We start from the raw sequence: 58,196 nt of genomic DNA, 5'->3' as shown, positions 1-58,196 counted from the left end.
TATTAAAAAAAATATATAAATATGAAGCAGATCAATTTTAACTAACACCTATGGAAATTTGTTTGCGACCTTATATATTTCCAAGTGTGAAATTCAGGTTAAGTACAACACAAACATATTTTAAATCTCAATCATGGAGTGATCTACTTCGCAAACCCTTGAGAGTGCCCTTGTAATAATTGCACCTTAGTAGTAACAGACATTAAACATTTTGTATTATTTATGCCAGTAATATTAACGTTAATTATTTAAGTTCATTATTAATTATTACAGCTTTATAATTCGCTCATATTCAAATAATTTTATACTGAAATAAAACTTTTGTAATAAATTCAGCCTTCTTACATTATCGTTTACATTAAATGTATTTCTCTAAATCAAATTAATTATAAAAGTTTTTCTATAATATAAAAATAAAAATATTTAAATTCTCCCCTTACCTACTTTAGTGAAACCAATAAATAAGATATAGGTATTTAAAACATCCTTCAAAAAATTACTTTTAGTTCCTGACTATTGATCAGTCTAATCGCTTTGGGTGTAGATCAACATGGTTTTTAAATGTTCATTTTCATCTTTTAAATTAATTTCAAAACGAAAAATTTCCATATTTTTTGTTATTTCTCCGTTTCCATATAAAATTAAATCACCTACCGTTTGTATAATAACCAAAATAAATTTCGGTTCTTGGTTTGAAGGAATTTGCCAGTAACTTGTAAATTATTAATGGAATTGTGGAAAAAAAATTTGCGGGGCATCAAAAGAAATATTTTGCAAAATTATATTAAGAAAGTTATATACCGGGTGGCTCAAAGTGAGTGGCCTATTAGATTATTTCAGAACCTACTTCGATTTAAATTTTGAAAATTGCCACACTAGGGTTTTTGGATATGCTGTTTTCAAATCTAAGTGTGTTCCTCTAGCACTTCCGGTTATACTGGAAGATGACGTCAAGTTTGTTATTTTAAATGAAACACTCTATATATTGCTATATTTTTGGATTCTACACTTCATTTTAAGGCGACTTTCATCAAGTTTCCTTATTCTTAAAATTATCCGTTTTCGAGATATTTAGCTTTTTAGGAAAAAAAATAAAATTAAGAACCTACTTTAAAGCCTTGAGCATTCTACAGTTAGACAGATAAAGCAACACTATTTCCATGCTACCATGCTTCGCCTCAAGAACATTGGCTTAAAACCAGATGTAGGATGTGGAAAAGTTAGAAGTCGCATGTGGAATGAGGTCGTCAGGAAGATGCCCCTTCTGCAGGCAGACACTGACAGTATTTCTCCCCGGTTTGCATTTGACAAACCCTACACCGTACTCACTAAGAGACAGGAGGAGACCGCCCTTGGAGATATAATTAGCGTCTTCACAGACGGATCAAAAAGGAAGGAGGGTGCAGGATGTGGAATATACTCTAGATCCCTGCACATCCGATATCAGTGGGCAATGGATAGGCATGCTACCGTTGTACAAACGGAGTTAGCAGGCATAACCATAGCCGCTAAGACAATAGCCCGCAGACACACTACGGGCAAAACCATTAGAATCTACACGGATAGTAGACAAGCATTACTGACCTTGCGCAATCATAAGATAATGACTAGGACAATATGGGGATACCATGAAGCACTGGTTGTGGCCTCGGCCGCTAACAGAATATCTGTATGCTGGGTAAAGGGACACGAGCGGTGCTATCGCAATAAAGAAGCTGACAAGCTAGCCAGGAGCGCATCGGGCCTCAACATTTTTAGACCCGGTCCCTCCAGTGTGCTTGCGTTGTCGGCACTTGCTGGAATTATTAAGGAAGACACCCACAAAGAATTTATGAAACGGTGGGATGAAACAATTAGCTGTCACTTCGCTAAGGAGCTCTTAGTATATCCTAGCAAAGACACAGCCAAAAAATTCCTGGCCATGTCTAAGTCAAATCTTCGCCTAGTGACAGGTATTCAAACTGGACACTGTTGGCTAAGGAAACACCTTTACAATATGGGGAAGTGTGAAACACCTCTTTGTAGGAGCTGTGAACAGGAAGACGAGACGGTATTGCATGTACTATGTGAATGCAATGCCGTCTCGTCAACAAGAGAGTCCATGTTGGGAGAACGCTGGCCTTCAATGGCCTATATTAGAGAGATCCCCCTGAGCAACGTCACCACCTTCTTCACTGTAATAGGCTGGCTGGCGGCTCAGGCGGATTGATCTCTCTAATGGGAGGATGTATAAGGGGCCCAATGAGGCCTAAGTGCTGTAGCTTTGCTACCCTCCCCACAACTCCAGAACTCCAGAACACTATTTCCAGAAGCAGAAGCTAAATACCTAAGCTGCATAACCATATTATATCAGAGTTACCGAATCTTATACAGGTTGGTGATAATTCAATACCGAGTTCGGTCCACTGGAAATCTCTAAATTTGGATATGACATTTTATTCTCTTTTCATCCATACTATGGTTCCCTATATTTATCTCGTTTAGTTTTTATATTATTTGAAGTTATTTGGACACTCTACTGAAATAGATTAATATTATTATTAGGAGTATGTATTCGTACTGCGAGGGTTGCTGTGAAAATTTTAAAGGGCTTCAAAGGCGGCAATGCTGTCAACTATTATTTGTCATCAAGAAATTGTTGTTGTGTCAGTTTAAAACAAAATGGATAGAAGTTATTAAGAATTTATTTGTTATTTATGGGCAATGTGACAGGAACATTAACAGAACGTGTAGAAGATTTAATGAAACCTACCCAAACTTACAATCTATGCATAACAAAAAGTTTAGAAAGATCTTTGCAAACATGAAAACATTAAATTTGAAGAGGCGAGAACGAACTCATGAGTTGTACTACTTCTTATTTCCGCAAGATCAAAGTTCTGAGAGACTTCAATCACTCGCCTCTCCAATTCCTCCTTGCTGTTAACCGGTGTTCTATACACGATTTGTATGACAGTGGAGTCAAGTCAGGGGATCTAGAAGGCCAATCCCATGGAACAAAACGTCTAAACCACATGTCCTCGAAAAGCTTAGTCAACTCTACACCAACTTCTTGAATTGAATGAGCCAGCGCACCATCGAGTTGATACTAGCAATTTTGATATACTTGAACTGGCAGGTTATCCAGAAATTACTCAACAACATTTCTTAGACTCATTACATATCTCTCTGAGATCAAATTTTCGTGATAAGTACAAAATTTTAATTGGTTATCCATAGTAAGGCAAAAAACATTAATAAACTTGATGCAGCGTAGACTCCAAAAATGTAAAAATGTACAGATAGTATTCCATTTAAAATAACAAAGTTGACGTCAACTTCCGGTAGAACCGGAAGTGTTACAGGAACAAAATTATTAGATTTGAGCACACTCAAAAACAGTAGTGTGCCAACTTTCAAAATTTAAATTGAAGTAGGTTCTAAATAACCTAATAGGCCACTCACTTTGACCCGGTATAATATGTATCATAAGTTCAGAATAGACACTGATTATATCCATATAGAAGTATATGTATGTATACTGGATGTCTCTTAAAAATGTCGATTTAAAAGAACAAAATCATCTATCTATGTATATGGTTTTAGAAATATCATATTAAGAATTAATTTTAACGTTTAAATTACATATACATTTTTTTAATCTTGCAGATAATTCGTCCTGAACTAAACATGTATATTTTTCTATCTAAAAGATCTAAATTTCAAAGTTCTGGAATTAAGTGAAAAAGGTAATAGTTCAATCAAAAACATAAATTTCCATTTGTTTGCCTTTAGACATTTTAAATATGTTCAGTTTCAACTTGAGTATTCTGTATAATGGAAAGTAAGCATTCCCCGAAAAAGAGTTCATTGGTGTGGAACCCTTCTGTGGCACATCTCCCAGTGTGGTTAGGGGGGCTCTGGGCAAATTGACTGAGACAGAACACAGGAGAAACTGGGCTTCAAGGCCAGGACAAAGCTATGCAAATTGCGAAGGATCTTATGGAGTGTCCTTTGAAGAAAAGAACGAATGAGTTGCTAAGCTTGAATAAAATTCGGCAAAGGAAAGTAATGGGACTTATAACGGGACACTGTCACTTTAGGAAACATCTATATAAGCTAAAGTTTGTAGTCAGTCCGGTCTCCCAAGGATGTGACTCGGCGGATGAAACTTCTCTGCATATCCTGGGCACTCGCACGTCGCACCTGGGAAAATCCTATCTGGAACCCAAGGAGCTGAGAGAAGTATCGGCAAGAAATCTTTTGGACTTTGCTGAATAGGACTATGTAGTGGGACGCAACATAAGCCTCATAAGGCCGTGGTGATATGGGACTAGATTAGAACCAATCACTCAAAGAATAAGAAGAAGAAGAAGCATTCTGTATCCATATTTATGGGAATTTTGTTTTTTTTTAATTTATTAAGTTGTATCACAAAGTAAAATTAGCTCTATGAAATTACAATCTATACAAAAAACTACTGTCGAAATAAATGAAATAGACCCTTGAGTTTGGAAACCGATATTAAGAAAACGTAGTGGCAAAAAAATTAAAATTTGGACCATATATAGCCTCACTATTACTCTATTGTGTCCTAAAGTTTCAGTTAGTTTCGTTATCCCATTTTTAGTTATTAATGAAAATGTTGAAAAATCACGGTTTTTTACCTACAAAATTGATAACTCTCACTTTAACTCGTCGTAATTTCTTTGTTAATCGATAAATCGTTAATCCAAATTTTTTACTGCCGATAAGTCAAATATTGTCTTTAGTACTGTGAATGTCATTTGCCTCAAAAGCTCTTCTTTTTTTTATTCTTAAGTAAAACAGAAGGGAGTGCTATCTCCGTAAATATTGCGTTCTTTAAAAAAAGAAAAAACTGACAGATAGTAAATAACTAAACAACAATCAGAAAAAAATTGTTATAAATATGATATTCTTAAAAACAGTATCGGAATAGTCAATTACGTTCACGGTTCGATGCAGGGTATACAATATATCTATTATTTTAACAAATTTTTCCAGATTGTTTTTTACAATTAATTATTTACTACTAGAGTCGGTTTTTTTCTTTTTTTTAAAGAATGCAATATTCACGAAGATAGAAAAATAAAAAATGAAAAGGTTTTGAGACAAATGACCTTCACAGTACTAAAGACAATAGTTCGACTTATCGTCAGTAAAAATTTGGAAATTTTTTATCAATTAACAAAAAAATTACGACGAGTTACAGTGAGAGGTTCTGTAGGCAGAAAACCGTGATTTTTTCAACATTTTCATTAATAACTAAAAAATGGGATAACGAAACTAACTGAAATTTTAGCACACAATAGAGTAATAGTGAGGCTATAGATCAAGGTCGGAACTGGCGGACCGCGGTCCAGCTCCGGACCGCGAATGGTAAAATACTGGACCGCCAAAAATTTTTTGAAAGTATAAATTACTTAAATAAATTATTTAAAAAATGTTTTTTACGTTTAAGTGCCAATCTTATTATTTTTTCTAGTATTTTACAATTGTGTGAGTGTTTTGTGTTCTTAATGGTTAGTAAGTAGATTAAATTTGAGTCCAAATAAAAAAAATAAGAAGTATGAATTTTTTTCTGGACCTCGTTAAAAATTTTCAAAAGTATTCGGACCCCACCTAAAATTACTTGCCGACCCCTGCTATAGATGGTCCAACTTTTAATTTTTTTGTCAATATGTTTTCTTAATATCGGTTTCCAAACTCAGGGGTCTATTTCATTTATTTCGATAGTAGATTTTCATAAACTAGATATTGAAAACATACGTTTTTTAAAACTTTACCAAAATTTCAGTTTAAGATTCATTATTTTAAAAATTCGCAAATATTCGTCATCTCTACTGCTCATAGTCGTTTTATTACAAAAATACAAAAAGTAAATTAGTAAAATCAAATTAAATAAATTGGAGTAGATCACAATCTATTAAGAATTATACTGTTACATACACAAATTGAAATTTTATTTCATTGATGTAATACGTATGTTTACATTATTTATTATTAGATTTACCTCTACTTGAGAGAATTTAAAAATTTTTCTTCATATTAGGAGGCCTTCCCAATAAACACCGAGGCTATGTCACATTTATAATCATGATTATAATAATCCATGTATGTAAATCCTTCCTTGAAACTAGTATATTTAATTATAACTATCGCGTCCTTTAGCAAGGTCCACTACATTTTAATTATAAATCTTAGCTAAAATATTTTTTTCACTTGTGGTATGTGTATATGCGAATCAACATACTACCCATGAATACAACAGCAATATATGAATAGAAATGGTGATAACTTATAGATGAAAACTGCGACACTCGTAAAAAAAGGAGAAGTTATCGTTGAAATCAGTGGTTTCAGAAAGTTTGCATCATACCAATGTAATAAGGTTATTTAAAAAATATATAGTATTCCATTTACGAAAAATATTTTTGCAAATCGAGGTTTTTCAAATATTCTCTACCAGTTTGTAGAAAACCCTATACAAAAAAATGTAATTTACCTGAAGCTGGTTTTACTAATAGATCCTTATTCATTCTGAAAAAAAATTGTTATAGCTAATTGGGCACTGGCTCTGAATTAGATTATTTAATTCTCTGTTAAAATATTGATTTTCAAGAACTTTACGATGTTTTCCAAACACTAACATTTTTGTTTTATTTTCGTCAATAATCCGTTGCCATTAAAGTATTTGCTGATAGCAGCAAGACCAGAATTAATATTTTCAACAACTGTATTAAGGCCATTATAATTAAAATGGTAATAAATTTGAATATTATCAGCGTGAAAATAACAAAATTTTAGATACCAAAACAAATATGAGATAAGTGCGGAAAACATTCCCCAATATACTACTCTGAGAAACTCCTATTTTTAAACAAATATAAAAAATGTTATATAAAAATCTCTCATTAGTGACTTAAGCATGACCATGCCGCACTATGCTGAACTTAAACACTTTAATGTAGGTAATTGATTTTTTTACATTTTTAGTGACAAATGGTGGTAATTGCTAAATTGTCTAAAGTGTCAAATACTTTACTATAATTCAATAAAATATAGCGTACGCAGAGCGTTGTCCTCTTGACTACTTTAGTTCATGGGTCTCCAGGATTGTTCTGTACGTCCAACCCAGCATCCAACTTTTACCAAATTAACTGGCGAAAATCGAACGCAAAGAATTTCCACTTTACAACGGGAACTAATAGGCCAGCAATCTATGTTTACAAAACCAATTCAAGATGCTGAAACAGCCACTGAAGTTAGCTTTGAAATATCTCGAATAATAGCGAAAACTTGTCGGCCTTTTAAAGATGGTGAGTTTGTTAAGCAATGTTTGGATATCGCCGCAAAAAAAATTTGTCCGGAAAATGTAAAGAAGTTTGAAAAAATTCAGTTAAATCGGATGACTGTTCAAAGAAGAATTACCGCATTAGCAGATAATATAGAAGAGCAATTAGCTACGAAATCGAGAAGTTTTGAGTATTTTTCTATAGCGCTCGACGAATCTACAGATATAAGTTCAACTGCTCAACTATTAATATTTTTACGAGGTGTAACGCAAAATTTTGAAGTGAGTGAAGAACTGATTGGTATGAGTTCTTTGACAAGTCAAACCAGGGGAAGTGACATGCTCAAAGCTCTTCTAGAAAAATGTTCTATAATGGATTTGGATTTAACGAAAATATCTGGAATTACAACTGACGGAGCACCTTCAATGGTTGGAAGTACATCTGGGATAGTAACTCTGTTAAAAACATATTTACAAACTAAAAACATAAATACCAAGGAATTAATGCAGTTTCATTGTATTATACATCAAGAGGCCCTCTGTTCAAAATTATTGGGATTTGAAAATGTTATGAAAGTTGTAGTACCTACCGTAAACTTTATAAAATCACGAGGTCTCAATCACCGACAATTCAAACAATTTCTCGAGGATATTGAAAGCGAATATGGTGATCTCCTGTTTTACACTGAAGTAAGGTGGCTAAGTCGTGGGTTGACACTACAGCGATTTCTTAACTTGATTGAAGAAATCCAACTATTTCTGGCGGAAAAGAAAAACGACGTCCCCGAACTCGACAACCCTGATTGGCTGTGTGACTTAGCGTTTCTTGTAGACATCACAAATCACTTGAATGTCTTAAATACGCGACTCCAAGGCAAAGATCAATTGATTTCGCAGCTATACTCTCATGTTTCGTCCTTTCAATGCAAATTGAGTCTTTTCAGGACACAAATCAATTCAGCCAATTACGGCCATTTTCCGAACTACAAAAAAATTATGGAGAAGTTCAATAAAACTGACGTCAATTTCGCTCATGTTGAAAAAATTGATATTTTGATACAAGCTTTTGAAAATCGTTTTGTAGACTTCAAAAAAGTTAAACCGCTATTGGACATTTTCAGCAATCCTTTCAACATTTCACCCGAAAATGCGCCGGAATTAATGCAGCTGGAATTAATAGACATGCAAAATGATGATAATTTAAGAAACAAATTTAATGAAGGTAATTTACTCAACTTCTACCGTTGCGTTGATAAAAACGCTTATAAAGAGTTGCGAATAAATGCATTGAAATGCGCAAGCTTATTTGGATCGACGTATATTTGTGAACAAACGTTTTCAGTGATGAAACTTAACAAAACGAAAAACCGAAACCGTCTGGCAAATGAAAATTTGGAAGCAATTATACGTGTGGCTACAAGTAATGTGGAGCCAAATATAAAAAAACTTGTTAGTTCAATGCAATGTCATGCATCAAAATAATAAAACATGAAATATTACATTGTAATGATTACATAATTATTACAACAAACATTTTTGAAGGTTATTTTATTTTTATCATTATATTTCATACTATTTAAAAATAAAAAATTTTGTGTTAATAAATATTGTTTGTAGTGGTCCGTCCTTGGCTTATATTTTTCCCGAGTGGCCCCTGTTCCCTATAAGTCTGTGCATCCCTGATCTAGACAGTAACTCACGTCCGTAGGTCCACTAATTTTCGCAAAAGCCCTTTGCTATCTAGCTGTAACGTCGCCAATTTCTTGGGCTATATCCGAAATTCTTTTCGAAGTTTACGCTTGCTCCAGAATCCACTTTAAGCTTCAATCTTCCTTCTCAAGAGCATATTATAAGCCAAGGCACATTCGCGTCGTTTCGATCACGTTCATCAGCTGTTTTGTCGCCATTTTGCCAGCGCACGATGCTTTACCCATTTCTGTGCGGTGCATACGTTTTTTCCAATTCCTTTTATCTTCCGGTCAGTTTTAAAGCAATTTTTTTTCATTGTTCGCGAACTTGTCCCTCTCGTCGCTAACGTGGATCGTGGGTAATTTGTTCACTCTTACGAAAAAGAGATATTTTCAACTCTTATTGCGAAATATAGGTACTATTAAATATTGTCGTAGGTATATTCCGCTGTGACACTATATGAAAACATAAGGTAGAAAGTTAAATTAGATGAATTTTGTCTCCAAAAGTATATATTCGTAATCCTTAGACCAAGGGTCGGCAACTGGCGGACCGCGGTCCAGGTTCGGACCGTAGAAGGTAAAATACTGGACCGCCAAAAATTTTTTGAAAGCATAAATTAGTCAAATAAATTCTTTAAAAAATATTTTTTTACGTTTGAGTGCCAACCTTATCATTTTTTCAAGTATTTTACAATTGTGTGAGTTTTTGAGTTCTTAATGGTTAGTAAGCAGATTAAATTTGAGTCCAAATTAAAATTTGTAAGAAATATTAATTTTTTTTCTGGACCTCGTTAAAAATTATTAAAAGTATCCGGACCCCACCTAAAATTACTTGCCGACCCCTGCCTTAGACTAAAGGTAGGTATACGATATTTTCATATAATTATTTACGAAGTTTATAGAAATTTAAATATTTTCATTTTATTGTATTAACCTGAAATGTTTTTAAAAAATATTTGTAGATACTTATAATATCATAAGTGATTTTTGCCGCGCGACTATCTGCTCCTGTATGTTAGGCAACTATAGAGCTTGATCAAATTCATCTTGTCCTCAGTAACTTTTGCTCATATATTTAAATATATTATACAAGGTGCCGCATATTTTTTAAATTTTTTAGATATAAATTATATCATATAACATAATCATTATATTGACGCACGCAAGTAAAAAACAAACCACTTCAGAAACAATAGATTATTCAAAATTTAAATCATAATGGTATTGACTTTTCACAATCGTAGCTAATATGAGTGTAATCAATAAACGATTATTTATATAATGCATGCCTGATGAGATGACACAAAAACTGTAACATATTACGATAGAAACAAAAACAGGGCATTTCATTTTAAATAGGCTAACTAAATTTTATATAAAAATATTCACAATGACAAAATGTTAACGAGACTCTTCACAACTAAAATTCAGAAAATTGCAAATATGAGCCTCATGAATTTCCATGATGTGATAATTGGATCAAATATGTATACCTTACAGTTAGCCCAAAAAGGAAAAAATTCACAGAATTATTAAACAACATTGTTAGTGTAACAATTTTTCGCTGAAATTAAATCTGTAGCCACTAAAGGTGAGAGACTAAAGGTGTAGACTTTTTGGAGATTCTAGCGCACAGTGCTAGAATAAATTATTTTGAATTATCCTAATTATTTTTCTTGAAAACGGCAAGGTTTATCGAAGTTTAGCAAGAATTTTAGAAGTGAATTCCTTATAATATGAGGTCAATCCCCAAAACGTATGATATATAGTTTTATTTTGTACAATTGTGCAATTGATTCTGACATTTGATCTTCAATTGACCTTAACCCAGATTTGATCGGGTCAAACGCACATCGGGTTCGGATTCAGCGACCCCAAAAACCTATAGGTGTGTAGGTTTACTTTGTTGGCAGTAGATTCTCTGCATTTGACCTTGAACTGACCTTGACCCAAAGTTAATACAGTCCAACGAACACCGGATTCGGATTCAAAAACAACAGTTTACTTTGTTGGAAATCGATTTTGTACATTTGACTTTGAATTGACTTTAACCTAGACCTGATGGTGTCAAACGGGCAGATATGATGGTCTTGGCTTTCGGACCTACCATTTTTTTGTTTTTCGTGGGGCTGTGATATCATCTTGCAAAAGGAGCCTCACTTTGAAGGCATATAACTTCACCTGAGTACAACTTCATATAAAGTAAGTTTGGTTAAAATACAATATTTTGGGCACAGCTAGATGCACCTGTGTCAATGTTGGACATCCTGTATATGTATAAAATTCTTTGCCATTTATTAACTTCAAAACTCAATATAGAGAAAATGTTGTTGATTAAATTAACACGTTTTCTTAAATTTATAATGAATAACGCAATATGATTGTTGTTTATTGTTGAAATGAAGGTTCAGTGTAATAGATTACCTAGTATTTGCATTGTATCTTAATTAATCTGTTACCATATGTGACAAATTAAACAAATCGTTATGAATATAGTATTTACGTGCGATTCATAGTAACACTAATATCTACAACGAAAATGAGTTAAAATGTCATACACAAATATCTAGTTATCAACTTAACTAACCTCTACATAGTTTAGCTTTTGCGGAATTTACTTAGGACTACACAGATAAATATGTAAATTTTATAAATAATGGCACTGTAAGTAATGTACACCGAAATAAAGATGCAATAATGCATTTTTTTGGATATACGAGGTCGAAACAACGACACATTGTTTTAAAAATTTTACTCTAACTTTATACGGTCTACATTAATTATTTTGTTGATTTATACAGGATAGTCCTCAATTTTGTACCGTTATTTTCAGGATTGATAGATTAAATAGATAGATACCTACGTTTCTTCTCTTAAAATATATATTTTAATATTAACTCGTACTAAATCCTATCAGATGAAGTCAAACAATGTTTTTCGGTTACAAAAATCTAATTATGCAAAAGATATCTAACCTCGTAGTCAAAATTTTTAACTGGTATACAGGGTGATTCAGGCTTTATCCAAAAAAAAAAATTTTGGACGTACAGGGGACTCTTACAAATACAATTTTGTAAAGAGAAAATCAAAAAGGGCAGTTGTGATAAATAAATGGACAAAAACTTTCGCAAGGAAAGAAATGAATAGAATTTTACAGGACCTACTTTATATCAGCAAATTCAACTGATTTAGCCGTTATTGTTATTATTAATTAATAAAATTAATTTGTGGTTTTAAATAATAAAATAATTTGACATATCTGATGTTACAACAACTGCTCAAAATTGTATCCACCGACGTGTAAACACAAATGTTGTCTTGATTCACCATAACACAAATGCCTCACCATAATACAAATGTTGTCCATAAATTAAAACGATATCCATCAACTCCGAGTTGCTATACACGCAAGCCATTTTTGACACTAACTACTAAAAAACTATTGTAAACACCACCACAGTAAACACTATCGCAACGACGGCGATTGTAAAATCGAATTTCAGTATTCGGAGTCACTGAGGCCACGTAGCTCTCCACACGCATTGCGAATGATGCTAGGGACTACAGTTGTCCAGCTATGTAATGGATAAATGTACTACAATTCAATAATTTTTTTCTCGGAAAGTATAAGGATTTTACAAAAATTTATTTTACAATATTGTCTCCATTTCTCACACCGCATCTATTTCCAATTTTTTTTTTTTTGGATATGTTGTGAATCACCCTATATATTGCGAAAAACAACTTCTCTATGGACTATATGATATATTTGGCATATCTAGATTTTTGGGATCGAAGAACATTGCTTGAGCTTGACTTTATTTGATAGAATTTTTAGGGAAAAAGTTCAATTTATTTGAACTAGGTTAATACCCTTGAAATACAGTAAAAGTAATTAAATAAGTAAATTAGAAATTAGCATTAGAAAACATAAATATATCAAACAAAATTACTTATTTTTTATCAAGTCTAAGCCTAAACTTTATCACATTAATTGAATGTGTCAAAACATTAAAGAATGTTTCAATAGGTCAATTACTTTTTGTTCAAAATATTATTCAAACACGGCAGTTCGAAATCATTTAAAGTCGATTTTATTTTTTATGTAGCATTGCTATCTCAACTTCTATATCGATCTTCTTTAAAACTGCAATCTGAGATATTGACTGGTTTATATGGTTGCCTATACTCGTATGTACTTGAATCAAATTATTAAATTTATTTAAAAACAGTAATTTTAAAATTTATGATACATTTTCTTTTGAAGAATTGCAAAGAATATACAAGTACAAATTATTAATTAATTATTATGATTATTATAAGTCGATATTTACTATAAAAATATATTAATTCTATAAAAGTATATTATTCTATAACTAAACATTTATATTATTCCACAAAAATTAGAAAATCCTAGAACATTTCAAGATTCCTAAGGAAGTCTCAGAGTTCTTGGAAGTACCTCCAAGAACTTGCCTCCAATTTAAAGGAAAACAAAATTACGGAAAATAATAGCATGTACCACAACGAAAGCGAATATATAGGGTCACGTAATTGGCAAGATTTGCATTTATAATAGGAAACAGTATATGTTGCTAAAAGATATGCATCCACGGTGGTCCATGTTAATTTTGAGAGATGATATGCGGAAGACATAGCAAAAACTAGCCAGACTTTCCTGTTCGTTTTTTCTGTGACTGATGAAGTCATAGGCACACAAAAAGAACAAAAACACGCTCTATTATTACATATTTAAATTGATATCAGAAGGAAAACATCGAATGTACTGGTTTTTTTAAATGCATCAACTGCATAACTGACTGTGCACAAACCACAAACATACAAAGAAACGTGTTTGTTCCATGAAAGCGACCAATGCTACCCTACGTATTTTGGCCCCCAAAAATCTACCCTGCCGTATAAAATGTTCCATTATGCCCTAGTTTATTTTCAAATTGCCAAAAATCACACCTTGAAAGCTAAAAAGCAGCCAAAAGCCTGAATTTAGTTGCTCTGCAAACAAATCAATGTATTCTAACAAAATCTCTATCCGAGGTTGTAAATTCATGGTTTGAGTTTATAACTTGAATCCGCCGAACGTAGAAGTTTAGCTAATTTTTAGGTTTTAGCGGTGATTTTCTGGTATTCACTCGAAGCTGAAAACATGCAAGGTTTGTTTAAATTTTCAAGTACCAATGAGCCCCTCAGGAGTAGTTTTCGCCAATTCGAAAAAAAAAGTTATGAAAAATTTTCCAGGGCAGGTTTGATTTCCGAAATATATGAATTGCAAGGGTCTTATCTATGGAACATACCTACCACTTTCTTTCATAAGCCTATGAATAGGTTGGAATACTTAGAGAAATGTTAGTGCCTGTTGCTTTAAAAATAGTTACTGTACATGGAAGTGTATCTCTTAAATATGGCTTATTGGATATGATATTAGTGAATGTGGTTTTAAGTATTTTATTGTTTTCTCCACTTGATCCAGTTTCTCTTTCTCCATTCAATACACAGGAGATTATAGCACGAACAAGTTAACTCTATACACCATAGAAGCAACAGCAAGGATCACAGCCATAAAAAGTGTTTAGATTTTGCTTTGGGTAATTTGGTTTTTGTGTGATTTTCAATATGTCTGATAGATAATTCAAGTCCTATGTACCAACTATTGCTAAGATAAATTAATATATTTTTAATTCAGAACCATGTTTACTTCAAAATAAGGATAAAAAATTATGCAGGAGATAACTATATTTTACAAAATCTGAAAAATTTTAATATTTCTAATTATCTCTTCATAATTATATATTCAGAGCATCTTAGATTTCTATTAAGGGCTTGCCTCGGTTTTGGGGAACAACAAAATGAACTATTTATAAAAGGAAACAAATAGGTCTTCAATCTTCCAAAACAGCATTGGCTGTGCCTTTGATTTGAGGATTTTCAACAATTAATTCAGTGATCTACTTTAATAGCACTGGGCCATAAGCTGTAAGAGGCATACCTATCATAAATAGAACAGTCCTTGCAGGCAGTATGAAACCAAGATAGTTGTCGTTAACACGAAGGAATTTTAAGTGGAAGAACATTCTAGGACATTATGAAGTAGAATTTTCTGTTCATCAGTTTAGAAATTAACAACACGACAACCTGTTGACCATATTGGTTGATAGACTTGAAAAAGTATCAACGGCTGCTGTTTTGAAAAATATACTGGAAAGCTAATGCACACGGAAAGTATATTATGTTTGTCTTGTTGATATGTCAACTACTCTCCTTTTCTCTTTTGAAATCCTAGCATTTCCTTCTGAATGATAATAATCTCTTCCACCGTGATTGTTACTCTTTAATAAAATTGCCTTTTTTTCACTGAATACACTGCAATAAAATTTCTAGCATTCCTACCTTCAGGAGACTACATCAAGTGAAGGCATGAAGGGTTTTTAAATTGTAACTTTTATTCGCGTGGTATTCGTAGTTTTCAATTTCATTACATCTGATGAGTCTCTCTCACAATAAGGGTAATAATAACATAATGTGTAAATATATTTTATTTAAATACATAATTTTGTCACATGTAAAAAAATATCACTAAAAATAATGAGAAAATTCATTAAAGCAATTAGAAAATCCTAGAAAATTTCAAGATTCCTAAACATTTATACATAATTATCTATTCAAGGCATCTTGGATTTCCAGTAGGGACTTGCCTCTGGTTTCAGGAACAACAAAATGAACGAAAATCGTCGCGCATACCATAACGGAAGCGAATATATAAAAGGTCACATGATCACCGAGATTTGCATTTATAATGGGAAAAGAATAGGTAACGATAAAGGCGAACACCCAATTCGCCAAAATAGCCAAACCGCTGGCTATGCCTTTGATTTCCGGTGAGAACAGTTCACTGATCAGCATCCACGGCACTGGGCCGTAGCCTATAGAAAAACATATCATAAAGAGAACAGTGCTGCCAAGCGGAATGAAACCAAGATGGTCCACGTTCACCGCGAGAGATTTCAAGTGGAAGAACATTCCCAGACCAGCTAAACACAACATCATACCACTCGAAGACATCATCAGGTAGAATTTTCTGTTCGCTTTTTCTATGATCAATATAGAAATGTATGACACCACAACCTGTACGAGGTTGATGATAATGGCTGAAAGACTTGGGGAAATGTTAGACCCTGCCGCTTTAAAAATAGCTACTGTATAGAACACCACAGCGTTAATACCGCTAAATTGCTGGAAAGCTAATACACCTATAACGGAAAGTGTAGCTCTTAGGTTTGCCTTGTCTGATATGATATCAGCGAGTGTGGCTTTTTTCTCCCGAGATTCCATTATTTCTTTTTGGATAGTTTTCAATTCTACCGAAACATCGTAGCTGCTACCCCTTAGCTCTTTCAACGTTTTCTCCGCTTCGTCCAGCTTGCTTTTTTCGACCAAGTACACAGGAGTTTCGGGCATAAATAGGAAACTTACTCCAAACACGACAGGAGCAACAGCAAGGATCAAGGATAACGACATCCAGTTCGCGAAAGACCCGATTATACACGTGAAGAGTATGCCGCAAGAAAGGAACATCTGAAAGAAGGACCCGAACATGCCCCTATTGGAGGGTTCAGATATCTCTCCTATATACATGGGCGCCACCACGCATATGCCTCCTAGACCTATTCCTGCGAAGAACCTTCCCGCCACCACAGTCTCTACGTTATACGCGAAAGATATCAGGAGGTAGTTCAGCAAGAAGGGTATCGATAAGCCTAATATTATGAGTTTTCTTCCAAATTTATCAGCTAGGTATCCAGTGGGAATGGCTGATATCAGAGCTCCAATTGTGAGCATCGCGCCTACTAACGCCTCTTCGCTTTTGGTTATTTTGAATCCTGGAGCAGGGATTTCATCCGTTGGAAAAGTGCCGTTTGTTTTGTTGGTGCCGTCGATGGTAATGTGGGCTAATCCTGGAGAGGTCCATGATAAAACTGTCCCTGCGCAGAACGCTCCCAAGGAAACTGGAAACAAAAATTGATACATTAGAAAACTGGAATAGTTATCTATGAACCAAAATAATAATTTGGTAGTAGGTAGTTTCCATATGGATTCAACGAACAAAAAAAAATACCTCTTCGATTTTCTTGAAACTTTGGGATGTTAATCTAAGTATTTTGAATTTAATGAAACCCGTGTTTTTTTGTATTTCCGAGAAAAATTTTTGGAGTTCTGTGGTGTCATGTCAAAATTTACATGGTGATAGCGTTATTCCGAAAATGAAAATGCATATTTCTTTCAAGTGGCCGTCATTATCATCCTATCGAAACGTTTTTCAAAATGTGCAAAATTGCATCAGCTTTCAACTGTTTTTTTCAGAATTCAAATTACTTTAAAACCTTCCGAGATAAATGAAAAAAACGATTTTTTTCAAATTTGATTTTCTCAAAGGCCCCACCTTTTATTTTCATCAAATATATTGGATATATTTTTCAATTGCAATAAGCTATCTTTTAGCCAAGCGGCAATATGCCAACTTGCTCCATTCGTTAGATACGGTTTCAAAAATACATATTTTTTTCAAGTGGCCATCATTTTGACCCAAATCATCCTATCGAAACATTTTTTTTTTTTAGTGTGCAGAATTTTATCACACACACGTTTATCTATTTCTTTCAAATTTCAATTTGCTTTAAAACTTTTTGGGATAAATGAGAAAAACGGAAAAAATATTTTTTTTTCAAAATTAATTTTCTCAAAAACCCTACTTTTTTTTACTCACTTCTACGTTGACAAATTATTTCCGTGTTAAAATTATTATGATACGAGCTTATACATAATAATGTGTAGAAATATTATCTTTCGAAACAGTATCTCTCGAACGGTGGGGTTTTTCAGGAAATCAATTTTGAAAAAAAGTGACTTTTCCGTTTTTCTCATTTATCTCACAAAATTTTAAAGCAATTTGAATTCTGAAAAAAACAGGTAAAAGCTGATAAAATTCTGCACATTTCGAAAAAAACGTTTCGGCATGATGATTTGCGTTAAAATGACGCCTAATTGAAAAAGATATGTATTTTCGAAACCGTATCTCCCGAATACAGATTCTAAATCACTTAAGCTTAAGATGATTTAATCTTGTTTTCAACTAAATAAGCTAACAGGACATTTTCGTTTACTATCATTAGATACTTTCTTCTTTTCGCATCTTTTCTTGGATTTATATATGATATTGAAATATGATAGACAATCTTAACTCTTCATTCTGGGAGTCTTCCTCATACAGAAACGGCACTGTACTAGTCTGAGAGAATTTTTTAATAACATTTTGTAATAGTTCATATGGGAATGGAACTTTACTTGTGAATAAAATTAGATTGTTGCAAATTTCCAAAGCTTACTGGATTTTACAAATTTGAAATCATGGCAGATTTTGTTTTACAAACAAGCAATGCTGAAACCCAGGCCACTTTTCATCAGCAACATTTTTCGTCTCTTACAAGAGTCGTTTTTTCTATTCAGGGAAACACTGTACATTTTTTATTTTTACCTAACATAGATAACAGGGGTCGATAATTTTTTTTTTAGACCACAACTGTCATTTCTTATAGATTTTAATTTGCTGAAACCAAATATAGGTATGATCTAAAAAACCAAAAAAAAAATAAATTTTTTCTGAATCTAACGATCACGACGACTTTTGATTTGATTTTTGCCAGGAGTTTTGCGTGCAGAAAAATTCTTAAATGTACCTTGTCAAATTTATAATCTCTGCTTCGAATGGTTGGTTGCCTAATAATGTTGACTATAAATCTATTTAAATTTGAATAAGGTTAATAGTCCCCTTCATCATTCAAAAAGGAGAAACTATTATTAATGCACGTGTAAAGAATTGTTTTTAAAGTAAATTCAATCCATAACTAACGTCTTAAGGAGGTGAACATATTAAAAGAGAATAACAATAAGAATTAATGTCAATAATATAGCATCAGAGTTGATGGCCAAAAATATATGGTTGTTATCAACTAATTTTGGTTAATTCTTGTTTGGTAATTCGTGTTTTTCCACCTTTTTAAATTAAATTCACATTTATTTTTGCTTACCTAATAAGTAAATACCTGAAAAGACTACACTAATTGTGTAGAGATTAATATGCTCTATGTTAAGCTTAAAATAAATAGAGTGTAAATACATGTTTCGTGATGTTTACTATCACTGGATCATAAAAAGATTTAAATTGATTAATTTTGATAACCATCAAAACAAAGTTTAGTACTTAAATATAAATCTTCCAGGGTCAATTATTTAGTTGTTGTTAGTTGCATTTTTATTATCCTTACACTTATTATTTTATTATTTTGTGTAGTCTTTTGAAAGTTGTCAAATTTCACAAAATTCTATTCCAAAAAGCAATTAAGCACAATTCTACAATAATTTTAAAATTTTTAACTATTAGGTTTGTTGTACTCCGCCATTTAAATTGTCACAGCGTATTTTCAGCGAGTCTAAAGTCACGAATCAATTGGTCAAATATCTCTGATAGTTTCAAATCAGTCATCAACTGTGGTAGAAGCAGACCCATTATCTTTTAATTACAACATAAATGACGGAACTTTACTAAAAAGTTTAAGCCACATTTCATCAGCAAGATATAACTACCTTCCTCAATGTGCACAATAAACACAAAATAAATATTAGTATTTAGTTCTTACCATAAATATTAATTACTAAAATTATCAATTTGACCGCAAAAATAGTTTTTTCGGAATATTGCCAAAATTTAATTTGATTTTAAGATATTTTCAAAGTATATTTGAATGAAAAGTCATATTTTGACCTCAGGAATAGAACAATAAGTTGTGTTCTATTAAGCAGTGCGAGTCACTAACTTGGAATAAATCCAGTTTAGCAAATACAAAATTAATGAGAAAAATGTTCAGATAAGTCGGTGGGTTTTATACATTGTGCATTTCTTTATCAAAACAAAAACGTGTCTAAACACGAAAATATCACGTCATCGGAATTTTTTTAAAAGTAAACCCCAGTTTTTGTTTATTTTTTTGAATGCATCACCACCAAATTTCAAATATACAGGGTGTCATAATAGTATGTTGTACAGGGTTAATCTGCGCATGATTTTAAGTAAAAAAGATCATATAAACATATGTCCGTAAAGGCTTCGTTACCATGAATAAAAAATAAAATCATGCGCAGATTCACCCCCCTGCATTAAGACATACTATTATGAAACTCCCTATATATTCCTAGTTGTTCCCAAGATACAAGTTATTATTTTTTTTTGGTATATTTGTAATAGTGATGTAACGAATATCCGCATTCGCATTCGCATTCGCGAATATTCGTTTGATTTATGATATTCGCATTCGCATTCGCAAATATCTTTGAATAATTTGCGAATATGAACGTAAAAGAAAAATACAGAATGTGGAAAACAATATTAGGTAAATTAAACAAAAAAGTATTCATTTCTTTTCTTTTTAATTACAAAACTTACTTAAAACAATTATATCTTTATATAATCAACCTTTATATTTGATGTTAATTAATCACCTTTCTTTAGAGATTAGAAAACAAATTCCAATCATATAAAAATATCGTTCTACCAACTTAACAACGCTAATTTCTTTAGCCTCTAGCGCCGCTGTCACCGGAAATATTATGTTCGCGGCATATTTTGAATCATAGATAAACGGCGCTAGATTTAAAAACTGAATATTCGTATTCGCATTCGCGAATGTCAACAACAGATGTTCGCATTCGCGAATGCTTAAAAACCGGCATTCGTTACATCACTAAATTTTGTAATTATAAAAAATGTGCGTTATTCAATTAATTTATGGTTTTAGTCTTGTCACACTTATGTAATACAATTTTTTATTGATTCCTTCCAAATTACCAATTTAATGTATAACTTTAGACGTATTAAAAAAAATCGAAAAAAATTGTGCTGCTATTAAAGCATATAATGTATGACATCATATCTCCTAGTTGGGACACCCTGTATCTATTTTTTTCTGTTAAAAATTGTTCAACTCATAGTGCTAATTGATGTGCCTGAAAATTTTTTAAAGCAATTTTGTAGGTGAAACCATTTCGATCAATTATCTTAGTACAATTTTTTATTTATTTTTTTATACTTACATTGTTTTATATTTCAGTGAAACTTAATATAACGCAGTTTTGTGTAAGACAGAATTTATGTTTTTTACCAAAATATAAATATTGTTAAGAACACATTAAACAGTCATTTGTTGTTTTTTTTGCTATATTTCTTTTAATGGGAGATTTTGGAAAATTTTATTTACTGAGATATAGCCCTGCGAATGTAGCTTCGCAGTACTACATTCAAAGACCTATATCCTAGTAGTCATTGATTTTTTAACAGAATTGATCTTAATAGTAAATATTGTAAAAAGAGACGAAGTTATTAGAAAACAATTAAATAAAAATTATGTCTCTAAAGGTCCATAAGTTTTTAATTTTACTGAGGAAGTAACTACTCCGCGGACTACAGCCCCATCCAGCATTGAACTACACCTGCAATATCTGGTAAATAGCTAAGATTATTTATCAATTGAATCACAAGATATAGACTTGTTTCGAACTTATTAATTGTCATCATAGGTGAGATAACCGATAAATAATCTAGTTGTTTAGATGTCTAGCCCCTGCATATTTTAAGTGTGGGTGAGATATAATGTACAGTCAGTTATATCTCACCCACACTATTAATTAATTATTTAAGTAATTTAGAAGGATAAAAAATCTGATACATTGAAATTTTTAAACAAGTTATGGAATGCTGTATGACTGACTTTCAAGTAAGTTGAAATATCCTTGCTTACATTAATACTTATTTCAAAATCAGTTAAGTTCAACAATTTTCCTGTTTGAAAAATGCAATAGAAATAATTAGAAAAATTACAGCAAAGATAAGGAAAAATTGTTAATACTATAACAAAGTATTTACTAATATTTCTCTTTTAATAAAATATACAATTAAATTTTTTTAAGGAACTATCAATTCTAAATTATTTAATGTTGAGAATTGTGCACAAATTAAAATAAACGCCTGTTACTTTAATATATAATATACAGGGTGTAACGTAAAGGTTGGGAATAAATTAAACGGTGGATTTTTTATTTAAAAAAATAAATATTTGTCATATAAAGTTATGCTCTACGGGTCTTCTTTTCAAAGCTACAGGGCGCTAAAAAATTTCTAAAAATTTAGTTTTTGAATATCTCTTAAGTCTTTGTTCAATGCCTATTTGACTATGTTCCGTGGCTGAGTCAAAGCATACTTCATAACGTTTTTGCTATTTTTATTTTCCAATGTTAGCAGTGGGAAAAAGTATTTACAAATTGTATTTACGGAAAAATTACAAGAGCTAGAAATAAAACGCAAGAGGGTAATTTTGTTTAAAATAAAAAGTAGATTAGATTATAGAATAAAAAAATATTAAAAAAAATGTTTACCAGTGGCGTACCACAATTTTGTTCGAAAAAGATTATGGTACAATCTGTACGCACGTCACTGAGTAACTTACAAAGTCAATCTTGTTTCTGTTACTAGGGGGTTATCAAATTAAGCAAATGCTAAAATTTCTTTCCATTATATTATAATGTTCGAAAGTTAAATTTTTGGAAACTTTTTAGCGCCCTGTAGCTTGGAAAATAAAACCCGTAGTCCCGTAGATCATAACTTCATATGAGAAAAATTTATTTTTTAAACCAAAAAATCCACCGTTTAATTTATTCCCAACCTTTACGTTACACCAGTATATAATTAATTAAAGTATTTGCAAATGCAATTAATTAAAAAATTCATCTCTTGAAAATTGGTATTATTGTGAACAATGTTTTCAAATTATATGAGTATAATACTGATAATAAATTAATAAACTACATTCAACTAATCCTTTAATGGCTCAATTAATTAATATAATGTTACAACCATATTCACTCTAATTTGAAATGTATCATTCTTTTCTTACCTTTACTAAAATAACAACATATTTCATAAGCTATTATTACTCCTGACATCGACACAAAAGTTTAATGATATAATTAATAAAGACAAATGTCTAATTAAATAAAGAAAGTACTCATCAGTGAAGACAATTTCATTCGAATAAAAAAAAATCAAAATTCCTTTTTTTGTAAAAATTTTGAAAAATTATAATTTAAAAGTGAATAAAACCTAAATATTTTAACAAACCGAATGCACAATACAATTGTTGTTAAATTTATGAAATATTAAATAAGAACAGTGTAAATTTATGTATTTTTCAACAAAAATGTACCTTTAGATCAGTTTTCCATAAAAAAATATTTGAATAAAAAATATTTCTTAAATAGCATTCAGCTTAAAAAACGTGGGAATCTGACACTGTTGTAACACTTGTTAACTATTGATTTTTTTTAATGTCGACTGTTTTGAAATGTAATTAACCTTTCGATTCAGTCTGTTTCGAAATGCTGCAGATTTTGTGTATTTATGTGGGTGGACTAAATAAGGCTACTAACCTGAAATCGTCGCAACGTATTGCTTAAATTTCTGCGTGGTCAGCGAGGGCAAATTGTCCAACATCGGAGTTTGGATATCTGGATCAGAATTCATGATTATTAATGTTGCTCTTTATGCTCGCACAACTTAAAAACTACATGAGACCCAAACTAGCTGTTTTATTTTATCGCGACAAGTGGATTAAAATGCAAACGTGATTTTATATATACGGTGCAGGTTTGCGGGGGTACGAAGCTGAACTTATTCTTCCACGCATCTTTTATCTTGTATCTGATGTGTTGATAGTGCTTTAAAAACATATCATATACTCTCTATTGATTACTGCAAACGCCAGGTTTACGGTAACTTAAGTTAATATTTAACTTATCCTTAACAATATTATACGTACATTGTCCCAGGATAATATCAAGGACATACATGGTGGTTCATTAGTGTGGCAAAGTGCAATAGCTCTGTTATTACTAGAGATACAAGAAAAATATTCAGGTAAAAGTTGAAAGGAATAAAAGATATTGCATATTAAAATAAAATTACAGATACAAAAATCAAACATATAGAGGGGTGTGTGAAGGGAATTAACTTTTGTGAAAGGAAGTTTATATATTTAAATTTGCTGTAAAATTTTGTCTCTGGTAGGGTAAGTAGTTCTACATTTCATAGCGACGTTGCTAAATTATTTAGAAAATTCCTTAAATTTTGCGAAAAGCATGATCTGTTAAAATTTGTAATAATTTTCAAATGGTAATTATTCGAATCAACATATTTAACAGTATGGAAAGCAATGGTTGGCCAATTCGAGATCTGTAAGATATTCATTATTTTATTTATAGTGTTTTCTACGGATATGCCAACTTAACAAATTTCAAACCATACATTTAATGATCTCATTTTGTACATCTCTTTATAATATTTTTTAAGGTGTTCCAATAATGATTTTTTTAGATATTTCATATTTGTTTATAGTAACTGCTGAAAAGGCATTAAATATGTTTATATAAATATCAATGGATTAGTAATTCGGAGAAATAGAACAAAAAAATTTTAAATTTGAAATATATTAAAAAATTAAAAATGTATTAATAGATACAATTCTAAATAACAATTATAAAAAATTTAAAATATTTATCGTTTAGATGATAAGCGTTGCAAGCCGTTTCCATTCTTAACTACAGTTTGTCGTGGAATGCATGTCTTTAAAAACTATTTACAGCCTGGAATGAAACAAAAGATCGACATTTTGAACAATAAAGTGAATTGACTCAATTATGTTAAATTTATTTTTAATTAATGTTTTTTATTACGTTTCGTCTCATTAATAAATTGTTCCTTTTCTCTGAATTACCAATTTAATTATTCAAATAACTAGACTAGGCCAGGTTATGAAACTAAATCTAACTTTAATGACATTATGTAGGTCATGGACAATTATAAAACCAAGTTTAACAGAGGAGGATAATGCCTTTTCAGTAATTTTAATAAAAATCCTGAAATATCTCCAGAGTTATTGAAGATAACAACAGAATATTGAAATAAATATTAAAGATGGAAAATACAAATATATACAAGAGAGAGGTCATTAAATATCATCTATCTGAAATACCAAAGAAAATGGCGTTTGAAATTTGTAAAGTTGGCATGTTTATAGAAGACGCCATGTACATAATAAATGAACATGTAATAGATCTAGAGTGATTAACTATCCCTTGTCTTTTCCACTATCAATTATTTTAGTTGTAATTTTTACCATACCATCTGAAAATTATTTAGCACGAAATAATTACCTGTAAAGCTATTGTTCTCATAACACTAAATTTGATTTTAACATAGGCGTCTGATTCTAAAATTAAAATAGGGGTGGACTTTCTTAAATAATATATTAACCATTTCTTATCTAAGATTTAATACTGTATTCTAATTTTAGTATCCCCATCTTTACGAAATTTGAATAAATATCTTTAACAACACTTAAGATATTGGTAGGTGCCTTTTAACTTAAAGTTAGATAAGTTTTTCCTTTTACCTTTTGTGTTTCATAAAGTTATGCAATTCTCGAACAATTTTTTTATCCAATGGGTAATAAACATTTAGCATAGGAATGGTTTTCAAATTTATTGAAAATATTTAGAACAATAAATATGTGACAAAAAAACAAAGGAAACAATATATGAACATTAAATAACTTCATAATTTAAAGTGCTATCGTTTTTCGTATTGTTATGTCGCGGCCTATGTGCTTGTATACGACTTACAATGCACTTTCTTAGCCTTAGCCAGAAATCTTGGACCAGCCCTTCTCGGGATAGGCTCTGTAGGGAGGTAAAATCATTCGTCAGCAAAACCCCCTGACATATTACAATATGACATAGGTGAAACGACTGACGAAGAGTCTAGTTACGTGAATCTACGTTTCTAGGAATATAGGAATTTGAACTGATGTCTAGGTTGAATATGGTTGAGACATGCTAATATATAGGCCTATGAAAACAGGTCGCTCTCTGCCAGTTTGGCATTGAACATTTAATATGAGACACATCGTATATACGACATATCTCACCCTTATTCGTCTCACCTACAACATTCTAATGAGAACTAATAATTTTGAAATCTGTATTTGTCTGATGGTTCTATTGACGAATGATCTTAGATGTTTATCAGATGCTGCGAATATAGTTCAATGGGCCCAGAGAGTAGCAAATAATTCACGGGTAATGGTTCCATAGGTACTACCATAATTACTAAACCATAAATAAAAAAGGTCATTTACAAAACAGTTGTACACAATATTTTTTCTGCTACTGATAAATGTATATTGATATAAATTAACCTATAAACAATTGACACAATCGCACTGTACTATTATTTCTAAAATGAAAGTAATTATTAATTATTTTCCCACAGCAACCAATGTTACAATTTTACAAAAAAAAATAAGTAAATACATTGGAAATTCGTATTTTATTATGTGATTTTTCTTCATTTACTTATTTCGTTCATTTAATTACATATGACCATAATATTTTTTATCCGAAAATTATACAAAGTTAATTTTTTACTTAGGGCTCATAATACTCTGATTGTTCTATGTTATTAACTATCAAATCATATCAATGTAGAAAAATAGCTACTCATTAATTTGCAGAAGCATACGGAGTCATTGCTTGAAACTGTGATATTCGACTAACTTTGTTTCTTTTGCATGATAATATCTAAGAAACATCTACTTTAATGACTAATTTTTACCAACAAATTTAATTTTTCTATTACATAAATAAATGGAGCATCATTTTCAGAGATATCTTTTTTTGTAGAAAAACCTCTTATTACTTTTTCGGCATCACTTGGTCTAAAATTTAATGAATTTGTTTCTAACAGCAAGAAAAGTATGGCCAAAAAGGTCATGACTGATGTTTTAGACAAATATTTTTTCTTGGGTACTACAGTAATACTAATAATAATTAATAGGTATAAATAATTATGATCCAGATCAATATTTTAAAAAATTATATGTGTTGCAATAAACCAAGGTTTGCTTAAATTAAGTTAGTGTAGTTGTGGGGACGTCCTGTATATGTAATGAAATAGAAAAGCAGACTCAACTAATATTGTGAGTTAAACTTATGGTCCAGTGGATGTTTAGTCTAAATGATAAGCGGGAAAAAGGGGTCACTATGCGAATTTGTTCGCACGCGAAATGTACTGTAGATATAAATACCTACAGTGTGGCCCAATAGTGTGACAAAGTTCAATATCTTCCTTATTATAAAGGTTTGAAAATAAATATTTTATGGGAGTGATGTACTTAAAAAAGTTCACATTTTAAAAATATTTTGAATTATACAGGGTGATGCATTAGGGCGGAGCATCTTTAAGGTGGTTTTTCTTAAATAGTTCTATTTATATTCTATATATTCTATATATTCTGTATATTTTTACAAATTTGTATTCCACAGAAAATTCTCTTTCCAGCGATGTCTTTGTTTTTTGTATTCGATGCTGCGATGCCAAGTTATTTGAAAAAATAAAATAATTTTCAGTGGGATACGGTTCTGTAAATCTATCCACTGTGCAGGTACTACCAGTAATTAAGAAAAATATTTTGTAGTCATGCGGACCAAATATGTGGACAAACAACAAAATAGCAAAATCTTTATAATTTTGTACAGGGTGTTCTAAACATAAACCCCAGTTTAGCGAATTTCGAAGGACATTTTCTCGGTTTTTTTAAATGAAACACCCGATATATTATTTAATTTTTGGATTAATACGTTAATTACCTTCAACTTTTCTAAATAATACCCTACCCTAAAATAACTATTTTCGGAAATATTGGCACTTTTCTAACAAAACCCCTTTAATTCTGCAAATTTTACTTTTTATTAGGCTAGTAGGTCATATTTGCCAGCAAATAACAAAACTTGTAATTTATCCTTTATCCGCCAACAGTAACAAAATTGAAATTGTGAAGCTGAAGTTTTTGTCCGATGCTAACTTGATTAAGAAGAAATTAATAAAAACCATAGAAAATCACAAATACCCTAAAAAGTTGTCAGGTCGGGAAGAATAATAATTATTCTTATGTATATTTTTTTTCAAAATAATAAGTTAGTAAGTTAGTCAAACAACAGAAAAATGCTAAATTTAATGATTAAAAGTAGATTTTAACAAAATTTTAAAAGAACAAGTTTTACCACTGACAATTAAACACCAACAGTAAACAATTATTTCATGCCAAACTCATGTATAATTCAAAATATTTTTAAAATGTGAACTTTTTTAAGTGCATTACTCCCATAAAATATTTCTTTTCAAATCTTTATAATAAGACAGTTATTGAACTTTGTCGCACTATTGGGCCACCCTGTATATAAATACCACAATAATAATAACTCCCCAAAAATATAAAGGCGGAGCGTTACAGTGTTCATTACAAAGAAACGTGATGGAATGCAATAGTCCATTGCTTTCTTGATAAAAAAATTTAATTTATATGAAAATTTAGGCAAATATATTTTTGCATATACAATTGTCATTGACATTGTGTAAGTAAATATATTTTTAAAGACAAGGTTAAATCTAATTTTTAAAAAGTTAATAAAATGTTAGATACCTTTCAGTTGCTGTATGGTGAGCCAAAAACGTTCTTTATTCCCAATATTATTATTAATTTTTATTAACTATAGTTATTTTCTATCACTGGAATTATCAGCATATACTTAAGACTTAAGCAGTAACTTCAATCAAGGTTTGTCGTTAAATATTCAATTTTCTAGACAGACTGATATCACTTATTGTTAAATTACATGTAAGTAAACAAATCGAGTGGAAAAATAAATTATGTCAGTATGTCAGATATATCTGCAATATCAGTTCGCTGAGAAAGAAATAAATAAATACTTTAATTATTGGTTTTACTCATGGTACATGGTTCGTTTGATAACCCAGAAATTTTTGCCAAGTCATAATATTATTTAAAGATTAATTTTATCTGGGAGTGAATTACAACCACATAATAGAATATTGGGGAAAATATCGTCTTAATGTAAAACGGAAAATGTTCAAAGAGGCAGTTCAAAACTGGCTTCTGAGAATATACGAGGTCTATTAAAAAAATAACCGAGCTCTTTGAATTACGCGCTAATGGAGACATTTAGTGACATGCGGTTGGCAGCATTGCGTTGCGCATAACCTCCTCTATAAACACGTGTTCTTGGATTGCTGAAATGTCATTTAGTTTTCGTGACATTATTATTTGAGTACAACGTGTTTATAGTTAATGACGATTTTTTAAACAAAATTTTCCTTAAGCTGGGGAAAACTTTCATGGAAACGTTTCAACTTTTGAAAGCTTAAGGAGATGATGCTCTGGGTCCTACGCAATATTACGAATGGTTTTCACGATGTGTGGATTTTTGTCGGCAATCATTGAACAATCCAATGACGATGAAACATTCATTCAAAGGATCACAACGGGAGACGAAAACTGAGTTTACGGCTACGATATTGAGACAAACAATCATCACAATGGATTGTCATGTGATCTCCACGCCCAATAAAGCACGTCAGTCTCGATCCAATGACAAAGTAATGTTCCCTTTTTTCCGAATTTAATATCGTGTTGTATATTTTTAATTCATACCTGAAGGCGAAATAGTGAACCATGTGTACTATCAAGACGTTTTACAACGGTTACGTGAAGAATCCACTGAAAGAGACAAGAGTTGTGGCGAGACAACTCATAGTTCTTGCACCATTACAATGCGCCTCCACACTCAGCTTTGTCAATTCGTCAGTTTTGTGCCAAAAATCATATTGCTGTCCTCCCTCACCCTTCTTACTCGCCAGACCCGGATCCTCGTGATTTTTATTTATTTCCGAAATTAAAATCAATGCTAAAAGGACGCCGTTTTCAGACTATTGATGACATCAAAGTAAATTCGTTACAGACTTTAAAAACCATTTCAACTGATGCTATCCAGGACTGCTTCACGAAATGAAAATACCGCTAGGAAAAGTGTGTGAATAGGGAAGGGGAGTACTTTGAAGGAGACAAGGACCAATAATGTATAAAATTAATAATAAGGTTCAAAAAAATAAAGTTCGACTAGTTTCTTAACAGACCTTGTATTTTTGCATTCCTCTGAAACCACTACGAATATGAATTTTGGTAAGTACACGAATTTACTATCAGTAAACTAAACTCTGTCTTTTTGAGCATCAGTTATTTTTATTTTCAATTTTAATAATAAAGATTGTTGATAGAGAAGCCAACGGAAATTATTGCAATTTTAATAACAAGCCATTAAATTATACAGGGTGGGTCATTAGTGTGAGAAAGTAAAATAACTCCCTTGTTATTCATTTCTACAGAAAAAAAGTTAATATAAAAGTTGTACAGAATCAAAAAACCTAAAGGACAAAATTAATTTGAAATATACAGGACGATGAGTAAAACTGGGACACGTCAAATATTGCATTTTTTAAATGGAACCCCTGTATATTTTTAAACATATGATTTCTGAGAAAACTGTATATAGGACAATACAAACAGTTTAATATTGTAGTGCGATGTTGCCAAGTTATGTAGAAAATTCTTCAAATTTTGGAAAAAACATGACCTCGAAGAAGTTGTATCAATTTTCAACTACTGACATTTGGAGCAAAAATATTTGACAGAGTTATAGGCAAATATTAGGCAAAGATTCCTATTTTAGCTAATATCGATATTTTATTCAGGGCATTTTTTATAATACGATCATTTTTAGAAAGTTCAAACTTTTCTAAAATTTTTCAAATGGAACATTCTGTATTTTATTGTTCTATTTTATTCACATATCAGTTGTTAGTTTTTAAGTTATAGCAACATTTCTGGAGAAACCTAATTTTTATTACTTTCGGTCGCACGAATTGGCTTTGGAAAAAACTTCATCACATTGTGTCAACTTGTCAGTTCATAATTTATCATTCCATTTTGAGTTACAATTTTATTAGTTAATATTTATTAGTTGGTATTCTATAAAATAATAAAAAATAAGTCTTTTCAGAAATGTTGCTATATATTAAAAACTAACAATTTTAGATATAGAACATGCTTAATAAAAGTTGAAGAAGTGGTTCTTATTTGTGGAAGGGCGAAACGGGCGGAGACTATGAGACGCCTTCATTATAGCCATCCTTCTCTATCGCATGGATTTCTATGGCTTACTTTATCGCTCTCACGTAACTTCAGATAGACCATCGGTACTTTCCTACCCGGTATATGTACTTACTTATATCTACACACATACGCTAGTTATCAAATAAAACTTAATTGTTTATATAGAGTGGTCCAACGAAAAATATGCACCGGGGTCACATTTTAAGCACATTTTTCAACCCGCCCCTTCATGCCTCTAGCTGGGGGAATCACACCCATATAATTTCAAATGGAAAGTGGGGTCGAATGATACATCATTTCAAAGGGCAAAAAATGTTCTTTCCAATGATACCCTATTTGTTGGATTTTACTTGGATAGTTACTGCGAAAACGGCTGTAGAAACCTAAGCCCTATAGTTTTGGTGCCCGTGAAAAATACACCTACGTATTACTTGTTAGGAGTCAATACAACCACAATCGATCATTTGTAAATTGCCTTAACCAAAAACGTTGTGATTTAAATGCCAATACAGTTAGGTCGGTGTGTGAAATTTATGTACATTCTTCCCCCTTTCGTCCCTGATCATGGCTGCTCAAAATGCAATGTGCTCAAAATGTGTCCCCCTCAAAACCAAAATCGACGTGTCCGAGCATTTTTGCTTCCAAATTCACAAAAAAACGTAACGCCCGGTGCCTTTGGACAACTTTGTATATTACACTACATTATCTCTCGATAATTTCAAGGCAAACAAAAGTAAGAGTATTTTTTTGTATAGACTTTTTTTCAAAAACGAATAAGAGAGGTAAATGGTGGCTATCATATTTTTGAGATTTTTTTAAAGATTTATGAGATATCTCATTCATATTTTAAACTTAAACTTAGGACTTAGACTTAAACTAATTAATTCACAAAGTATTATTCAAATTCCACATGAGTCTTAAGGAATAGTACTTTATCCCTATCTCGTTTATGTTTACACCACTTTTATAATTTTTTTGAAAAAAAGTCGTCAATAGTGTTAAAGAAAAAAGTTACTCTTGTTTAATCTTCGAGATTGAACCGTTTTAGATAAATTTACACACGAGAGAGCATTTTCAGCCATAAATTTCACACATCGATCGCACGTTGAAAATAAAATTTGCCCAAGGTAATTTATTACAAAATCAAATATCTCCATAAAAGATCAAAAAGAAATTTAAAACTATCTTAGGCTATAACACAACTAAATTCAGACAGATTTTAAAGCATATTCAATCAAACAGAAAACTTTTGCCTGAAACAGTTTTTCCTGAAATATTTGGGTTGATTAAGTTAAATGAATCACCATGTAAAATACATTTTGTGAAATAAATAGTATTTATGATACACACACATGTACACTCGATGCAAGATAAAGGTTTCCAACTTAAAAGGCATACTACTTTTAAAGGGGCGAGCCGGTGGACTATTAACAGGAATTTTGGGAGGCATCAATAATTAGGGGCGTGTCATATTTTTTTTGTGTAGGCACGTGTGTGACGACACAACAAAAAATTGCAGGCCTGAAGTAGGTAATTGATATGCATTATAAAAAGAGAAGAGTATACAGGTTTTGAAATTATTTTGTCTTGCCACATTATTTTTCTTATCCCTGAGAAAATTAATATTTTGAAATAAGAATTTGTGTCATATTCTGCAGAAAGTAGGTAGGTAGGTCATGAAGGGAACAAAATAAAAAAATATTGTAAACTAGTTTTATTATAACATACAGTTTCGGGAGTAAAGGGAAATATTTTAAGGACGTGTTCTGCAAGTGAAAATAAATAAATAAGTTCATGACATTATGGGTCCGGAAATGTTTCCTTTCTGAGATAGATGTCGAAAGAGATTTAAAATCTGGTTTTTTCTAAATATCTCAAAAACGATTTAATTACACCAAAGCTCAGTGTAATATCTTAAATCGTTTTCGAAATATTTAGAAAAACAGGATTTTTTTTTAATTTTACATCTGTCAGAAAGGAAGCATTTCCGGGCCCATAATGTTATGAACTTATTTACTTATTTTGACATCATAAATAATCCGAATAAATAACGGCTTGTAATCTGTTTGGCATAGATGTAAAAATGCGTCGTATATAATTCACGTCTATAGCGTTCCAAAAATTTTGTATACGTTCCCAGAGCGTATCTCTATTTGGTGGAATATCGTCATACTATTCATTCAACATTACATAAGCCCATAAATGTTTTTTTTAAAGAAGTAATTTCCAATTTGTTCCATTCCAAAATATTGATTAGAACCAGAGTTATCACGGAAATATTATTTTTGGGGGTGAACATAAGGGTTAGTTTGCATCCGTTTATATCCGTTTTAGGCTAAAAGAAAAAATATTAGTCCTTATTAACATGTATTTACTTTTTTGAGATTAACAATGGATATTGAGCATACAATAATTTAAAGAAACACACATTTACTGACTCACGCGCATTGACAATAGCGAACGAAATAATCTATCTTTGTCATAAGCATACCAGTTGTTCACAACTTCGGTACCATGAGTGCGACAAAGCGAACGTGATTTTTTATCTTTGTCCTGACAGTGTCGTAGGAGCTAAATAAAATTCAAAATATAAAAAGGTAAATAAATTTGTATCTGTCTAAAAAACAAACGTAAAAAAAAATTCGAAGGCAACTTTTCATTATTTTAAATAATCAATCGAATAGTGTAGAAAAAAATTATTTTATTTTTGTTACATCATTAAAATTAACGATTAAAAATTTTTAAATTGTTATAACTTTCTTATTAAAAATAAAAAATTATATCTATTTCTCTGAAAAGAAAAGTTACATTTTTTAGAGTAGATTGAAAAAAAAAATTACAAAATTCATTCATTTTTCTGCTTATGATTTTCTAAATTTCTGAAATATTCCCTTAACTTCCAGCCTCCCTAATTCTGTTAATTTTAATAGTACAAGAAAAAAATCGAGAGGCCATTTTTATGTAGAATTGTATGCTTTACAACTTTTATAAGAAACTTCAACTGATTTCATTGCGGGCACCTATACACTGTTCATTAATGGCGCACAGAAAAAAAAACAGAGGCCAATTTTGTGGCTAAAATTAAGTAAATTTTGTTACACACACGTAGGCTCTTAAGGCCGCCGTTTCCGAGCTGCAGGGTTTTCAAAATTAAAAAAAAAAATAAAAATTTTTAATTTTCTTAAATCCATTCAATCTAACTATTCGTAAGTAGGTAGTATACGTTTCGCAAGATTTATTAACTAGGATCTATTGTAATGTAAATGGAACTCTTTTAATAGAAATACGATAATAAAAAATGCATACGGGGTCTGCTATAAGAGTTTGCCGATTAGTCCCATTTTAAAAATGCCAATCTACCAGGAAAGCATTTTTGTACAAAACTCGTAAAATATTAGATGTGACGGTAAAATATTGCAACACGAGTTTAATGGGAACGCCCTATATAGACAAGCGGTTAAGCCGACATATTTCAAACAAAATACGATTCAGATTGGAAACATTTATCTTGCGTCGAGTGTACATTCTCTAATCTTGATAAAAAATTATAAATAATTTTAACATGCTATTTATTAAACCAATTAACTTAGCCCAAAATTTATTGAATTTCAGAAAGTTCATATTTTTTTAGGCAACTGAAAGTTTCGAAGGAACCTTAGAAGATATTTTAATTATCTATCCATTACATAAAATATGTATACATATTTCAATACGAAACTAACGTTATGGCCTACTTTCTGCCATCTCTATGAGAAAATGATACCTACAGTAACTGAATTGTGCTGCTATAAATTACTCGTTTTGCTTATTTACATTTTTTCATAGCTTTGCCAATATCACGAACTTAACCTTAAGCTAATTGAAATTGCCTTGTCGATTGTTCATTAGTTATTACCGAGCATTACTAAAATCCTGTGAGCAAAGAAAAGTTTAGTACCTAGGTATGTTAATAAGTAATCGATGCAGGTTGATATTAACTAATCACCATTCGATCAAGATAATACGAGTATGTACTTAACCTTACCGCCTTACTAATTACACTTTTCTATATACTATTTCATGGGTAACATGTGTCGTTATGGTTTTAAATACATTTACTGAATGAACTATTTCCTTATAAATATTAAAAATTAAACGAATTTCCTTGACTAATTTATACTAAGCTGTAGTACCTTGATAATTTAAAAAAATAATAAGTTCCCTGAGAGTTAGTAGAATAATATCCAAAGTAAACATTGCTGCAAGGACACATATCTGATTTTTCAATATATTTCTCTTTCTACTATCATTCGTGAAGAAGAACGTTATCTACGCATGCTGTATGTAGGTACCGTGCAAAAATAGTATATTTTTGTATAGAACTCAAAATTTTGCGTTCAAGAATGGAAGTTATAAAGCTTAATATCTTCAGTACAACTCACATAATAAAAGTGTAGATCCGTAGATCTGGGCGAGGTCTGGAACATTTTCAAAATTGCAAAAATATTTAAAAAATTTAAAAACATACCTATTTTATCTGAGTTTTTTACTTATATCTTGGAACCTATGCATTTTGGAAGAATATTGAAGAGGAAACAAGTTTTAGAATTGAATTTTGCACAATATACTGCAAGTTAAAAATGTTTAAATTTATAACCGATTGTAAATTTATTACCGAAGTAAAATAGCAATAATTGATGACAAAAAGGCAAAAATGTTTTTTACTTTAAAATTATAATTTTTGAAAGAAAAAATTGCAAATTTAAAAATTAAAAAAAGACAACTTTAAAAATTTATTGTGGCCGTCCTAATTCACCGATTTAAATTTTTCAAAAACCATTTGAAAGGTTTTCAAGATTCTTTATTTGAGGCTGTGCAAAATTTTGAAAATTCGAAATTTTTTTCAAAAAATTATTTTGCGAAAACTATTTTTACCAAAATTAGAGTGCCCTCGGAACAATTAAAACATTTTAAAAAAATTGTCCAAACAACTTGATTTTTTGCCTTTTTTCATCAATTACTGTTATTTTGCAAGAACGGCAACAAATGTAAAAAATTTTAACTTTCAATATTTTGTGTAAAATTCAATTCTAAAATTTTTTCCTCTACAATATTCTTCCAAAATGCATAGGTTCCAAGATATAAGTAAAAAAAACTCGGATAAAATAGGTATTTTTCAATTTTGAAAATGTTCCTGACCTCGCCCAGATCTAGGGATCTACATTTTTTATGTGATTTGTACTGAAGGTAATCCAGAAAAAAATTGCTTGCCCCTCTCACATCCATCTCAAAACAGATCCGCCCTGATCTACTAACTATCAATAGCAACCTAATAAACAATAAAAATTTGTCGTTTGAAATAATAGTGACAGACTTGTATAGGTATTGTAATCCATATTCTAAGAGTGTTTAATTCAAAATGAGCTCGGAAAGTGAAGACGAGCAAGGGAAGTATTAGAAGCGGCACAAAATGCTGGTTCACAATAATCAATCTTCAAAAAATCGTCGAGACAGTACGAGATTGCCTACACGAATTCAAAGGGTGGTGTAGTTTGAAGAAAATTCAAAAAGTGTCCGAATTACTGTCATATTTCGAACAATAATAAAATTCGACGTTATGGTCAGTATACTCCATGCTAAAAGTACACTAAATGCCAAAAAAAAAATGTAAGTATCGGAAAATTTCCAAAACTAATACGATAGGCATTTTAAAAGTAAATCAGTTGGATACCGTCCGAAAAAGTCCAGAATTTTAATGAAAGAGAAAATTGAGAGATTTGTACAAGAACCACCTGATAATAGATTTCTGCTAGAAAAGGTAATTCAAATTAATATAAATCGATCGATTTAACTAATTTTGGACAACTTTTCAAGTCATTTCAATAATTGGTGTTTGTGGAGCTTTGAGAAGAAATAAAGATAACAATGGATGATATACAGAGTCGGAAAGTCCCCATGGTTCATCGGCCGTTACGTGAGAGCGATAAAGAAAGTCATAGAAATCCGTCCGATAGAGAAAGATGGCTATAATGAAGGCGTCTAATAGTCACCGCCCATTTCGCCCTTCCACAAATAAGATCCACTTCTTATTTGTGAAAGGGCGAAGTAAACATCGCAAAATGTACCTTTCCTGTTTTATCGAGAGTTTTGTAAAAAGTACTTAATTGTGATTAATTTACATGTTAATAGTTTCATAAAAAAACTGAATAAATATGCCATATTTCAATGTCATAGCACAATTAAAATACAATATAATAACAAATAAGAACATATTTAAGATGACCATATCCCTGGCAGAGAAATAGCCAAATTTCTTCTGGCGTTTTTAGGTACTGAAATCTTGAAAAATAAAGCGTGTAGAACAAAAGTAAGCACAAAAATAAAATCCTTGGTGTTCTGTTTATTCATTGTTACTATTTAAATTTACTCAAATAAAATAATAACTTTAAAAAAAGCGTTTATAAAACATGCTTTTGCTGTTATCCTAACCCCACATTTTAATAATTATTTTCACATACTTATAAATAAAAGTAAACAATTTTATATGTACGACTAAGTAAGTATATGTTATAAGAATATTTACATGTGGAGTTACATATAAAAAAGTTGGTATTTTCGTAAATTTCAGTACCTAAAACCTTGATGGTTTGATCGTTTGCATGAGAAAATTGTTCTTTCAATTAAAATATTTCAAAGCAGTAAAACATACTTTTGCAACACACTGTTGATTTGAATTCTAACAACAATAGGTAAGCGACTAATATATAATTCTAATTTATGCTGCAATACAATGAATAAACTTAATAACGTATAGGTTAATGACGCAATATGGTGTTGAAATGAAAATTAACAGTATGTTTTTAATGGACTCAATTTATCCATTCACATTTACATGTTGTGGAATGTACGATTTTTATGTATGTGAACGTGCACCAACTCTAGTATTCGATATTTGTAACACTGCACTATATGATTAAAATGATTCTTTCATAAAATTTATCCAGTAGAGGAAATAGTTTTCATTATTCGTATGTCTTACACTCATTAAATAGTTTTCAAAGTTCCTACTATCTTTATTAACGTTAATAAAGATATTTTTCTATTAAAAAATTATGTCTCTGACTCAACTACTTTAAAAATGTTAAAAGTTATAAAACTTACATATATGTTCAGCGTTATTTCTACAATAGATCGATACTTTCTTAATTCGCAGTTCTTAGAAACAACTATATATACTTTGCAAAATTTCTTATGCACAAATGTGGAACACTCATGCCTGATTGCTTTTTTGACATGCTTTTTTGTTAGTACTCGTAAAAAATATATTACGAATTATTTCTCGGAATAAACAGAAAAGGTGTGGTTATTAGACAACCGGATTTTAGGAGACTGATGATTGAAACTAAACGAAATTTTTAATTTATGTCAATGTAGTCCTCTTTAATATTTATAAGCAGATCACTATTTTTGTTTCTGCTGTCTGCCTGCTTGATAATTTAAAATCATTGTCATTGAACTACTCTTCACTGTTTGCATTTCTTAACAATTGTTTCTCGTATATTGCCCCTCGATCCCACACAATTTTTTATACCTAATTTCATTACTTATACATGCCAATACAAAATTCAACATACTACCATTTCGTGTTTTTATCAAAGTCCTGTTATACTGTCGTCACGCCCGTTGCGTGTTATTATTAGAATAAATAATAATTATCATATGAAATACATATACAAGGCGTTAGGCAAATATTATGAAAGAGAATTTATCACTCGATTCTTCAAATCTCTCTCTTTTGCATGCTAAATAGAAAAATATAGATATTAATGATTACTCCAGCTTTTAACATTATTTGGGAATTTTAGATTTTTATTTTTCTTTTTAACCTAATTTTTAAAAAAGCAAGGATCCTATAGTAATTTCATAATTGTTTTATTCAAAATAATGTTTTCTAAAAATTTAATAAAGGGTCTAGGTACATATATGTATTCATTATTTATATATTTTGCGAATAAAATTATTACAATTTTTTTTTAATAAAACATTATAAACATAAATTATCAAATGCAAAAGATAAACCAATTATTCTTCCATTTTTTTAATCTTTTTTTTTAATTCAACGTTTCCAAAATAAGTGTCGTTTAGTAGGCATGATGACAGTAACCTAGAATCACTAAAATTATGTATTTATCTAATGAAATATGATTCATGGATTATAAAAAAACGTATTTATTTTTACATTATGAAAGAGATTGATAATATTTTTGATAAAATAAAACTATAAAATACAGCTAACCGCCATGATAGGTTGAACACCAATCAGAGCGAATTACGTCACATCTATGTAAATATCATTTTATGTCATTTGCACTTCGACAATATCCGCAGTATTTATCTTCGTTTAAATATTTTGTGTTTCCCAACTATCAGTTGCTTAGTTTTGTGTTACCAAAACCATAATCAGGAAACGTTTGGTAGTCGAAAAGTTTCTAAAAGAAGGAAAGAAAATAAAGCTCAGCAACTGCGAGTTAATAAAATATCAAAAAGACTATGTTTGTGATCAAAAGTTTATCCATGCATATTGGTGTAATGGTGGTTGGTATAATTGGTGCTGAAATACAAAGAACAGTCCTACGACACATTTTTGAAAAAACTCGTATTGACTGGTGAAATTGACATGAAAGTTGAAGAAGAGACGAGACCAAGCTGTTTTTGGCATAAGTTAAGATATGGCATAGTGACGGCCTCACAGGCGTTTAAATTTAGTCGGTGCAAAACCAATGATGCAACTCTGATCACGATAATAATGGGAGGAAAAATCTCAGACGCATCGGCCATAAAGCGCGATAGTATGTTGGAGGATGAAGTGAGGAAAACTGTAAGTACCAGTTTGGGGAAAAAAAATAAAAAAATGTGGTATAATGCTTTGCAAAAACTATCCCACGATAGCAGAATCGCCTGATAGAATCTGTGAAGACAGTATCTATTATTAAAATTAAATGTACCACGACTTTTAAAAATTATGTGGAAAAAGGGAAAACCGACCCAGAAGCTTTAGGTGCAGATGGCAGCTACAAATGTATTTAACAGGGCTTCAAAAGGGCTATTTCGATGTAGCTGATTGCAACTACAGTACAAATAAAAAGGTAGAAATAATTAATGTTCATTTGATGACAACTATGTATCATCATTTTCTTAATGTTTTAGTCTCTTCATGGAAAGATAATGTGAATCCATTATTATTTTTCGCATCTCCGTTCTTCTATGATTCATGTTGGTAGGTCTCACTTATACATGACGCGCACACAGGTTTAAAGGAAAAAAGTGTTTCGTAACAGTCCGTTACTACTTATTGATAGCCAGCCAGTTCATTTATTTGTGCCGCACGTGCAGGTCCTATTTGTTTTGTGTATCATTGTGCCTTGTGTAGTGCATTTATCCAAAGAAAAGAATTTCCATGAATCCAAGATAAATCACACGTAAGGGAAATATTATATTAATTATCCATTTCAGAAGATGAGAAGGTATTTCATTAAAATTTTTCTGTTAGCCGCCCTTGACTTGATAATACTAGCTCGTATACTATGGTAGACGCAGAGCAGAGTTTTTAGACTAATTGAAATGCAAATTCCACCTTAAGTGGATTGTCTAGCTGGTCATATTGTAGTTGTTTTTAATTGTTTTGAACGCGAACATTTGTTTGCAGAATATACGGTCGTTTTAACCGTCTTAGTAGGGCGTAGCCGCTTTGTTTTTTTGCCCGTATTCCATGCGACATGTAGAGAGTGGTTTTCACTCCGCTTAAATGGAAAGTCTAGCTAGCCATATCGTAGTTGTTTTAACTACCTTGCCCGCAAACTTTTTGTTTGCCGAATATTTGGGGCAGTACGGTCGTTTTGACCGTCTTAACAGGGCGTAGCCGCTTGGTTTTTTGCCCGCATTCCATATGACATGTAGAGAGTGGTTTTCACTCCGCTTAAATGGAAAGTCTAGCTAGCCATATTGTAGTTGTTTTAACTACCTTGCCCGCAAACTTTTTGTTTGCCAAATATTTGGGGCAGTACGGTCGTTTTGACCGTTTTAATAGGGCGTAGCCGCTTGGTTTTTTGCCCGCATTCCATGTGACATGTCGAGAGTGGTTTTCACTCCCTTGAATGGAAAGTCTAGCTAGTTATATCGTAGTTGTTTTAACTACTTTGCCCGCAAACTTTTTGTTTGCCAAATATTTGGGGCATATACGGTCGTTTTGACTGTCTTAAAAGGGCTTAGCCGTTTTGGTGTTTTGACCACGGACAATTTGTTTGCAGAATATTGGGGCACTATGCGATTGCTTTAATTCGACTAAATAAGGTCTAATCGTATTGACTTTTTGTTTGCATTTCATAAAACATGTAAAGTGTGGGTTTCACTCTTTTTACATGCAAAGTCTATCTATCTCTAAACATTTAGTAGTTATTTTAACCATGTCACCCATAACTTGTTTTAGACATTTTGGCGTAATTCTACTGCTATTTGACCCTCTGCATACCATGGTATACACGCAAAGTGGATTTTTCGTTCTAAAGGCTTCCTATTATAATTTTGCCTTGCTTACATAGCAAAATTTAAATAATCTGCTTAAAGCTACATTTTTTCAGAAGCAGTGATTGTACTGTGTTCCCAAAATAGTGAGTTAGTATATACTAATACTCACCACTCCCTTTTAATTCGAACAAAAATTAGAAATTTACAACTTTTTACAGATGAGAGTGAATTAGGTGCTCAACAAATTAATGTCGTATTTAGTACGAGTTCCTGGAGATAGTTACGTCATATTAAACAGTGTAAAAGACGAGAAAAAAAAAATTAAGAGAGTATACCAAAAAACAAAGGGGGAGGGGCGGAAATTGTGAGCAGTATGGATAAGAAGAGCGATGTGAAGAAGAGTTTACTGGTAAAAGGAGCCTTTGATGTAGATAAAATAAAATTATTGAAAATAGAGTACATGAAATTTAAAAATGAGTGCATTGTTTTGTCACTCAGTAGGTGCTGTTCTACAATGAAACTTAATGCGAATTATACACGCAGTTTTGCTAATACCTTATATATAATTGATTAAAATAATCTATATAAATTAGAGAAATGTAAAATGTAAATGTAAATGTAAATATAGGTGTGTACATACATGTACGTATGTGTATATAAGCAAAAAAAAAACATTCGATTACTAGGTATGGCACTATCATCAAACATGATGCATCAGAGTGACATGTTATTATAGAAAACTTAATTGAGCAACTCCTCTGTGTCTCTATAAGTATAAAAAAAAAAGACCGATCAAGTTTTGTTTTTTATACATACTGTTTCATTTATGACAAGTGTATGAAAAAATAGCAATTGAGGAGAGGACAAAATGATAAATGATAATAAGGGAACTTTCAATGAAGTATTAGGAAGCAATTACGTAACGAAACCTTAAATGAAGTATTAGGTCAGAAGAAGAGTAGCCTGATAGTATGAATAAAAATATTAATATTAACCAGAGTTACAACCTAAGAAGCATACGAAATTTATAAAAGTTTAAAAAAAATATACACTGTAAGGAACATTTGACCTATTTTCACCCAATTTCATTCAATAATGTATCAATTTCTGTCCACTCGATTGAGTGAAATTTTCCTCTATTAGTATGAGTAAATACAACTAAAATTTTATGAGTAAAACTATCGGTTCAAATATTATCAAAAATGTGTAGAGTTGTCAAGGTGCCCAGTATTGACTGAAAATGTGCTCAATAATGTCACCCAATGGATTTCACTCAGATCGATTTATTTACAGTGTATATCTAGGTATATGCCTGTACATATAAATATACAATTTACCAAGTATGGAATTTTGTTTATTGTGGCCAAACAAATCAAAAAGCTTGCATCTGTTAAGATGAACTACATACCATTTGAAGGTATAATACACAAATTATATTAGTACAAGCAATATCGAAATAATCCTATCTAAAAACTACATCAACGACAGACAAAATCAAAAGGATGTTTAGGAAGTTTAAAATATAAGTTCAGACATTTAGTTGCTTCCTTTGGCTGAAAATTAATGTCTTAATCTAATTTGTCATGGACATATTAAATCAATTAGTAAAATGAATATAGCAAAAATTGGCAACTGCATCTTACTTGGAGAGGTATTACATTAGTAGCCATATACCAATGCCATTCAGAGACAAATTTGTAAAAAACGGCTTCCTTTAAGAATGTTTATTCAACATACTGTAACTTTACAGTTACGTTCTTTGGGCTATGAATCAAAGAAAAATTTGGCTTTCACATATCAAAGCAACAATTAATATCACACTTATATAACAAGTATACATCAAATATCACGAAATAGATAACTACATTTATATGTGTTTTATATCTATTATGTCAGTGGACTATACATTGACTTGAATTTGAATTAAAGTCCAAAGTAAAAAATTTCGGTCATACTAAGTTACTGATGTTTCTGAAACAAAATATCAAGACGAAATTCAAAACGTTCCAAATAGCTACAGTTCTTTTATTTCCCAATGGTACTCTATCTAAATTAGCTTGAAAATGTAAACCTATTGCTTCCCTTTTTTCTGTAATAATATTTATATAGAAAGGGGTTAAATATTGCACCCTCTTTATGTCATGAGTACCTGAGCATGCGCAGTCACCATCATTAAGGAAAAAGCGGTGCTGCAATCTGCTTCCCTCAGGTCTTGTGACGCATTGGACATGCTGTTAGTAGCAAAGTTTAGTAGGGCTAGGGTTAGTACATACAAATGGCTATAATCTTTCTGATGTCCAGAGGTGATAAAAATTCTATCCCCAGGAATTTGTGATTTATCACCATTAAGCATTCATAGTATCAAATAATGTATATATAATCCTCGTGTCTGTATAATCTGTACTTTACGCCAGTCCTCAGTCAAAACCTAAAAAGCTGCAAGTACCTCCACATTACCAAATTGGTAAAGGAGCGACGATTTCTAATGTTCCATAAAAAAAAAAAAAAAAGAAGGTATACACATGTAAATATATTTATTTTTCTTTATGAATTACTTTAGTTTACTTCTCCCATTTGGAGATCACAATAAAACATCGATATCACCAAAATTTTTGGTCGATATAGAAATAGAAAAAAAAAAAAGGACATTATGCTTGTACCAAATATATGTAAATATATATAGGATTGGTGTACTTACATAAAAGAATTTAAATCATGATTATATTTTGTTTGAAAAGCAACACTCTTATTCCGCCCTTAATAATTAGAAGTATCCTACAAATTAAGGTTATTGCGAAAACCTACAGCAAGTATTCCGTGACTTGAAATCCTAACCTTGTTCTACTTCTTTTGTGAAAAATATAATTTTCGAAAATGCTACCATTTGTAAAAAGATATAAAACCTAAACTCGTTTCACTTCTTACTTTTGCATAAGCAGATGGAGTATAAACAATTTGGAAAATATAAAAGTTTCAAATCAAAATGATAACTGAAAGAGAAATTTCAGAAATATCTTTTGTCGAACTCTATAGTAAAAAACAGTATTTTTCTAATATTTTCTTTATTATAAAATGAACCGGAATTGTGCATTATTACAACATTGTTCTTCGAAACGGAAATGTTGACCTAGGCATAACAAAATATATGTGTACATATGTATGTACGTGTATGCCTGTATATATGATATATAGTATAGCCTATATGATATACATATAGAATGTGGTATATGGTGTATGATATATAATATGTAATATATAATGTATGATACATAATAAGTAATATATGGTCAATAATAAAGGAAAACTGGAAAAAAAAAGGTTTGTTTTAAAAAACCAATTTAGATCAAATATGAAAACAGTAAGGAGAAGAAGCCACTAATTCTTCTGATTGTCATAATTTGATAAAATATAAGTACTTCTTATTTTACTTGAGAAGCTTTTTTCATAAAACTATAAAATAGCGCATAATTTAGAAACTTTTTTGACTGCACTTAATCGCGCTAATTGTTTACTCTAAACATCTACCAACATGAATCATAGAAGAACGGAGATGCGAAAAATAATTGTAAGATTCGATCGACTTACCTGTAAGGAAGATCAATCTCAATTATTTGAGCATCGTAGTTCTTCTATGATGGGGCCCACCCTCCACTCTTTTTTTTTACCCACAGCGCGATTGGTTCGGTCACAAAATGAACTGGCTGGCTATCAATAAGTAGTAACGGACTGTTACGAAACACTTTTTTCCTTTAAACCTGTGCGCGCGTCATGTATAAGGGACACCTACCAACATGAATCATAGAAGAACTACGATGCTCAAATAATTGAGATTGATCTTCCTTACAGGTAAGTCGATCGAATCTTACAATTATACCAAAGTACTATTTGAGAGTAAATAAAATGCATATACTATTATGGAAACTTTATATTTTTATTTAACTAATGAATCTTGCAACACAAAATATTACCACCTTATGTTTACTGTTGACAAACATAGATGATGACGTCAAGCAGACGTCATGACACTGGAGACCGTTTTTGCATGAGTTTGAGTTAAAATTAAAATGTCAATATTTTTCTACTAAATTTTTTATTTTCTACAGAAATAAGCTATTTTTTGGAAATAGTAAATACTTCCGAACATCATACAATAGTTTTTTCATAATCTGTTATGATGCCTATTGATTTATAAAAATAATAACGTACATATCTTATCCAAAGCGAGTTTTTGAAAGTTGAAGTTCTAAAAATGACGAATAATCATAAATTCAAATTAATTCTAAATGTTGTCTTGAATTCTTTTTAATTTGAATTGAATTGAATTGCAGTCATATATATCTATAATCGAGAAATAATTCCAATCATTAATAACATGGGTACACATTATTTTGTTGTTTTTTTTTCGTATACTTTTCATCAGAATATGAAACACCCATATATTTGTACCCGCTGAAGATGATGGAGCCATCAGAAATGCTCCATCGTTTCAGGATCTTTCCCTAACTTCAAAAAATAGCTGAAAATCAGTGGAAATCTCGATTTTTTTTTAAATTGATAAGATTTTAAAATGAAAGTACACAGGTCAAAATAAAAACTTATTACTCCTGCACTTTTTTCTTTAAAATCCCCCCTTGTGGAGACCATTTTTAACCAATTTTGATCATTAAGAAAATGCATTTTAGAGAAAAAAGTGCGAGAATAAAAAGTTTTTATTTTGACCCAATTAATGCAACTAACTAGGTATTAAAAAGAAATATATCGTAAGCCCTACAACTAAATAAAGAAAACATAGTAAACAGAAATCTGGGTATGCCAATATCGTAAAATTAAAGTGCACAGGTTAAATAGGTCAAAATAAAAACTTTTTATTCTTGCACTTTCTCTAATTCTTGAATTATAGGTATTTTAATAAGGCCCAAAATTGGTTATAAATGGCTATAACACCTTAAGAAGACATTTTAGAGAAAAAATAAACACTTTTTATTTTGCACCTATTTGTGCACTTTAATTTCAAAATCTTAACTACATGTTTTAACAACAAAATCAGGATTTCCATCGATTTTGAGCTATTTTTTGATGTTAGGAAAAATGCTAACGTGATGAAGCATTTCTGATGCTCCATCGTTTGCAGTGAGTTAAAATACAGGGAGGTATCTGGGTATCTTATTTTGTTAAAAATTATGAAAAAACAAGTTTGTGTAAATATCTAAAATAAAATTAAAAAGTAATAGTACGTACTACCAATGATAAAAATATATATTTGACATGTTGGCATATTATTAAATACTACTGAAAACTTGCAAAAAAATTATATCTTATTCTTGTTTCTAATATGATTTTGGACATGGAAATCAGTCAGGATAAATTATATACGGGGTACTCCAAACAAGTATCATTATTCCATAACTTCCATATTTTACAAAAAAATGTTTTAAGCAAAAATCATTTCATACACCAACAATATTTTGAGTTATAGAGTAGGCCAATTAAAATGGAATACTTTTAATATTATTGCATTTTCAGATTTCTTATTCAATTTTAACATGTCTTTACTTTGCCTCTAAAATATTTCGTTTTAGAGTTATTCAACTGTTTTCGGACAACGATGAAAAGCTGTATCTGTTTGACCAGTAGAAAACATTTATGGGATAATTTAAACTTTGGAATATTTGAAATAGCCTATATTTTCTTCAAAAAGTACTGCAAATAATTTTTGTCATTGTTGTATGTAGAAATAATTTCTCTTTCTAGCGATATAAGGTTGTTCTTACTTATCTCCAAGAGTTTTGGAGGTAGTCGCTTTTTTATAATATTTAATAATATAATAAGTTCCTACTGTTTGAAGGCAAAGAGGGCTATTGACTGACTATTTGAGGTACCAATGAGATGTGGAAATAATTTTTCAGGTACCATGTTATAGATGGATTGGATGTACCAGATATATCATTTTATGGAAAAACGCAAAATTATGAAATAAAATAGTTATAATATGGTGGCCTGTGGGACGTTTTAATGTCAGCTAACAAACCATTTCCTTTCGATTTAAAGAAATGCTTTTATCTGCAAATCACAACATTACAGACATGGAAACATAATTTAATTCTACATTCTTACAAAAAATCTTAATATGTAGTTCCATTTGAAAAAGAAAATAATTAAACACTTGAATATTTCAAAATTTAAATTATTGCTATTGTAAAATAAGTTATTAATGTCAATATCTATGCCAGGTGTGAATTTTTTATTATCATATTAAATAAATAGTAATGATTTTGCATACCTCAATATTTACTATCGAAGAGTGAATGCGAATTTTAATTAGCCTAATCCCTATAAGAGAAAGTAAAAGTACAATGTAATGTATAATATAAAATAATTATTAGTACTTTTTCACAATTACGATTATTGTCACACTATAACAGATTGCATAAACATTTAAAGAAGTTTAAGCTGTTCAAAATTTATGCAAAGTACAATATAAATACACTTGTGTACTTGGGGATAATAATCTCTAGTCAGTTTTAAGAATAATCTTTATAAAATCAATCGCTTAGCCTCGATCTAAGTTTTAAAATATATTTTTTGTGATAGTTACTCTAAATTGAACTGACATACCCTCAATATGTACGTACTACTACATCAAACAAGCGAAACGTATTTGAACTACATATTTTTTTGCAAAAACAACAATTCTAATGTCCAATAAATTCCAGTGAAGAAACTATGAGACAATGAGGATTCTATATAGAATCAAATGATGTACTTTAAAATGAAATCGTTTTTACTTTTATTTTCTACAAGGATATTTTTTTATTCAACTTTTCCTTGAATTTATGACATTATCCACATCTCTAGAGCTGCTTTATAATTGAACAATCAAATTAAACATCGTAAGGAATCTTATTCAAGTTTTCAGTATATTTTAGCATATCACTAAAACCAAGCTTGTCTATCATTTGTTTAATTGAATAAGGATTTCCACTAAGTATTTAAATTTACAACGCTTTATAAATCCTATATTATAGTTAAAAATTTATTCAAATTTGTAAAAGGTACATGCAAAGATACATCAAAATTGCGGACAAAAACAAATATCTATATCTACTACTATTATTGTTATGACACTGATAAGTACCTTAAATGTTTACTAAGAAGGCACGCTTTCAACGAAAACAAACGCGTCCACACACTCACAACACGGGAACAATAATAAAATCAAACAAACCTCTATAACCTTTCTAATGGAAGAACCTTCGTATGAAATATTTCGCGTACCTGAAACGAGCAGGTATTATTTATTTTTAATACGCAACAAGGCGCAAGTGAGAAAGTGACAGGCACGCCCGACAGAACTATTTCAGTTTTAGCAACGACCACAGTGTCGTTACCTAGTGGTTTGACGAGAAGAATGTCCTTGCCCGTTGACCGACTGATGAGTTCCGGGATTTACTTTAACCAGTCGAAACCACTAATTAGCAAAATATTAGTGGATAAAAATAATTGTTTATACCTACAACTATTGTGAAAAGTTTCACGTATGAAGATCGTTTGTGATAGTCCCATTACTAGTATTTTTTTTGTTACCGAAATATCAAATCAAACTATGTTTAGGTTGAAATTTTATATCGGTAAGTCGCTGATTGCGTGTCTCCCTTTTTTTGAGACCATCCCAAGCAAAAATCCTAGCCACGCCCATGGTCATTTTAAGTTACAGTTTGCTGTAAGAGATGATATTTATACAGAGTGTTTCTGAAATAAGTGCGTTTCTTGAAAGGGGTGATAGAGGGCACGAAAATGAACAACTTTTATTAAGCAACTGATGTTCTAAATGCTTCCGTTTTCAAGAAAATTAATTATAAATGCAAACCGACTCTGTGCATCTTGTGCACGTGCACAATAAATTTCAGCATTTTCGAACAAAAGATTTAAACCTTCAAAACCGACATCAGCGCTTTCGCACTGCGACGCGCGGCAGCTTCGATATCAAAGGTGCAGGCAGCTACCTGCCGCACCAGGAACGGCCTTAAATTTGTTTAATTTTTTTTAAAACGTAATATTTTAAACCATTATAAAAGTTGCTTATTTTCGTGCCCTCTGCCACTCTTTTCAAGCAATGCACTTATTTCAGAAGCACCTTGTGTAGAGAAGAGAGAGAGACAAAATAAAATCATCAATTTAATGTACCTAATATATGTAGGTACCTACTAACAAATACAATCACTATAATTTTGATTAATATTATGCTATAATGAAAAACTAAAACGGAAATATTGAAAATATCTGTACTGAAGAAACAATTTAGTTGAAATTTCTATGGTTTATTTTTTTTAAGATGTTTTATATTATCTTTATCTTTTTAAAATTTACTTTGTCATTTTTTTACATATCCTCTTAAAAGTTTCTATTTTCAATACTTTTTTATGTATGCGTAAATAAGTTTATCATTACAGCCTAATATTCATGCATAATTACAGTAATATCTGTATTTGTCATTATATTAAAAAGGTTTTATACATTGCGTTTAACATACTGGTTATTAGTAATCAAATATATCAAAACGTTATTATATCAAGTAGGACGATGACAAGTTTGTCATGACAATTCGTGGTTTATTTTCATTCGATTAGCACTTCTTCATATAAGTACCTGTATATGTAGGTGTGTGAAAATGTTGACATTTGTACTTTACGCAGGTTAGCTGATAGAAATTATCTAAAAAATAAAATAAACATACAAAACTTAGTTACAGGTAATGTCATGGAACATAAACAAAACTTGATGGATTTTTAAAATTTAAGGTATTTTCTGAATTGACTTCAAATTAACTTAAAAAAGAAATGTAGATAAACAAATTAGTTGTCACATTTAACAGTTTTATACGAAAAACAAATCTTTGCAAAAACAAAAGTAGGAAAGATTTCAAAACGTTTCATATAGTGTGAAAAAATGTTTTTATTAATGCATCTATCAACTCCTCATTATGAAGTATCCAAGTCCAAGTAGGGAAGTTTAAGTGAAGTTTAAGTTTCTTAAAATCTACCTCTGACTGATTTTTGTGACGAAGAGATTTATTTACTAAATAAAGAAAATGGTATGTCCTCTTTAATGTAAAAAAACACCTAAGAAAAAGAAAATCTAAAATTTAATAGTTCTAGAAAAGGAAAATAAAATAAAAGAATCATTTAATGTTCAAAATATACATACTTGGATACGATATAAAAATATCAGGAATAGATCTTCTGATATCTAATAGAAAATATAATTTATAACCGCGTTACCCTCCCTCCAGTTCTTGTATTCAGCATTGACCTTTATATTTTCAGTCATTCATTCGATTTTTTTCCTTAATGGATTTGCATCATTGCAGTAGCATAGCTTTTTTAATTAAGGTCATAGACATGAAGCAAGAAACTGCAATGTTATGGACATAAAATAAGTGTGCAATAATTAATTCATTTTTAAGAAACATATATTCTATTATTAGCTTCCGTATTTTTACTTTACTGTAAAGGTATTATTAACTTTTTTTTCTAAAAAATCTTATCAAATGAAGACAATGTTCATCAGTACCAAAAAAAAAATATATATGTATTAAATTCGAAAAAATTTAATATTTTTTGTAACTCTTATTCTAACGTAACTTATAGTTTTGTTAAGATTTTATTATTTATTATTCTTTTATTAGTTCGGGAATTTAACAGCGAAGAACGAAACGTCGCAGTGAAAATTTTCTTCTATTTATGTTTGAAAACAAAAATCACATTTATTTTTTTTTCTTTCTAAAAATATTGATTATCAACCTTTTCCCAGTTTAACTACTTCCTAATCTGTCACAACTTCAGGGATAGCAAATATTATCACATTCAATTTTATATATCCTGCAAATGACACTTATGAAAATTTCTAAATTCGCTACTGACTCTCCTAGCTTTGTTACACTATATCGAAAAGTACGGGCAGCGATTGTCAAATGTACTACGGTTAAATGAACGCTAAATGTTTTTGTACTTAAATAACATTTCTTTACTTAAAATTCACGCAATGTATAAACAAAGTGTAGCTTCATGATGCAATATTCTACTGTATTGTGTCCGATAAAGGAAACGTGCTACTCTGAATGTAATGAATGCCTGTATAGTAACGGTAGTAACAAACTAATTGATATAATGACCACGTAGATTAGCATTAAATTTGGAACTTGATGTCAGGTGGATCTACATTATATCCTGTTCAATACTTATAAATTTATCATTTCTGCAAAAAAAAAAAAAAACGAAGAAAAGTATTAAAAAATGCTGTATGTACAGGGTGCCCCTCCGGGAACTGCGTCGATCGATATCTAGTACTGCTCCGAAAAATTTAAAAATTTGACAACATGGCAATGTCCCTAGGTTGAATACAACTACAAATATCTAGAACTCTCTAGCATTTCGGATTATACCGGAAGTTGACAAAAAAGCAGCAGATTCTCTACATGTTCTTGACATTACTTTGTCACATTTTCCATAAATAACAAACAAATTAAATAATCCTCATTAGTATAATTTAAACGATCCCCAGACATTTTTATTTAAATTTTCGGCAAAAACTATTCAGTCACAACAATAATCTGACAACTAACTTGACAAATGTCATGTTATTTCAATTATTTTTGTGTTTCTGGTCATGGCCAATTTGACAACAGGTCTGATACAAGAAAAACTATCCAAAAAATATAAAATTGCAAATATCTCTAAAAGTAGGCAACCCTAACAATGATTACATAGCTTGAAAGAAAATTTCAATATGCACACGACAGAGTAAAAAACTATAGCGTGTTCCATTTAAGTTAACAAAGTTTGAAGTTATCAAAATATAACAGCAAAAATGTATACTAGTATTAAATGTAAATGTACCTAGTATTAAATATTTTAATTTGTTGGTTTGGTATATCATAATGTAGTGTTATCTATACCCTTTACAGGTCACAAAAATCCGCTTGACATCACTCTCCTGAAAATAGTTACTAGCATCTCCGCGGATCCTTGCACCTTTCAAATTTTTTCTTTAAAAATTAATATCTCAAAATCTATAATACCTAGGTATAGGAAATATTTAATAAACTGACCCTCAAATTTCACGTAGAATCCGAAAATATTATAATATATAGGATGTCCCATTTAAAATAACGAAGTTGGTGTCGACTTCCGGTATAACTGGAAGTGCTAGAGAATTCTAGATATTTTAGTTGTGTCCGCCCCAGGGGCATTGCCATGTTGCCAAATTTTCAAATATTTCCTAGATATCGATCGACGGAGTTCCCGATAGGACACCCTGTATAATGCATCCCAACTTGTATGAGCCAACTACCTTGTAACGGACAAACGCTAGGTTTAAATTGAAATTCCTGAAAATTATTTTTGAAATACATTTAAATGCCTACAGATAAATAAATAAAAATCTATTAAAAATTATACTCAAAAATCGTCTTAATATTTAATAAAAAATAGTGTGACTAACAAAGTTTTCAATTTGTCTTGGGAAATGGGTAATTTTAAATAATTAATGTGAAACAATTTTTGTTTAAAAAAAACTTTAAAATTTCGGTTTTAAATAAAAGAAATCGCATCTCAAGAAAGAAAACAAAATTTTACCTAGACTCCTCAGTTTACCCGACTGTGAATCACTTCTAGTTTATAGTTGCAATATTGTTATAGAAAGAAGAAAGAAGAAATAGTGAAATACCTACATACATACATTTCCACTTATTTATATTTAAAAGATCATACATTTTCAGGATTTTCAACTTGAACACCCTATATCTCAGGAAATAAAAAGCATTACCCGATCCTCGCTTAGGAGATTTTTTTTTTATTTTAAGGAAATCTACTACCAGGTAAATTTTGCCATTTTACAATTCGGGGCATCTTATATACTGGCACTAGCTTTCGGTTTTTTCAATTTCAATTTTTTTTTAATAGAATACTACACATATATTTTTTATCAAGTCTGGTAGAGATTGTTTCGAAATTTAACTTGAAATTCGCTTAAAATTTATGGCATAAATTAAATTGATTGACAACTAATAATTAAAAACAAAAAAATATGTTTACTATTGTATATCCATAGGTAACTGTTTACATTTTGCAGATAGATAAAGGAATTAATAAAAGGATTTACTATAATAATCATAAAATAATCTTAACGTTTATAAAATTGATAAATTGATTAAAATAGTTGATCTTCCACAGATTTGATTTATATTAAAACATGTACAGGGTGATTCAGTCATAATGTCATAAGGGAACATAGGGGGAAATGAGTAAAATACGAATACGCGATTAGAAAAATTTTAAAATGCATATTTACGCTGGAAAAAATATTTTCAAATCATTATTTAAACCCCTTTTCAGACCGGTGCTGACCGCTGACCCACAAAGGTTTATCAAGAGTTCGTAATATTCGGTCATTAACCTAGCTTTTAATACGTTTTTAATCCGTTGTGTACGACAACGAATATATAGAGCTTTTTACCTAGACAAATGAATAAGATTCGTTTTCGAATGTTATGTTAGTATTTTTTGATTTTAATATTTAATATTTTTAATATCGTTAACGTTTTCACTATATTTTATAAATGAATATATTTTTTGTATTGTGTTCAATTAATTAATCAGTTTGTAGTACATATACCTTATTGTGTGACCTATTGAAAACCTATTAAATTATGTACTATTCCCATTTTGCAATATTTCTGTCTATTGTAGTTTTTGAAATCACAATACATGCATTGTCAATAATTAGGTATAATTCTAATTTGTAAATAACTAATCATTTCATACTCCTCTTTGTCAATTTTTAAGTACCCAATTATATTAAACTTAGTACCTCTTTTTGCAAAAATATTGTTCATCTTCAGCACATTTTCGATACGAATCTGACATGTTTGGATTTTGATAATAAAAACGAAATAATGTTTTGTGGTATTAGAAACCTATAATCGAATATTTTTTCGCGAACATTGTTGTAAATTATCACCATTATATATAATAATAAAAATAATTCAGTCAAAAAAAAATAATCGGACAAAGGGATATAATAGTATTAATAAAATCTGTACAAATTTTAAATATTTATGAATTCATGTGTACCTCACTTTATTCACCACGATGTTGAAACTAAAACTGCTACTAATAAACTCTCAACACACTTTATTTCTCATACAGTCAGTTTTACTTATATATATATATATGAGTTTTATTGGAAAACCCTCAAAGGTTCAGTTTTTTCCAAGACACAAACGAGCAATTCGAAATATTTATTTGTGCAATTAACAAGTGGGTAACCATGTGAATAAGCGAGAGTGAAATCGGCGAATAATAAGTATTGCCACTGCCAGTGGAGGCGTTGTTCGGTTGATCTAAATTAATCAATTGACTTTTTTGTAAACGGCAAGAATAGATAAATAGGTAATCATGGGAGATCTAGATCGATGATAAATTCAGTCGCACCGAGACAGCATTCCATAAATTTGATTTAAGTACATATCAGATTGAAATTTTTTTGCAATAATTTAATTAATTGTTTCATGAAAAATAGGGTGTTTACGAATTTGTCAATGTATTTTTAATAGAAGATATGTCTTAATAAAAGAAATCGATTGTTGCGCGTTTTCTTAGTATATGTTTAGTTTAGTAATATTTAAATGACAGAAAATAATAAATTTTGCAACGAGAAATTGTTTTAGAGAAAAACTATTTTGCCTTGAGTTGGAAAAGCTATTTTTTTCTACTCATGTATAAAATTTATGTACACTTTAATTCAAAGTGAAATATGTTACCTTTATATCTGAAGTAACGTCTACTACAGCTACTCGTTCTTTTATTAACACCACTGAATATCAGATATTTTTATGTTACCAGCACTAACTTGCACTCGGAGGAGAAAAGAGTTACCCTTTCGAAAATAATTTGATGGAGAAGGTAAAAATAGGAAAAGTAGAAGAAAAACCTCTAATAATAGTAAGAATATTTTCGTGTTTGTTCGTTTTTTTGCTTGTTTGTTTGTTTATTTGTTTGTTTGTTTGTTTGTTGGTTGGTTCGTTCATTCGTTCGTTTGTTTACAGTAATTGAGTGTTACTATTAATGCAATTGGTGGACATGTTATTAGTACTTATATATAATACATATGTAGACAAAATCCTATACAGTTACTTTCTGGCAGAGCTATTTTAAGTCAAAACGGAACTATTTAATATACAACCGCCTTAGCGGTCCATTGAAAATTCCCATTCTTGGGCTTAGAGTAAATAAAAAGAATTCAGTTGCACTTTGACACTCAATACATTAGAGAAATAATAACTAGTTGCACTTTCTTTTTATTTTGATTCTGGAAAATTTAATTAATTATCGTTTTTATTTCAGTTTTTATTTATTTGGTACATATTGAAGGGAATTTGATCTTTTGGTTCTTAATAAGTCAAAATTTATACTAATTAGTTTTCGTCAACATGACTTTGGCATTAAAACGATTCCGTAAAGTAATGTAAAGTTATAGTTTAAATTGTAGGAACACAGTAATAAGAGTTGCGGTAGTCGAGATGTTGAAGGATCTATATTAGGAGTAGGATCGTATTCGATGCATAGTAGTGCAAAAATTTGTCGGTCTTTTATCAAAGGAAAATCGTGTCATCATTTTTAGGAAGCGTAAGATGAACAATTTCAAATTTAAAATGAAATTGAATGTAAAATCTGAAATACCGCTTCATACGCATGTGTTCTGGCAGTAGCTGTAGTCGCCCAGGTGCATCGAGTGTACGAAGTGGTCGATTATACCTTAAATACAAACCTGGCGAGCTTGGTCGTAAATCAGATACCGCCTCCAAAAAACAAGTAAACAACAGTGGCGCCTACAGAGGTGAAATGTTGTACATATGTGAAATTTAAAAAACAAATATTTATAATAAATTACATTTAGAATAAATAGTTTATGAGAATAAAGGGATTTTTGTAGGAACAGGATGCCAGACGAGAACTGATTCCTTCATCCCTTCATAATCCATAATGAAATTATTCAATTTCTAAACCCCTCAAAACCGTACTGCATTGGATTCCTTGACAGACAATGATTTATTACTTTGCATCGAAAATGATCCTACTTATAGTCAAGAAAGGATTAGATATTTATTGTCTTCCCATTTTCTAAATTTAAATTTTTTTACGTTTAGAAATTGACGTAAGTAAGCTATAATAAAGAGCCATCGCTTCTAATTGAAGCTGCATCATGTACTATTAGGCAATGGCAGAACATTTTTGTAATAGTACGTGATTTTTTTTATTCGACGAGCTAGCTTATGTCTTAACGCAGAAGGTGCCTAACATCGAACACTTACGATAATCGAGAATATCGAGAATACGATATGTCATTTTCGCTCGACTTCAGCAGTTCTTATTTTTGTTAATTAAGATCAGTATTTATTTACTTTATTTTTATATTTTTGCGATATACATTTTAATATAACAAGATAGAATTATCCTAAAATATAATTTCTAAGTTTGTCAACACGCTGTATAACAAGAAAAGAATTATTGTTATTATCGCTTCCTCTTATCTCCAGCGAGAGGATATTTACACTCCAATTCAATTTTATACGAAGAAAATATTGATTATTAGTTGCATGCTTTGATGAAAAAAATGAATGTCTATGTTATTTTTTGTTCTTCATATGAAATAAACATAAGTGGGTAATTTAATCCTCATATTAAAAATATAAAGTATGTGCCTCCACTGAACAAATATTATGGACTCGGTTAAGTGACATTTAAGTAACCTGAATTACCATAAATATCATAATAAAAATATATAATGTTACATTTAACATTTCATTTAAATACTAAGTTCAAAAGAGCTGTTCTTTTCAAAACTTTAATACAAATATTTTTTATAATTTGAAAACCGTTATCAAAAATCAAGAATGTGTTTAGTAAATGTAGTTTAAATTAGAAGAAATTAGTTTAAAGAAGAGTATAAAATTGTGTAACTCTGTAACCGCTATTAGAAATAGTACAATATTAAGCTTGTAGAAATAAGGAAAATTTTGTAATAACTAGAAGTAGATATAATAGGCCGGTTCTGGACCAGGAAGTGACGTGGCAAGGTCACCTGGGGCCAAGGTCAAGTCAAGGTCACCGGGGGTCAAGGTCATGTCAAGGTCACCCCAAGGTCACCTGGGGTCAAGGTCGCCCCAAGGTCACCTGGGGTCAAGGTCAAGCCAAGGTCGCCTGAGGTCAAGGTCGTGTCAAGGTCACCTGGGGTCAAGGTCATGTCAATGTCACCTGGGGTCAAGGTCTTGTCAAGGTCGCCTGGGGTCAAGGTCACCTAGGGTCAAGGTCACATGGGGTCAAGGTCACATGGGGTCAAAGTCACATGGTCAGTGTACATCGCTCCTTCAGCGGCTTCTTGTGGGCATTGTCGTTGTGCAAGAGATGCATGGGTGTTGGCATGCAAGAAGTGTCATGGCGACATGGA

At 30.9% G+C, this 58,196-nt stretch overlaps 1 protein-coding gene across 4 annotated transcripts; it reads right to left on the bottom strand.

Annotated features, from left to right (window-relative positions):
• Positions 1 to 15,523: 15,523 nt before the first annotated feature.
• LOC108914801 (facilitated trehalose transporter Tret1-like) lies at positions 15,524 to 54,878 on the bottom strand. 4 transcript variants are annotated; one of them, XM_018720692.1, is made up of 3 exons: positions 54,821 to 54,878; positions 23,533 to 23,610; positions 15,524 to 17,006 (listed from the first exon to the last, which is right to left on the bottom strand). In XM_018720692.1, exons 2-3 carry the CDS (start codon positions 23,594 to 23,596, stop codon positions 15,655 to 15,657), a joined length of 1,416 nt encoding a protein of 471 aa, XP_018576208.1. In that variant the 5' UTR covers positions 23,597 to 23,610; positions 54,821 to 54,878; the 3' UTR covers positions 15,524 to 15,654. The 4 variants fall into 4 exon arrangements, with proteins under 4 accessions (XP_018576208.1, XP_018576207.1, XP_018576209.1 ...); XM_018720691.1 differs by lacking the exon at positions 54,821 to 54,878 and adding an exon at positions 48,826 to 48,924; XM_018720693.1 differs by lacking the exon at positions 54,821 to 54,878 and adding an exon at positions 28,641 to 28,788.
• Between the last annotated feature and the right edge of the window lie 3,318 nt (positions 54,879 to 58,196).

Source organism: Anoplophora glabripennis, unplaced genomic scaffold (genome assembly GCF_000390285.2).
Source record: "Anoplophora glabripennis isolate ALB-LARVAE unplaced genomic scaffold, Agla_2.0 scaffold935, whole genome shotgun sequence".
Classification (NCBI taxonomy): domain Eukaryota; kingdom Metazoa; phylum Arthropoda; class Insecta; order Coleoptera; family Cerambycidae; genus Anoplophora; species Anoplophora glabripennis.
This window is presented reverse-complemented; position numbering and strand designations above follow the sequence as displayed.

Excerpts from the sequence above, each read along its gene's own strand:
- LOC108914801 (XM_018720690.2), bottom strand. The coding sequence starts at position 23,626 with ATGAATTCTGATCCAGATATCCAAACTCCGATGTTGGACAATTTGCCC. Across the intron at positions 17,007-23,532 it reads ATACGTTGCGACGATTTCAG|TTTCCTTGGGAGCGTTCTGC; the intron begins GTTAGTAGCCTT and ends TTTTGTTTCCAG.